Source organism: Sphaerodactylus townsendi, linkage group LG06 (genome assembly GCF_021028975.2).
Source record: "Sphaerodactylus townsendi isolate TG3544 linkage group LG06, MPM_Stown_v2.3, whole genome shotgun sequence".
Lineage (NCBI taxonomy): Eukaryota > Metazoa > Chordata > Lepidosauria > Squamata > Sphaerodactylidae > Sphaerodactylus > Sphaerodactylus townsendi.
Window position 1 is genome coordinate 2,270,755 of NC_059430.1, and position 51,286 is coordinate 2,322,040.

Consider the following 51,286-nt stretch of genomic DNA (forward strand, 5'->3'; position numbering starts at 1 on the left):
CTGAGAGAGCTCCGAGAAGCTGTGACTAGCCCAAGGTCACCCAGCTGGCATGTGTGGGAGTGCACAGGCTAATCTGAATTCCCCAAATAAGCCTCCACAGCTCAGGCGGCAGAGCTGGGAGTCACCCGGTTCCTCCAGATTAGATACACGAGCTCTTAACCTCCTACGCCGCTGCTGCTCCAGTCCAGTTTCCTGTGGGGCCCCTGGCTCCGGCGCGGCACGCAGAAGGGTCCAAGCTCAGCCTCTCCAGCAGCAGGTGACGTGAAAGACCCCGACGGGAGACCCTGAAGACATCTGAGAAGGCCCACCTGACCTTGGAGTGTGGGGGGGGTTTCCGGGCTGCGTGGCCGTGCTCCAAGGAGCATTTTCTCCGGATGTTTCGCCTGCATTTTCATGCCAGCCACAGATGCCGGCGAAACGTCCAGAGAAAATGCTCCTTGGAGCACGGCCACGCAGCCCGGAAACCCCACAGCAGCACCCCAGTGTTTCCAGCTGTGAACAGCTTCGACCCAACTGACCTTGTTGGGCTGGTTGAGTCTGAGGCAGCGGCCGGCGCCTCTTCTCCGCTGCACGGCCTGAAAGGAAGCAGCCAGCCCTGCCCTGGGGCCCTGCAGGCTCTGGCGCAGCCCTGGCTCCCGCCCCCCACCCAGGGGGCGCTGCCACCCGTGTACCTGGAAGCTGTGGGGCTGGGTGTGTACGGTGAGCAAGGGGGCTTCATCGTCTCCTCCCCTGTAGACTCTCAACTCGGGGCTGCTCTCCCAGGGCTCGGGAAGAGGCCTGCAGGCACGGCCGGGCCTCTCCCAGGAGTGACACAGCAGGGCCCACAAGCAGCGGAGGGCCCGGGACAGACACGCCAGCCCCCGCGTGGCAAGAGGAGCCCAAGCCAGCCAGGCCGATGCCGCAGAGAGCCCCTCCCAGGAGGTGGCACGCAGACCCCGTTGAGGCATGGCAAGCCGACCCCTGGGCACACTCTCTCGCTCGCTGTGGCTGGCACAAGGGCTAGAAGAGGCCTCTGCTGAAACGGGGGAGCTATTTTTAGCCAGCCTTCACGGCAAAGCGAGCCAAGCGGCGGCCCTCGGGCCCAGCTGAGCAGTCCTCCCCAGTGCCACAGACAGAACCCCCCCCCCCCCCCCCGATCCAAGAACATGTGGGGCCTTCAGGCAGAGGGCAGAAAGCCCCTGGAAGGGCTCGCAAGAGGGCTGCTGGAGCCAAGCCAAGCCCAGCCTTCCAACCTGCAACAGCTGCCCCTCTCCCCACACAGAAGTGATGCTGCACAGGGGAAGCCCCCCCCCCCTACAAACAGGAGGCTCCTGCCTTTGAAGCAGCCCCCTCTTCATGCCACATTTCCCCACTTATGCAAGGAAAACCTCTGCAGAACCTCGCACTCCAAAAATCCCTTCCCGCCAGCACCACAGATTGGCCAGGATCTGCCCGTTTGCGTGGAGGAGGAAGACCTGAGTAATCTGAATCAAAGTGCAGGAGCTGGAGAATGACAGCCAAGGCACGGGGGGGGGGGGGGGGGGGGGGTCCCACAGGGACCAGCCCTGCCTGTTAACTCGGCCTCAGCCCACCTCAGCATTTACTGTGACGGAAGAATGCGCCACAGGCCAGAGGAGGAATGGCGCTCTCTGGTGGTCTCCGTGGGGCACCCCTCGCCCATTCCAAATCCATGTGAAGTTCATCCCACCAGGTACCCCTGCCTCCTCCTTCCGCTGCATTGCAGGCAGCCTCTCACAGCCCCTCCGCAGTGGCATAGGAGGTTAAGAGCTCGTGTATGTAATCTGGAGGAACAGGGTTTGATTCCCCGCTCTGCCGCTTGAGTTGTGGAGGCTTATTTGGGGAATTCAGATTAGCCTGGGCACTCCCACACACGCCAGCTGGGTGACCTTGGGCTAGTCACAGCTTCTCGGAGCTCTCTCAGCCCCACCTACCTCACGGGGTGTTTGTTGTGAGGGGGGAAGGGCAAGGAGGTTGTCAGCCCCTTTGAGTCTCCTGCAGGAGAGAAAGGGGGGATAGAAATCCAAACTCTTCTCTTCTTCTTCTTCTACCCCTCTGTCTCCCCTTTCCGCTGCATTGCAGGCAGCCTCTCACAGCCCCTCCGTCCTCCTCCAAGGCCAGGTATTTATTCTTGCCAGGTGTTTCTGGAGCCCAGAGAGCAGCGCCAGGCAAAGCTGGCTTCGGTGGCAGCAGCCGGACTGATGAGCGGCACCACGAGAGGAAGGAGAGGCGCCACGGAAACTCACTGGGGGCCGGCCTGCTTGCACAAGCAAACGTCTGCCCAGAGCAGAGTTGGAACAGAACAACTTTGCACAGCAAAATGGTCTTAGGCTACGTGGCCTGCCCAAAGGAAGGGCTGTGACTCAGTGGCAGAAGGCATCCGCTTGCCGTACAGAAAGTCAATCCCCAGCATCTCCAGTTAAAAGGGCCAGGCGGGAGGCAATGTGGGGGACCCTCCTCTGTTGGAGACCCTGGAGAGCGGCTGCCAGTCCTCCCGGCCGGTTTTCACTCGGATGCTCCAGGATCCGGCCACCCCGTGACGGGTGCTCACACTCAGCCCCCAGGCCTGGGACATGCGAAGCGCCAGCCGGGTCTCGGGGGGACTCTTTGCTGCTGCCCTGGCTTGGGGGGGGGGGCGTGGTCTTCACGGCATCGCTGCCCCTCTGGCAGACCTTTGCACGGAGGCACCCCATCCGCTGGCAGCTTCTCTGAGCCGTGCTTTAGGAGACGCCCTTCCTTCCCAGGAAACCCCAGGGAGCAGGAGATGGGCACGATCCCCACCCCCCCGACTCTTCAGGCAGTGCCCGGGGGAGGGAGGCGAGCGAATGACTGCCCCCCCCCCGGTCAGCCCCTCTGCAGCCGAGAAACAAAAGTCTGTTTGCTAAAGACTGGCGTGTATGTGTGTGCGTGGGGGGGGGCCTCCCCTCTTGGCCCCCTACGCCCTTCCTGGCCAGCCCTGGAAGGCTTCCACCCAGAGGGCAAGGCTGCCCCGCTCAAGAGGGTGGGGGAAGGGTGACTGGCGGGGTGTGTGCGCTTTTTGAAGGCCGCTCAAGAACCACCTGCACTCCGGCTCTCCCCCATGTTCTTCAGCTGGTCATTAATTATTATTATTATTATTATTATTATTATTATTATTATTATTATTATTATTATTATTATTATTATTATTATTATTATTATTATTATTATTATTAATTTGATTTAGTATACCGCCCCATCCCCGAAGGGCTCTGGGCGGTGTACAACATAAAATAGTCAGCATGTATACAATTTCCATAAAAACGTTTAAAACAATCATTGTTTCCAAAAAGGCGTCACACGAAAGCCTTACTTGAACTAAAACTTAACCCTCCTATAAAGGAGGGGGGGGGGGAGGTAATGGGTCCTGATGACATTGAGGATCCAGAGAATAATGGGGGGACACACTCAGCGGCTGGTCTCTCCAAAGGCCTCTCTTTAAACTGGCCAGTAACAGAGAGCCCTCTGGAAAGGCAGCTTCCCAGTTCTCTCAGCCCAGACTTGCGTGATGCTATTTCTGTGGGTCACCCTGAGCAATTTCCTCACGTTGAAAGTGGGCCCCTAAACACAAGTGGCCCTCAGCCCCCAGGCCCCCTCCCTCTCGGGGTCTCTGGCCTTCCAACCAGCCACACCGCCTCCTCCCCTACAGCAGCTCTCCCCCACAAGTCACAGGCCCCGGCAAGAGGGGCTCGGGGGGCTGGCCCAGCGCAGCAGCACAGATCCTGTTCCGGACAGCTCTTCCCTGCTCATCTGTTGGACCCCTGTGGTTTCATATCCCACCCCCCACCCCCCAGCACCTCTTTTTGCTCCGCTGCTCTTGGCCCTCTCTTGGCCCTCTGGTGGTTTCTACAAGGCCAGCCCCAACCCATTTCTCCTACATTCAACAGCCGACGGAGCAAGAGGCCTGCCTGTCTCCCACACAGGCTGCTGAGGCTGAGCGGAGCGATCACAGGCTGCCCACACTTTAGCTCTGCTTGCGGCAGCCGAGTTGTGGGCCTCTGGGGCAAGGCCGCGCCCCCTCCCCGGCCAGGACGGAGGAGCATTTGCTGGTGCTCAGCGGGACTGGGGGGGTCAGAGGAGGGATGCCACTGCCCCAGGTGGGGAAGGGGGGAGGGAGAGGGAAGACTAGGAATAATAGAATCATAGAGTTGGAAGAGACCACAAGGGCCATCCAGTCCAACCCCCTGCGACGCAGGAACTTCTCTGTCTCCTCTCACCCAGACTCCCAGCCATGAGGACGAGAGGGGGCTACCGTCGGACGAGAGGCCCAGAAACCCCTTCCCAGAGTTCTGATTCAGCCGAAAACACTCTGAGGCAGGCAAAAGGTGCCACGTATTTATTGGCGGTTGCAGCAACGACATTCCACAGCAGGTGGGCAAGATCCCAGCAGAAGAGCCCCTGAGAGAGGTGGAAACAAGTCTTTCTACAGCAGGTGGGCGAGGGCAAACCTGCAGCATGGCTAGGTCCTGTGCAACACACTCTCACAACACACAGCCGCAGCGTCCACCAGATCAACACGCCCCCTTTTCACACAGAAAGAAGCAGGACGGAAAGGGAAGAATACTTGGATGCTGCTTCCCCCCTCCCCACAGGAAACCTTTTCTTGGGGTGGCCCTCCTACCTTGGAGAGGAGCCTGCCAGTCCCCCCCAGCAGAGCCAGACAGAGAAGCCCCCACCAGAACATACTGGGAGGGTCCTCTGAGGCCCACCCCACTCCCTGCCACGCTGCCTGGGCCCCTCTCTACACGTCTCTTGCCAATGAAGAATGCCTCACAAACAAGCAACAGGCTCTAGTCTAGAGCGACACCCTTTCACTGCTGCCCCCACGCCCCCCCCCCCAGCCTCCCAGCAGCAGCAGCAGCAGCCAGGAGCATCTGGGCCTCCAGAGGACGTCTGGGGCCAGCCCAAAGATGGAGACGTCTGTCCTGGTTATCTGGAGACGCCCAAAGAGAGGACGGGGAGGGGACAAAACCGTCTGGCCCTCAGGGGGGTGGGGAGGCATTGAGCACCTGTAAGTTCAGAGGAGAGCAGCAAATGGGAAGGGGAGGGGGGTCAGGGGGCACTTCTTATCCCCCCCCCCCCCGCCTTGTGCAAAGGTCTCCTTCCCAATGGTCCCACGTGGCTGTTCCGCTAAATTCCACACCGGGGCACTTGAGCTAGACCACAGCCTTCACTTCTGTGACCAACCTGCACAAGCCCCGGAGGAAGCTGGCCTGGGCCCCCCCCCCCCCCCCGCCCTCCAAGCATCTCTGGGGTGGCCCCCACCACCCCCGCGAAAGCAGAAATCTTGTTGCAGAACCAGGGCTGGCCAGCCAGCTGGACTGTCTTTGAGGCATTTGGTCCGTGCAGACGTCCCGCGAGGTCCACGGCGCAATCGGAGTCCACCAGCTGGCCGACCCAGAGAGGAGGCCCCACCGGGGAAAGGGGGCGGTCACTCACACAACGCCTTCTGCTGGAAGTAGGCCTCAAAGCGGCACTGCGCGTACTCCTGGGGGGGAGTCAGAGAGACGGGTCAGGTAGCAGAAGGGGGGCACACCCGAGAGAGAGAGAGAGAGAGAGAGAGAGAGAGAGAGGCAGGCTGCAGCCACCCAGTTAAGAACATAAGAACATAAGAACAAGCCTGCTGGATCAGACCAGAGTCCATCTAGTCCAGCACTCTGCTACTCGCAGTGGCCCACCAGGTGCCTTTGGGAGCTCACGTGTAGGATGTGAACGCAATGGCCTTCTGCGGCTGTTGCTCCCCCTGAGCACCTGGTCTGCTAAGGCATTTGCAATCTGAGATCAAGGAGGATCAAGATTGGTAGCCATAGATCGACTTCTCCTCCATAAATCTGTCCAAGCCCCTTTTAAAGCTATCCAGGTTAGTGGCCACCACCACCTCCTGTGGCAGCATATTCCAAACACCAGTCACACGTTGCGTGAAGAAGTGTTTCCTTTTATTAGTCCTAATTCTTCCTCCCAGCATTTTCAATGGATGCCCCCTGGTTCTAGTCTTGTGAGAAAGAGAGAGAAATTTCTCTCTGTCCACATTTTCTACCCCATGCATAATTTTATAGACTTCAATCGTATCCCCCCTCAGACGTCTCCTCTCCAAACTAAAGAGTCCCAAACGCTGCAGCCTCTCCTCATAAGGAAGGTGCTCCAGTCCCTCAATCATCCTCGTTGCCCTTCTCTGCACTTTTTCTATCTCCTCAATATCCTTTTTGAGTTCTGTACTCACCTGGGCCGAAATGCCTCCTCCTCAGGCAGAACCCCGGGAGTTTAAGGTTACACCCATAACCAAGTAACAGGGCAGGAGAAAAGATATCTAGGCTGAATATGCTGTTCAAATTCAGCCCCAGTGGTGTGGCGTGGGTTTGCAACGTCTGCATGCCGGTGGGGGGGGGGGGGGGGAGCTGCACCCCCGCCACACCCCAGCCAGAGGAGGAGGGAAGGTAGTCTGCCCACCCACTGTCCCTGTTGCCCAACTCACCAGGTAGCCAAACTCAATGGTAGAGATCTTGGCCTGCAAGATGGACCACAGGCCCCAGAAGAAGTGGGAGGCCAGCGTGAACCTGGGGAAAGGGAGGGAGGGGGCATAATCAGTATGGGGGGGGGGGGAGAGAAGAGAAATTCCTCCAGTGTTCTTTCCTGCTTTGCTTTATTCCTCTCCCCCTCCCCCAGCCCCGCCCCTGCCTCTGACCTGCTGATTTCTAGGAGCATCTCAGCCTCCAGCCTCTCCTGTTCTTCCGGGGACGGAGGCGCACTCTTTCCACGGGCCTCAGACAGGTAGCTCCGGATGAAGAGCAGCTGCAGAAAGACCAGGGCCAAAAACAGCGGCTGGACACACTGCGGGAGGGGCTCAGCCTTCTCCACAAGCCCCTTTCCTGCTTCTACGACTTCCCCTTCGCTGGTATTTTATTGTGCTGAGTAGCCACTCGGGCACCAAGTGCACTTAGTGAGTTTCAGTGAAAATCCTGACTCTCAAGTAGTAGGAGGGGAGGGGGGAGGTCACAATGCAAAGGACCATGAATATAGCCTAGATCAGTGATAGCGAACCTTTTCGAGACCGAGTGCCCAAATTGCAACCCAAAACCCATTTATTTATCGCAAAGTGCCAACACGGCAATTTAGCCTGAATACTGAGGTTTTAGTTTAGAAAAAACGGTTGGCTCCGAGGCGTGCGTTACTTGGGAGTAAGCTTGGTGGTAGTTGGTGGCTTGGCTTTGAAGCAACCGTGCAACTCTTCCGACGGGTGAATCACGATCCTAGGAGGGTTTACTCAGAAGCAAGCCCCATTGCCAGCAACCGAGCTTACTCCCAGGTAAAGGGTCATGCTTTAGTTCTTCGCATGAAAATAAGTGGGGTTTAATAGCGCTTAACAGGGTTACCTACACTGCTTCCCCAAAACTAGGTCTTAGGTTTAATGCTAATAATCAAACCCAGCGGCCCAGGCCAACCTAGATGGGGGGGGGGGGGGACGACGACACTCTGTTTGCGTGTGCCCACAGAGAGGGCTCTGAGTGCCACCTCTGGCAGCCGTGCCATAGGTTTGCCACCACTGGCCTAGATCCCCAAAGGTACAAAGCCTGAGGAGAAACAAAAACAGGGCAGTAACTGAGCCATCCTAAGAGCATCATCAGAACCCTGCTGGATCAGACCCCCGAGGGTCCATCTGGTTCTTCATGGGCAAAGGGCCTGGCCCTCCAAAAGGCAACCTAATGTGTTCAGGTGAGAGTAATTTTGGCTGGCCAATGAGTCCTGGTCAGGCTATCCAGTTTGCCCCCTACAAGGGCTGAGCCAGAAGAGCCAGGCTGACTTCCCAAGCCACTGAGAAGAAGAAGAGTTCGGATTTATACCCCGTCTTTCTTTCCTGTGAGGAGACTCAAGGCGGCTGACAAGCTCCTCCCCCTTCCTCTCCCCGCAACGGATACCTGGTGAGGCAGGTGGGGCTGAGAGTGTTCAGAGAGAATCGGGACTGGCCCCAAATCACCCGAGAGGCTGTGTGTGGAGGATGGGGAAACAAATCCAGTCACCAGATAATAATCCACCACTCATGTGGAGAAGCAGGGAATTGCACCTGGTTTTCCAGACTAGCATCCACCTGCTCTTAACCACTACACAATGCTGGCTTGCTGGTTCTTTCAGCGCTGAGTGTAGACCGTATGAATTGGGTCCTCACCCTTCCACGTGGCAGCAGTCGCTAGAGAATGATAATGGGTCTTTATGTTTACTAGATATTGTGTTACAAGATATTGTGTTACTTCACAGACTATTTACTAGATAGTGTGTTACTAGAAGTTTACTAGATATTGTGTTACTTCACAGACTTCCCTTTTTACAGAAATCTGCAGGCCCCCCCCCCCCCCCCCCCCGAGGGCAGCACGAATTAAAACTGGAGGGACTAAATAAGTTCATCTTTATTTATGGATTGAAAAAGTTTTTTGAACCAGTAAGTATTTCTAAACACGGCCATACAGCCTGGAAACTACACAGCACCCCAGTGATTCCGGCCGTGAAAGCCTTCGACAATACACTGAATTCGTATTTGTTATGACCTGTAACGAATTTGTTAATATAGAACCCCAGACCAGCTGGAAGAGACTTGCCTCAAGATCAGACCTTACTAGACCTTACTGGTCAGTTCAGACTACATCTTCGATGCTATCATTGGACTTGCTCCTTACAGTGCTGTGTGTTATTTATGACACTTCACTTCTCAATTTGTGTAACCTGCTCATTCCCGTTGTATCAGTGTTAGATGCTGCCACTATATTTAAGTTATACTTTATGCCTCTTTTAGTTGTATTTTGATGTATACATTGCATAGCTGATTTTGCTATTATTCACTTAGTGAGTGCTGAGATATTACAGTTTGATTCAAGCTTATGGAGTATTTGTACCATTATTAATTATGTTGAGGTTGCTTTAAGACACACTGCTTCCATTGCAAGCCCTTTGGTGCAATTCATGGTTGAGTTATAGTTTGTTGCCCCCCCCCCCCCCCCCCCCCATGGCAACCAGGAAGCCCTGGGATGGCTCTATTCCAGTGATGGCGAACCTTTTCAAGACCGGGTGCCCAAATTGCAACCCAAAACCCACTTATTTATTGCAAAGTGCCAACACGGCACTTTAACCTGAATACTGAGGTTTTCGTTTAGAAAAAATGGTTGGCTCCGAGGCGAGTAAGCTTGGTGGTAGTCGGTGGCTTTGCTTTGAAGCAACCATGCAATTCTTCCAATGGGTGAATCACGGTTCTAGGAGGGTTTACTCAGAAGCAAGCCCCATTGCCAGCAACCGAGCTTACTCCCAGGTAAAGGATCGCGCTTTAGTTCTTTGCATGAAAATCAGTGGGGTTTAACAGCATTTAACAGGGTTACCTACACTGCTTCCCCAAAACTAGGTCTTAGGTTTAATGCTAATAATTGAGCCCAGCAGCCCAGGTCAGCCTAGATGTGTGGGGGGGCACTCTGTTTGCGCGTGCCCATGGAGTGGGCTCTGAGTGCCACCTCTGGCACCTGCGCCAGAGGTTCGCCACCACTGCTCTATTCTCTTGGCATGCAAAATTTCGTTTTCGTTTCTCTTTGCTGCCAGGCTGCTCATATCGTGATCTGGATCTGATTTTGGTCGCTACCTCTACTTCTGTGCCAACATACAGAATTATTTTACCATTGTTTTGCAGCTGTACTTTTCTATGTTTCGCAAACAGCTTCATAAATATAAAAAAACCAAATGAACAAATCCAGAAGGGTCCTTTTGATTAGCACAGGTCTGGTTACCTGCTGGGGCCGGCTTGCGTAGTTCTCCGGGCTGGCTTTGTAGAAAGGCCACTGGTCATAGGAGTAGTCGTACACCCATTCGCAGAAGTGGTTGGCCAAGTCAAAACCCCTGTGGGAAGAGTGCATTTTCTAGGCTCAGCTGCCAGAGTTGCTGCCAGGAATCCTAGCACCCCTGAGGGTGTGGCTGTGGGTGGGGTGGGGCACATCTCATGTCCTTCCTCTAGCCACAGTAGGCTCTGCTGGCACCAATACTGGACACAGCCCAAATTCCCATCTATGGAGCCAAGTGACACAATACTTTCCTGAGCTATGTCCAAGTTGGAATAAGCCATGAGCAGCTCCAAACTCATGCAACCAACTGCCCCCAACCCAGGCCATTTTGGCTCAGGAAAACAGCCTGGAAGGAGGCAGAGATGCCCTCCCCTCATATCCTGGTTCCCAGCTGAATGAGGCTCCCACAGGTCTGGAGGAGGATATTCCCAGCAGCCAGTCAGGGGAACCCAGACGAGCCATTGAAAAATATTGATCATGCTGCTGGGCCAAAGAGGTGCTCGAGGAAGGATAGGACTCCATCCTCTGGGCCAAATGAACCAACAGTCCCTGTGCCAGCAAATGCAGAGCGGTACGAGACCCCTCACCATGGCAACAGCCAATGGGCAGCATCTACCAGCAGCAGAAGGGGGGGCAGCCAATCTGCTCCCCCAGAGTCCACCAGAGCCCAGCAGTCTGGGGGAACCCTGTATGTGATCCCACTGTAGCCAAGCCAACTGGGGCAGAGCGAGGCATAGCTCCGTCCCTCTCCCGTACAGCTCACCTGTAGTTGTAGCTGCTGTACTCAAAGTCAATGAGCATGAGGCGGTCAGAGGAGAGGTTCTCACGCCCAGCTAGGAGCAGAATATTCCCTGGGGAGGCAGTCAAAGATGAGGGCAGCTGAGAGCATTCTGTTCTTACTCTGAAGGCAGAAAGGGGGGGGCGGGACCGGTCCTTCTCTGCTCGGAAGAATCATCCCAGCATACACAAGAAAGCCCCCCCTCCCTGAAGATTCAGCAGCTACAGAAAGAGCCAGGAAGACCCCCCTTTCCTCTCCCCAGGCCCTCGTGGAGACCTTCCCAAGGCTCCCGGGACGATCGACCTGCCGGTCCCCTTCTCACCTTCTTGAACATCATTGTGACAGAAAACCACGGGGGACGGAGTCGCCTCCAGGAGAGCTCTGCGGGAGCGACAAAGAGACGGAGCAGGTTGGAAAAGCTGGCAGGCTCCCTCCCTCCCCCTTCCACCAACTGGGCACCAGAAAGGCACACAGGCTGAGAGGGAGGGAAACAGAATCCCCACCACCAAGTTGGGCACACAGCAGAGGAACAAACTTCCGGCACCCACCGCCCCACGACACTGCTTTTTAAAAATAAAATCAGGTAAAATGTGACAAGAATCCATCTGCCAATGGGGGGCAGCCACAATAGCCAGAGACCAGACCTCTCAGATGCCCAGAGGACGGTGGGGGGGGGGGGGGGGGGCTGCCACTGTCACACCCCACTTAGGAATTCCCCTGGCACCGTCCCCAGCAGCGACGGTCCGAATCAGAACTTTTGGCCCACTGTTACTGCCTGTTCAGACTGGTGGCAGCTGTCCAGAGTCTCAGGGGGACGCTGGTCCTTTTAAACTGCAGATGCTGGGAACAGAACCTGGGATTTCCTGCACGCAAAGCAGACAATCTTCCTCTGAGCCACGGCCCCTCCCGAGAGGGGGAGACGCAGGGCATGGGCCCGATCCAGCACAGCAGTTTCCAAAGCGACGGGATTGACCTGCACCAAGAGGTGATGCTGGCTGGCCCCACCCCAGAAAACCCCAAAGGAAGTCTCAGGTGAGCCCCACACACCGCAGTCGGCTACTCACCTGAGGCTGCGCATTTCAGCCTCCAGGTTGTACGCCTTGAGCTTGTTGAGCTTCCGCAGCTGAGCCTCCTGGGGGAAGGTGAGTTCAGAGATCTGCTTCAAGTACCTGGGAGCAAAGGAGGGTCACTTGATCATAAGAACATAAGAACAGGCCTGCTGGATCAGACCAGAGTCCATCTAGTCCAGGGGTAGGGAACCTGTGGCTCTCCAGATGTTCAGGAACTACAATTCCCATCAGCCTCTGTCAGCATGGCCAATTGGCCATGCTGGTAGGGGCTGATGGGAATTGTAGTTCCTGAACATCTGGAGAGCCGCAGGTTCCCTACCCCTGATCTAGTCCAGCACTCTGCTACTCGCAGTGGCCCACCAGGTGCCTTTGGGAGCTCACCTGCAGGAGGTGAAAGCAATGGCCTTCTGCGGCTGTTGCTGCTCCCGAGCACCTGATCTGCTAAGGCATTTGCAACCTCAGATCAAAGAGGATCACGCCCTGCTGCCCCAATGCCCTGGCTCCGAGTGGCAGGAGGAGAAAGGCCCAGTTGACAGCGTAGAAGGATTCAAGTCCTTGCCTGTAGGATTCCATTTGCTGGGTCTTCAGAAACCACAGAATAATCCTAAACAGACTTATGATTGGGGTGCTGTGCGGTTTCCGGGCTGTATGGCTGTGTTCTAGCAGCATTCTCTCCTGATGTTCCGCCTGCATCTGTGGCTGGCATCTTCAGAGGATCTGATAGTAGGAATGGAAAGCAAGTGGAGTATATATACTGTGAGGTCAAAAGGTGAGGCCCTCTGAATAGAGTAGCCTGGTACGTGAGTCACAAAGAAGTCTGTAGCCTCACAGTATATATACTCCACTTGCTTTCCATTCCTACTATCAGATCCTCTGAAGATGCCAGCCACAGATGCAGGCGAAACGTCAGGAGAGAATGCTGCTAGAACACGGCCATACAGCCCGGAAACCACACAGCACCCCGGTGATTCCGGCCGTGAAGGCCTTCGACAAGACTTATGATTGCAAGGAAGTCGGAACATCCAATGGGCCCGTATACTCCATAACAACGACAGAGCAGCCCTGCTGGGCCAGGCCAGGGCGGGTCCATCTAGCCCAGCCTCCTGCCCCACACAGGGGCCAGCTAGTCCCTCTGGAGGCAGAAGAACAAGGCACAGAGGCCGAGGCCTTCTCCTGGTGTTGCCTCCTGGCACCGGGAAGTTCTCTTTGCCTCCCTGCCAGAGTTGTGCTACTCTCTCCACCTCACCCACTGAAGCTTCGTGGCTGTCACCAAGGGTAGAACCCTGCTCAGTCTATTCCAGCAGTCAAGCCCACAGCTACCAAAGGCATCCATGATATTACCTCTCCATGGTCCCAAACATCCACTTTGGCTCCTTGTTGAAGGGCATCACCATACCGTGGAAACGAGCCATTTTCATGGCGATCTCTCCCGATATGCTGGGGTCCGGCAAGTCCTCGGTGATCAGACGGCGGCTCTGGGAAAAGGCAGGACGGGCAGGTGGCTGCGTGAGGCAGGGGTTGGTCTGGCCAATACGAGCTTTTGTTTCCAAGATGGCAAACGGACGGGGACCTGCCCTGCTAGCGCATGCTCAAGCTGACCCCATTCAGTGACAACATCTCAAAGCCTGCACCCGAAGAAGTAGTCCCTGCCAAATGGCAGAAGGGGGGTTCTTGGCCAGTGCGGTGGAGCAGGACCTGGGTTCTAATCTTCACGCAGCCACGTAGTTCACTGGGCAATCTTTGGTGACCCAAAGATTCAGGATAATCTTGAACAAAGAAGGATTTGTGTGTGTGGGAGGGGGGATGAGACCGCTGGAGAACGAGCTCCCGAAACCTCCCAGAAGAGACACCGTGAAGGCCAGTGAAGAACTGAGGGCTTCTGGGTAAGGCAGCCCCAGGCAAGGAGGGATGAGAAGCCAGAATACATCAAGAGTCACCACATACAGGCACGCACCCTGTCAGCAGGTTTGTCAGCCTAGCACAGTGGTGGCGAACCTATGGCACGGGTGCCAGAGGTGGCACTCAGAGCCCTCTCTGTGGGCACACGCAATCAGAGCCGCCCCCACCCTCTCACACACATCTAGGCTGGCCTGGGCCGCTGGGCTCGATTGTTAGCATTAAACCTAAGACCTAGTTTTGGGGGAGTAGCGTAGGTAGCCCTGTTAAGCGCTGTTAAACCCCACTGATTTTCATGCGAAGAACTAAAGCATGATCCTTTGCCTGGGAGTAAGCTCGGTTGCTGGCAATGGGGCTTGCTTCTGAGTAAACCCTCCTAGGGTGGTGATTCACCCATTGAAAGAGTTGCACGGTTGCTTCAAAGCAAAGCCACCAACTACCACCAAGCTTACTCCCGAGTAACGCACGCCTCGGAGCCAACTGTTTTTTCTAAACTAAAACCTCAGTATTCAGGCTAAATTGCCGTGTTGGCACTTTTCGATAAATAAGTGGGTTTTGGGTTGCAATTTAAGCACTCGGTCTCTAAAAGGTTCACCATCACTGGCCTAGCAGCAAGAATTCCAGCTTCCCTTCTATATCTAGCCTTCTCGCCCCAGCTCTGGCTTCACATTACCCTCAGCTGAGGGACAGAGGGGCCAAGAGGGATTAGAAACCAGGCCCCCTTGACCCGCCCATCACGTGGGGTCAGTTGCCATCCAGAGAAGCACACAGCTGCCTTCAGGCTTATGAAGGAGAAGAGTTTGGATTTATATCTCCCCCCCCCCCTTTCTCTCCTGTAGGAGACTCAAAGGGGATGACAATCTCCTTTCCCTCCCCCCCCCACAACAAACACCCTGTGAGGTAGGTGGGGCTGAGAGAGCTCCGAAGAACTGTGACTAGTCCAAGGTCACCCAGCTGGGCTGTATTGGAGTGCACAAGCTAATCTGGTTCACCAGATAAGCCTCCGCAGCTCAAGTGGCAGAGTGGAGAATCAAACCCAGCTCTCCAGATTAGAGAGCATCTGCTCTTAACCACTACACCACAGCTCTCAAGGCAGCATGGGAGGGAGGGACTTGGGAGGCCCATGAGGGGGAGGGTCCACTCATTCCCCACTCTACCACCTGCTGTTTGACCGCAGGGGACGTGATCCTGGCCGGCGGGAAAATCTGCAGCCAGCCTAGTCTACTCCTGGAAGGCTTTGCAATATGCATTTGCCACCTGGGCAGCAAAATGTAGGAGCAGCAGTGGCGTAGGAGCATGCACGTAGGTAAGGGGGGGGGTTCTCGGGTTTGAACCCCCCCATTCATGTCTGAAGCTCCGCCCCTCCGTTTGTGGGTTTTTAAAACATTTTAGTGCTTTTTCGGTTTTTGGCCTACAGGGCGCATTGTTTGGGCTAGCAGCACCAAACTTTCAGGGATTGTTTGGGGGACTCTCCTGATGATACTACCCGGGATTGGTGACGTTTGGTTCATGGGGTCCAAAGTTATGGACTCCCAAAGGGGGTGCCTCCATCCTCCATTGTTTCCAATGGGAGCTAATAGAAGATGGGGGCTAAACCTTTGAGGGTCCATAACTTTGGACCCTCTGAACCAAACTTCACCAAACCTGGGATGTATTATCAGGGGAGTCTCTTATTGATACCACCCAGGTTTTGTGAAGTTTGGTCCAGGGGGTCCAAAGCTATGGACTCCCAAAGGAAGTGCCCCATCCTCCATTGTTTTCAATGGGAGCTAATAGAAAATGAAGGCTACATCTTTGAGGATCCATAACTTTGGACATCCTGAACCAAACTTCACCAAACCGGGTTCTTCCAGATTAGAATGCACCTGCTCTTAACCACTACACCACATTGAAAGTGATGCTGTTTCAGAGTGGGGGATAATCCACCCCAAAACAGCATCACTTTCAATGTTGCTTAACTGAGGACCCCAGATTCTCCCTTTAAGGTAGATTTAAAAGGAGAATTTGGGCTCTCTAGTTTAAACATCATTGAAAGTGATGCTGTTTGGGGGTGGATTCCAGCATCACAGCGGCTGCCCGGGAGGGGGGGGGGGAGCAAAACTCAGATTTTGCATCGGGCTCCATTTTCCCTCTATGCCTCTGCCCAGAGGGGCAGGGGAGGGCAGGGCAGGGCAGGGGAGTCTGCCATCCCCAACCTCGGAGAGCTGCTTTTATAAGTGCTAGGCCAGGGGCGGGGCTTGGGAAGGCGTGGCCATGCCCTAGGGGCGGGTGGGGTGTGGCCCCGCCCCCGAACCCCCCCCCCCATAAAAATTCTATACCTACGTCCCTGCGTAGGAGGTGAAGAGCTTGTGTATCTAATCTGGAGGAACTGGGTTTGATTCTCCGCTCTGCCGCCTGAGCTGTGAAGGCTGATCTGGGGAATTCAGATTAGCCTGTGCACTCCCACACACGCCAGCTGGGTGACCTTGGGCTAGTCACAGCTTCTCGGAGCTCTCTCAGCCCCACCTACCTCACAGGGTGTTTGTTGTGAGGGGGGAAGGGCAAGGAGATTGTCAGCCCCTTTGAGTCTCCTGCAGGAGAGAAAGGGGGGGTATAAATCCAAACTCTTCTTCTTCTCCTCTAGATGTGTACAGGTGAGAAGGAGAGAGAAAAACCGTCACTGCCCTACCGGGATGTATTCCTCCAGGCGCCCCTGTGGGAAGATGCCATAGAGACGTGGCCCGAGGGACCGCTCCGCCAGGATGGCAAACATGACGCTCTCCAGAACCAGCGAGTCGACACCCTGGGAGGAAGACATAAGAACATAAGAACATAAGAACTAGCCTGCTGGATCAGACCAGAGTCCATCTAGTCCAGCTCTCTGCTACTCGCAGTGGCCCACCAGGTGCCTTTGGGAGCTCACAGGCAGGAGGTGAAAGCAATGGCCTTCATGTGAACTCCCAAAGACAGGGGGCAGAGTGAGAGACAGCCCGCTCCAAAAGCAATTGGCCAGATCCAAACACCAGCAAAACAGACTCAAGCCCCATCCAGAAGAACCAAGACAAGCAGGCGCATGAGCGTGGTGTCGTGCGTGGGCACACAGAGCCACCTTTGCTGCAGGAGTGTGGGACAGAGCAAAGGGACAAGGAAGTCAGAGCTGCCACAAAGGCCAGACAGTCCACACCCACCCAGCCCAGCATGGCTCATCCCTCATCCCTGAGCAAGCGTCCCTTTTACACATTTCAGAGGAGTGTTGGGGGGAGCCAGAGCTTGAATCCAACAGAAAAAGGCTCAACAGCCACAGAGAGAATTCCTCCCGGTCACAGTCAATCAAAAGTTGAGCAGGACGCAACACCCATCTTCAAGCTCCCCAAAGGAAACAACAACTGAATGGAAATCTCTTGGTGTCCTTTTACCGCTGTGCTATAGAGAGTTTCTTAACCTACTGCATCTGTGTATGGTTCTCCAGTTGCACAGTGGCAGATAGGAAGGCGCTCCAAAGGGTGATCACTCCTGCACAGAGGATTATCGGCTGCCCTCTCTCCTCCTTGGAAGAACTCTATAATTCCCGAAGCCTAAAGAAAGCCCAAAATATTCCGAGAGACCCGTCTCATCCAGCACACTCTCTTTTTGAACTGTGACCATCCGGCAGACGATACAGGGCCCTCAAAATTAGGACAAAGAGGCTTAGAGACAGCTTCTACTCTAGAGCTGTGGCTGTGCTGAACTCCGCGGCTTCGTGTTGATGTGTTTGGGGCTGTGTAGGGATGGGTGGAGGAAGGGGAAAGGGAGGATGGGGTATGAGTCTGAAATTGTGTGCATCGAGGAATGCTGCTGTAAATTTCGTTGTGCGTGCACAATGACAATAAAATGCTTATGCTTATGCAAGCACCCCCCCCCACCCCACCCCTGAAGGGGGCCAGCAGCTCCCGCAGAAGACCAGCCCGGGTGACTCACTGGCCAAGTACCTGCCGCCTCCAGGCAGAAAGCAACGGAGCAGCAACACAGGAAAAGCCTCACCTGCAGGATGGCCCCGTAGATGCGCAGCAGAACTTGCCGCGGCTCATTCTCCGCCGTCTCCACGTGATCGGGCAGGGTGCATTTGTAGAGAAGGTTACTGAGCCCTCCACTGCAGAGAAAGCAGAAATGAGGGAAGGATCAGGGAAGAAGCAGAACCTGGGATCACGCCCTGAAGTGTGAATAATATTGTATTGTATTACATACATGCATAAGCCTTTATTGGCATAGTCAGAAAGAGTTACATAAATCGGGAACAATTGCATGAATACATGATAGATAAAAAGGCCCCACGGGGAGCACAACAAATACGTTCTACTGGGAACTCTCAACTATCTCCGCAATGAAATTGGCGACCTCTTCACAAAGACCGGGGTCTGAGTTGTTCAACAATAGAGATAACCTAGTCAGATCAGGCAGCCCAGATTGGAAGAAAAACATGTAAGTTGGTATATTTAGATCTGATGTTATCAAATCTGGTGCAGTGCAAGAGTTGGTGAGTCAGGGTTTCGACCACATTAAGTTTGCAACTGCATAACCTTGAGGATTTATCTAAATTGCTGAACCTACCCTTTAATAGGGCAGAGGGCATAACGTTAAAACGCGCAATGGTAAGGGCTCTCCTTGCGCGTGGGTTCGTTAAGGTATGGAGGAGAAGTCGATCTATGGCTGCCAATCTTGATCCTTGATCCTTCTTGATCTCAGATTGCAAATGCCTTCGCAGACCAGGTGCTCGGGAGCAGCAGCAGCAGCAGCAGCAGGAGGCCATTGCTTTCACCTCTTGCAGGTGAGCTCCCAAAGGCACCTGGTGGGCCACTGCGAGTAGCAGAGAGCTGGACTAGATGGACTCCGGTCTGATCCAGCTGGCTTGTTCTTATGTTCTTCCTGACATATTGGATGCCTTCCCCCCTCCCATTGCAGGCCATGCTCCTTCCCCCCTAAGTGGCTGGATGGGCCATCCCAGCTGCTCAGGGGACCCCAGCAGGGCATCTCAAAGGCACAGCTTTGTTTAATTTCATCCATTGTGTCATTAGACTGACTTCCCCGCCCCAACCAGGCTTAGAGCGTCTCTAGCAAATCTAAATAGCACAAAACCTGAAACAATTAAAAATCCAATTAAACAACAATAACAAGACATAAAGACAGCGAGGGGGGGGGGCAACCCTGTTGAATCAAGGCTCCCAGCCCTCCCAGAGGCTCAGGGAGTCCCACAATCCCCTGCCGCGACCCCCACCGTCCCCAGGCAGTGGCCGCGAGTTCCGCGGGCGCACTCGGGCGCTGACGTCACCGGCGGGGGGCGTGGCTACCTGACGGGGGTGAGGCCGAGCTGCTCGGGGGCGGAGAGGCGGCGCCAGGCCCCGGCCAGGAACTCGCGGCACCAGAGGAAGGCGCGCAGGCGGGTGGGGCCGGGCACGGCCGGGGCGCCGCGGGGCGAGCTGGGCGCGGCGGCGGAGAAGTCCCCCCCGGAGCCGGCCGCCTCGGCCGCCTCCATCCCTCTCAGGCCGGCGTCCAGGTCCACTGGCCGCTCCGCCAATCGCCGCGCGGCGCTGCTCAGGCCGCCGTCCAATCGCAGCGCCGCGCTCCCCCTCGCCGACCCCGGCTCCGCCAATGGCGCTTCTCTTCTGCGCTGCCGCGGTGGCGCCCCTCGTCCAATCGCGACGGAGGCGGTCCTACGGCGGACCGGCTGATCGGTCCGCAGCGCTGCCAACTAAGCGGAGGGCGGGAGCACCGAAGGAAGGGGGCGTGCCCGGCGGAGGAGCGGGCCAATCCGGAGAGCAGATGGCGAAGAGCCAATGGGAGAGCGTGGCTCGGAAATAGCGCGCGTGCCGTGGTGCTCGTCTGAACGGCCTCTCTCGCACGCGTGTCCAGAGTCCCGTTCCCAGGTGCGTTCACGGGAAGGGCAGACTAGTGGGTGGGGACCTCCCCGGACCGAACGTGTGGTTGCCACCCTCCAGGCGTGCCCTGGAGGTATCCCGGGGGCTCCCCCGGAGAAGGTGGCACCTTTGGAAGGGGGAGGACTTTGTGCCGTTATGCCCCCAACCCCCAGCTCCAAATCTGCAGGGATTCCCCACCATGAGGCTGGTTCGTGTGAAGGAGCTAACACGTGTTCACTGTACACATGATGAAACGGAGGGCCGGAGCAGGGGTGTCGAACTCATGGGAGGGCCAGCGTGGCCAAATGCCCATCCTCGCAGGGGCTGATGGGAATCGTAGTCCCTGCACTAGTGGGAGGGGGCTCAGTCTCGGGTTCTGCTTCTTGCTTTTCGACCATATATGTGCTCTATTTTATATGTTGTTCACCGCCCTGAGCCCTCCAGGGGAGGGCGGTATATAAACCTAATTATTATTAATAATAATGATGATGATGATGAAGAAGAAGAAAAGAATGGCTGAGCGCCCGTGCGCGCAACACAGGAGCGCCTGCTGCCTGCGACGCACGCGGCTGCGAAGAGGGCTGGAGTTGCTGCCAGCTAGAGAAGCCAGTCCTGGGCGGGGCTGCCCCTTTCCGTCCCTGCCAGGATCGAGGAGGAGGAGGAGGTGATGTGCATGACCTTTCTCTGCCCTGAAGAGCAGCTGCCGATCTCAGCAGACAAGTCTGGCCTTGATGGATCAAGAGACACTCTGTATGGGGCAGCAGCCTTCTTGGGGCGCAGAGATCCCAAGCTCAGTCCCTGCCATTTCTGGTTGAAAGAACCAGCTAGCAGGTGAGAGACCCAGGAGACCCAGCAAGGTGTAGTGGTTAAGAGCAGATGAACTCTAATCTGGAGAACCAGGTTTGATTCCCCACTCCTCCACCTGAGTGGCAGAGGCTTATCTGGTGAACCAGATGTTTTTCTGCATTCTTACATTCCTGCTGGGTGACCTTGGGCTAGTCATAGTTCTCTCTGAACTCCCTCAGCCCCACCCGCCTCACAAGGTGTGTCTGTGGTGGGGAGAGGAAGGGAAAGGAGCTTGTAAGCCACCTTGAGTCACCTTACAGGAGAGAAAGGTGGGGCATAAATCCAAACTCTTCTTCTTCAGGTGATGTAAGAGATCCCTTGAGCTTCTGGCAGACAGAGGAGAAGGGCTGGCCTGGAGAGGGTCAGCTTCATGGCGTCCACATCGGAGCTCGGCAGCGGAGCTCCGCAACAATTGGTTTTTTAAATTCAAACTCCTTTCGTTTTAGCCTGTAACGAGACTTCTACCCACTCTCATTGCACCCTACAGTTTTGGGGGTGAGAGACCTAGAGTTTAGAGACTTATCTGGCCGTTGGGGGAGTGCAATAATTTAAGCTAAGCCGATACAGACAAGGACGACGGAATGCGGTATTTAATCCTGCGTTTTCTCTACCTGCTCTGTTTGCCCCGTCTGTGCCTGTGTCCGTGCCTTTGCGGGACCGTTCATCTCCTTCGCTGGGCTCCCCCCGGCACCCATTCTCTCGGGGTTAACGGGCTAGTGCTCAAGACCGGAGCCAGTGAGCAGTCGGTTGACGGGGGACCCCCCTCGCTCCGTCGGTACAGGCCCGGCCGAGCCGAGAGCCTCGCAACCGGAGAGGAATTGGGAGCGGCGCCCAGGGCCGCAGCCGGAGCATTTTGGTGGCAGCGACGCGGGGGGGCCGGTGGCAGAGGCTTCCCCCCGTCTTCCAGCACAGACGCCGTTAGTTGGGGATCTCCGTGGCATCCGGAGTGCGGCGTGGCACCCGAAGTGCGGCGTGGCGTGGTGTGGCTCCCGGAGTGCGGTGTGGCGCGGCGCCTGAGAGCCGAGGCCAGCGCCGGGGGTCAGGGGGAGAGACACCCCCACTTTCCCAGCGCGGACGTCACTAGCCGCAGCCGGGGACCTCCGCGAGGCTTTTCACAGCACAACAACGTCGGGCACAGTAGGAGTAGTTCCGCCTTTCGCCACAGGTGGCAGCAGAGCACCTGGCCTGGTGGCCAATTCCAGCATTGCAGGAATGGTACCTTTAGCATAATCTTGAGTTCTAGAGACGCAGCCCCAGATACCATCTTACAACAACAGGGGCTGATCCAGTTCCTATGGTCTTGTGAGTACCAGCAACGGACTTTAGCAACGGATTGGGAAACCAGATGCTCTCAGTGGAGTGGACGGTGGAACCTACCTGGAGGGCTAGTGGCACAGTGGGGAATTGCTGAAATATGGACATATGATAACATCATCATCCCCTTTAGGACGGGCAAACCAGCTGTGAGAGAGCTGGGCGGGCCACGTCCTGGGAGACTTTTTTCCATATACAGAACCCGCTATTTCAGGGCTAACCGGAGCAGTCAGTGGCAGAGGCTTCTCGGTTGCCATTTGGATTACAATCTCAAACCTCCCCCCTGTAGCATTTTTCTAGCCTCCCTTCACCCTGTCACGGCTGGCTCGAGACAGTGCGAGCCCAGTTCAGCAGGTATAACAGAAATTCCATCATAGTGAAATCTCTAACATCTGTCCCACCGACCCCACCGGGAACCCAGGCGACAACGACACCTTTCAAGGATTGGTTCCCTTGCCACCATCTAGTGGTTTCGACCTGCATCCCCCCCTCTCTAACCCCCCGATTTGGTTGCTGGTAACCTAGGTGCTACCAGACTATATTGATTGACATTATTATCATTGACAGATATTGATTGATTGTAGATTGTATTTAAACTATGGGTAGCTTATTGGAATTGTATTTATAATATATCTGTGTGTAGCCCATTAGGATTACATTAATATCAGTATTATAACGAATTTAGCTTAAGGTTAGATAGATTAGGACTGGTAGTTAGTTGAATTGGGAATATTAGTCAGGCTTTTTAGATAGAAGGGAGGCTGGTAGAGTCATGGGGGCACAAATTCCGGGGCTGGGGATCCCTGTATTGTTGGGACGGGGTAGATATTGCGGTAGGCGGTGGCCGTATGACAGAAGACACACGAGAAATAATTATGCTCGTTTGCCTTCTGACCTCCGACCTATCCCGAGAAACGATGGTGGTTGGGATCAGGGGCACTCTGCTTCGTCTTTGGTGCTAATTAACGCCAGGTCCATCAATAATAAGACCATGGTGCTTCAAGATTTTATTGGAGCCCAGCAGGTGGACCTGGCGTGCATCACCGAAACCTGGGTGCGCGAAGGTGAGACCGTCGCCTTGGGCGAGGTCGCGCCCCCGGGTTTCACGTGTCTTCACCGATCACGAACTCAGGGCCGGGAGTGAGGAGTGGCATTGTTCATCCGTGAGTCTATCCCCTTTAGGAGCTGGCCCGTCCCGGAGGTCACCGGTATAAGGTTATTAGGCCTGGAGTGGATTTGGCCTCGGAGAGGTTGGCCTGTTCTCCTGGTGTACCCGATGCGCCCTGGCGCGCGGGAGACAGCCTACCACGGCTGCTGGAGGTGTGGTAGCCGGACTGGGCGTTCGCGATTCCCCAGACTCACTCGTTCTGGGGGGACTTCAGCGATCCGCGCCGACGCCGCCTCATGTACGGCGGACATGGACCTGGTGTCATCCATGGCGAAGCTAGGCCTCTCCCTGATAAATTCTGGCCCCACCCATGAAGTCAGACTGCAGCCTGGATTTGATCTTCGGGTCGGGGATAAACCTGAGTGCATTATCCACTATTGATAGAGATACCATGGTCCGACCATTATGCCCTGAAGGTCCAGGTGGACTTGCCACACCACCCCCGTCCTGGCGATGGGCTAATTTATGCCAGCCAGCGAGGAGACTCATGGATCCACTTGGTTTCCTGAGCGACTCTACAGGACCCTGAACCGCCCGGCACACTTTCGATGAGCAGGTGGAGGAAGTTAGAACTCCCGACTCTCCGATGCCATTGAAGTGGTTGCTCCCCGGCGCCCTCTACGCCCTCGCTCCCGGTGCGCTCCATGGTACACAGAGGAGCTGCGCCATATGAAGCCGGAGGCTTAGGCGTCTTGAGCGAGTGTGGAGGAAATCTGCATTATCGAGGCTGCTTGTGAACATCCTATAGGGCGCTTATGAAAGCCTATGAGATGGCGATAAAGAAGGAGGTGAAGAGGGCCTTCTTCTCCTCCTCTCGGCGATCCGCTAGCTCTGCGCCCAGCACAATTGTTTCGCATAATTCGATCACTGACCTCCTTATCCGGAGAGATCTTTAAATTCTCAATTGAGTATTAGCTGTGAGGCATTTATGAGCTTTTTCGCGGATAAGATCAGCGTCATCCGCCACGACCTTCGATCCACGTTTGCTGGTGTGCTTGAACTGGAGACTCCCTTGCCGTCTTGGCGGGTCCTTCTTTGGCCAGTTTTCCCTGCTCTCTGAAGCGGCTGTTGACAGAGCCTTAGCTGCTGTTAGACCTACTACCTGTCCTCTGGATCCGTGCCCGTGCAAGCATGTAAAAACCTGCCGGGTGAACTCACGACCCCATCTGTTGATTATAATCAATGGTTCCCTTGAGCAAGGAATCTTTCCGGATGGGTTGAAGGAGGCAGTGGTCCACCCACTCTTAAAAAAAAGACCATCGTTAGATCCAGGAGATCCCTGGCCAATTACCGGTACGTTTCGAATCTTTACGTTTCTGGGGAAGGTAATGGTGAGAGTGGTGTTGGAGCAGCTTCAAGGCTTTCTGGATAGCGCATGGAAGCACGGCCCCTTCCAGTCCGGCTTCCGTGCTGGGCATGGGGCGAGAGGCTTCATTCTACCGTCGCCGTCACAGACACAAACCGTATTCGGCTTGGCCGAAGGCGGATCGGTGCTGCTGGTGTTGTTAGATCTCACCGCAGCTGTTTGATGTGGGTTTCGATCACGCACCTTGCATTGGCCCACCGGGCCTGGCCGCCTCCGGAGTCACGGGGGCACTGTCCTTCAATGGATAACCCTCGCTTTCTCCGGGGCCGGAATCAGCAAGTGAGGTCGCGAGGGGACCAGGCCTCCACGGAAGTGCCCGCTTCAGTCTTGGCGGCGTACCCCAGGGCGCGTTACTGTCCCCGCTGTTATTTAATATCTATATCGACCCCTTGCTCAGCTGGTAATGCGAGTTTTGGGCTGATTTGCCATCAGTACGCTGATGACACGCAGCTCATTCTGTTGATGGAGGGGGGAGCAGCCGCCGCCCCTGCAGCTCTACAGCATTGTTTGGAGGCGGTCGCTGGTTGGTTGCGACAGAGCAGGTTAAAACTGAATCCATCGAAGACGGAGATCCTCTGGCTTGGCCGTGAGAGGGGGCTACGGAGACTTTCTTGTGCCGCCAGTGTGGGAGGGGGTCATATTGGCGCCGACCCCCTCCGTCCGCAGCCTGGGGGTCCACCTGGATTTGTCTCTTTCAATGGAGACCCAGGTGGCCCATACAACCCGGGCTGCTTTTTTCCATCTCCGTAAGCCCAGCGGCTGGCTCCCCTTCCTCTCCCGAAACGGACTTAGCCTCAGTGATCCATGCAACGGTCATCTCCCAGATTAGAGCTAGTATGTAACTCGCTCTAATGCGGGCCTTCCCTTCCGTTTGATCCGGAGATTGAAACTGGTCCAGCATGCAGCGGCACGTTTGCTGACAGGTAGCGCCACCTGGGAACACATCCAGCCTATACTACGTCAGCTGCACTGGCTTCCAGTGGAGTTCCTGATCATCTTCAAGGTGTTGGTGTTGACCTTTAAGGCCATACGCGGCCTGGGACCATCGTATCTTCGAGACCGCATCACCCCATATGTCCCTGTACGGCCTCTCCGATCGGCGTGAGGCCAATCTACTGGTGGTCCCTGGCCCTCGCGGTGATGCGGCTGGCTCTCCATTACGGGCCAGGGCAGCTTTACGGCCCTGGCCCCAGCCTTCCGGTGGAATGCTCTCCTCCCAGCTGTCCGGGCCTTGCGGGACCTTAGGGGAGTTCCGCAAGGCCTGTAAAGATTCGGAGCTGTTCCTACCGGGCCTTTGGAGGATCCAGCCGCTTAATTGTGCTCCCTCTCTTGGCCCGACATCTGGGCGCCTGTCATAACTGGGACTCACCATGCCTCCCTTTCTGAGGGGGGAGGGATTTTTATTATTGGAATGTTGGACGCCATTTTAACCCACTGAGCTTTTATATAATTAGAACTACAGCTATGTAAATTTTTATCGCTGCTCTTAATTGTCTACTTGTTTTTATATTGTATCCTTATATATTGTACACCGCCCAGAGCCCTTCGGGGATGGGCGGTATAAAAGTCCAATAAAATAAATAAATAAATAAATAAATGTGTTCATGTTGCTTTGGACCATGGCTCTGGGGCAGGACGGAAGATCCCCTTCGCAGCAGCTCCAGTTTAAAAGATCTCTGTGAGGAACTCTTGGCAAAGACCCTTCTAAGCCAGAGAGCCTGCAGAACCCCTCTCGGTTTGGACTGATGCTCCTGACCCAAAGAAGGGATCAGGCTCTGGTCCTTGCCTTCAAAGCCCTAAACAGTCTAGGGCCATTTTACCTGCGTGTTGTGCCTGTCGGCCTCCTCTCAATAATCCAACTTAGGCTCACTGAAATCGATTTATTGCATCAGAGTAAACAAACAGGTACACTGCAGAGGTTTTGCTGGATCTGACATTCATACACAAAGCAGTCCGTATCCCCTCGCTATGCATCCCCTCTGTGGAGCAAAAACAGGGATTGTTTGGTGCTAGTGTCTCCTGGACTCCCCTGGGTGCACATGGCAAGAGGCCAGCGGGAGGGGGGTTTCTTGACTCTACAGGACCGTCTCTCCCAGTATATTCCCTGAAGATCACTGCTCTCAGCAAATGAAGAAGAAGAAGAAGAAGAAGAAGAGTTTGGATTTATATCCCCCCTTTCTCTCCTGCAGGAGACTCAAAGGGGCTGACAATCTCCTTGCCCTTCCCCCTCGCAACAAACACCCTGTGAGGTAGGTGGGGCTGAGAGAGCTCCGAGAAGCTGTGACTAGCCCAAGGGCACCCAGCTGGCGTGTGTGGGAGTGCACAGGCTAATCTGAATTCCCCAGATAAGCCTCCACACCTCAGGCGGCAGAGCTGGGAATCAAACCCGGTTCCTCCAGATTAGATACACGAGCTCTTAACCTCCTACGCCACTGCTGCTCCTGAAAATCTACTGGTGATCGCTGGGCCAAGGGATATCCGGCTAGCCTCATCCAGGGCCAGCGTTTCTTGGCCCTGTTTCCAACCTGGTGGAATGCTCTGTCTAGGGAGACTCTGGCCCTCAAGATCTGGCGCAGTTCCGCAGGGCCAATAAGACAGAGCTGTTCCATCAAGTGTATGGCTGAAGCGACTACATTTTTGTATCTGACTGTTTTCCCTCCCGTTTTGACTTATTTATTGCAGTTGTTCTGCGGCCATTGGGTTCAGTGGGTGTTTTAAACAAGGTTTTAAATGTATTTATTGTATACTGTTGAAATCTTATGCATTTTTACCAGGGGACTGCAACCTGCGGCTCTGCAGATGTTCATGGACTACAAATCCCATCAGCCCCTGCCAGCATGACCAATTGGCCATGCTGGCAGGGGCTGATGAGAATTGTAGTCCATGAACATCTGGAGAGCCGCAGGTTGCAGATCCCTGTTTTAGACTATTGGAAGCTGCCCTGAGTTGCTAGGAAAGGCTGGCATAGAAAATTTATAAACAAAATATTTTTAGACTGCCCTTCCACCTAAATTGAGCGAACAAAATCATTAACACATTTGATTATTAAATCAACATTTAATGTGTACAGTAAATCAGCAAAACACAGATGAATACATCAACGTGTAATAGCCTTGCCTGTTTTTTAATCAAGTCCCAGATCCCAGCAAAAAAGCTGGGCTAGCCTTTAAAACTCCTTTATGATTCTGCTGCTGCAGCAGGCAAACTGATTTTTGTTCTCTGCTAGAGAGTCCACTTGGCCAGAGTGGGAGTGTGTTGGGAGTCCGCCCAAGGCAGAAGCAGATTACAAAGGTCTTGTAAAGAACATGTACCAAAAAATCTTGTAAATAGCATGGCCACAATTCCTGAAAGTAGTGGGCGAACCTTTCATTCTCCCAGGACACCCTGTGCCTGTTTTCAGTGGTCCCCTTTCTCAGCAGAATAAGTTCTGTGAGACTCAGCAGCGTGAAGCTGCTGAATCAAAATCCATCACAAAGTTTGATGCACTTTTCTGAGAATTCCAAGGGGCTCCGGGATTTCTCAGCTGCTTCAGGTGCTCAGCAGTTTAGCGAAGCTGGTCTTTGTACTTTTCGTGATTACATAATAAAGACACACCCTGGACTTCCTGGACCTCGTTGACACTGTGGCCCTTCACAGCTTTCCTTTTTGTGAGCCTGCTCTGTGCCTGCCCAGGGAGGAGACGCATAATGTGCCTGACAGAGTCCGCTCCAGCCCACAACAGCAGACTCGGCCAGCATGGAGGTGCCACAAAGATTCCAGTTTCTTTTGATCGGGTTGTCATATGTCAGTGATGGCGAACCTATGGCACAGGTGCCAGAGGTGGCACTCAGAGCCCTCTCTGTGGGCACGCACAGAGTTCATCATGTGGTGGTGGTGGGGAAATCGTCCCCCCCACACACACACATCTAGGCTGGCCTGGGCCGCTGGGCTCAATTATTAGCATTAAACCTTCGCAGTATAGGTAACCCTGTTAAGCGCTGTTAAACCCCACTGATTTTCATGCAAAGAACTAAAGTGTGATCCTTTACCTGGGAGTAAGCTCAGTTGCTGGCAATGGGGCTTGCTTCTGAGTAAACCCTCCTAGGGTCGTGATTTACCCGTCCCAAGAGTTGCATGGTTGCTTCAAAGCAAAGCCACCTCCTACCACCAAGCTTACTCCTGAGTAACGCACGCCTCGGAGCCAACCGTTTTTTCTAAACTAAAACCTCAGTATTCAGGTTAAATTGCCGTGTTGGCACTTTGCGATAAATAAGTGGGTTTTGGGTTGCAGATTGGGCACTCGGTCTCAAAAAGGTTCGCCATCACTCATATGTGATGCTCCCTACAACAAGCCTGCGGTGTAGGCTCAGCTGAGAGAGAGCGAGTGGCCCAGGGTTACCCTCTGAGCTTCATGACTGAGTAGGAATCTGAACCAGACTTTGTGGAATTCTTACATTGTTGGAAGCCACCCTAAGCTTGGCCTTGGCTGAGAATGGGCAGGGGGTAAGATAACATGAATCTGCTTGGCCATCCTGGCTGTAACCCAGTGATGGTGCATTGAGTGGGGGGGTGGGGGGGAACAGGGATAATGTAAAATCAGAGCTGAAAGAGAGCGCCGTGGCCATCCAGCTGAGCCCCGCGCCATGCAGGAACACACAATCAGAGCACTCCTGACAGATGGCCATCCAGCCTCTGTTTAAAAACCTCCACAGAAGGAGACTCCACCATCCTCTGGGGCAGCCTATTCCACTGTCGAACAGCCCTGACCCTCAGGAAGTTGGGGTACTGTGTGGTTTCCGGGCTGTATGGCCGTGTTCTAGCAGCATTCTCTCCTGACGTTTCGCCTGCATCTGTGGCTGACATCTTCAGAGGATCTGAAGTTCTTCCTGATGTTTAGGTGGAATCTCTTTTCCTTCCCCTTGAACCCATGACTCCTGGCCCTGGTCTCTGGAGCTGCAGAAAACAAGCTTGTTCCCTCACCAACATGACATCCCTTCTAATATTGGAGCATGACTTATCATGTCACCCCTTAACCTATGTTTCTCCAGGCTAAAAATAGAAATCATAGAATCCTACAGCTGAAAGAGACCCCAAAGGCCATCCAGTCCAGCCCCCTGCCGTTCGAAACGCACAATCAAAGCACTCCTGGCAGATGGCCATCCAGCCACTCTTTAAAAACCTTCACAGAAGGAGACTCCACCACCCTCAGAGGCAGTGAATTCCACCGTCAAACAGCTCTGACAGTCGAAAAGTTCTTCCTAATGTTTAGGTGGAATCTCTTTTCTCATAGTTTGAATCCATTACTCTTTGTCCTGATCTCTGGAGCAGCAGAAATCAGTGACAGTGTAGCTGCTCCCAGCCCATGAATATCTGAAATGGCATTATCCCAAGTCTGGCCACTGTGCACGGCAGTGGCTCTTCACAGTATTGTTGGGATGTCTTTCAAGTGCGAGGGCTTGCTGGTGTTTTCCCTGTACACACCCCATGGGAAGTTCTGCTCTTGTGTGACAGCTGGGTCTCTACTTCCAGTCATCTCTTAAAACAGTGGTGGCGAACCTATGGCACGGGTGCCAGAGGTGGCACTCAGAGCCCTCTCTGTGGGCACGCGCAAACAGAGTGCCCCCCCTACAAACACATCTAGGCTGGCCTGGGCCGCTAGGCTCGATTATTAGCATTAAACCCAAGACCTTGTTTTGCGGAAGCAGTGTAGGTAACCCTGTTAAGCTCTGTTAAACCCCACTGATTTTCATGCAAAGAACTAAAGTGCGATCCTTTACCTGGGAGTAAGCTTGGTTGCTGGCAATGGGTCTTGCTTCTGAGTAAACCCTCCTAGGGTCGTGATTCACCCATTGGAAGAGTTGCACGGTTGCTTCAAAGCAAAGCCGCCGGCTACCACCAAGCTTACTCCCAAGCAACGCACGCCTCGGAGCCAACCGTTTTTTCTAAACTAAAACCTCAGTATTCAGGTTAAATTGCCATGTTGGCACTTTGCGATAAATAAGTGGGTTTTGGGTTGCAGTTTGGGCACTCGGTCTCGAAAAGGTTCGCCATCACTGTCTTAAAACGTGCCATTGTTCAGGGCTGCTGGGTTGTGTCTAATTATATTTTGTCCAAGAAGCCCAGGCAAACTGAGCATGGCGCTTAGAAGGTGGGTCAGAGTTCTCTTCAACGTGCAGCAGAGGGTTCCTAGGTAGACGAGTCCCCACGAACAGAATTCCTGGACCCAGAAGGCTTGGAGGCAGTTGGGTAAGATAATCCATTTTTTCCCCTGCTGTGCTTCTTGCTTCCTCCCAGATGCCGGCTAACGTAGAGATCAAGGCCCGGGTGCAAAATCTGACACAATTGATGAGTAATGCTGAGCGGCTGAGTGGGTCACCAGGCTGTGTCATCCTTCAGACAGATACCTTCTTTTCTGTGCCCTGTGGACGGCTGAAGCTGCGTGACTTCCGGGTGAGTGCTCGTGCAGGCATACCCCACCCCTGTCTGTGAGGGTCTGGTCCCTTTCTTGTTCAAGGGGGGAACATAAGAACCTAAGAACAAGCCAGCTGGATCAGACCAGAGTCCATCTAGTCCAGCTCTCTGCTACTCGCAGAGGCCCACCAGGTGCCTTTGGGAGCTCACAGGCAGGATGTGAAAGCAATGGCCTTCTGCTGCTGAACTCTGAACTCAACAGCTGTTGCTTATTTTTGCAAAACTCCTGATCCTTCCAGTGAGTTGGGGACCTATATCTAATGCCTCAGAGAGAAACGCACCGTATTTCTCTTCTTGTGGAAGGTAACAGGCATCCTCAGCTCCATAGCAGCCCCTAATGGAATGGACGGGGAATAACTCCAAAGATATGTTTTATTAATTTAAAACGTTTTTATTCTGCCCTTTCTCTCAGTTAGGACCTTCGAAGCGGAAAACACTCTAAAATATGTTTATTTAATTAAAACATTTATTATCCAACCTATTTTTATGGGGTTTACCTTCAGGGGAGGGTGGTATACAAATCGAATAATACAATATAATACAAAAATAAAATGCATAAAATAGAATGCATAAAATATGTTCAAAAACCTTGAGAATTTAAAAAATGAAAAAAATCAACTTGAAAGATATTGTACAACAGCATGGAGCATAAACAGGAGGAAGTATTGGTAAAAGAACAGCAAATGAAACAAAGAGAGCTGGGATGGTGTAGTGGTTACGGGCAGGTGGACTCTAATTTGGAGAACTAGGTTTGATTCCCGATTCCTCCACATGAACAGCTGACTCTAACCTGGTGAACTGGGTTCGATTCCCTGCTCCTCCACATGAAGCCTGCTGGGTGACCTTGGGCCAGCCACAGTCCTCTCAGAACTTCTCAGCCCCACCTGCCTCACAAGGTGCCTGTTGTGTGGAGAGGAAGGGGAAAGGAGTCTGAAAGCCCCTCTGAGACTCCTTGTGAGTGAGAAAAGCAAGATGTAAATCCAAACTCCTCCTCCTCCTCCTCCTCCTCCTCCTCTTCTTCTTCTTCTTCTTCTTCTTCTTCTTCTTCTTCTTCTTCTTCTTCTTCTTCTTCTTCTTCTTCTTCTTCTTCTTCTTCTTCTTCTTCTTCTCTACATGCGTTCCTTATTAAATCATATTTTCCTATAAGTCCCCAGATGATATGAGTTCCTATCTTCAAGTGTTTGGAGGGCAGTGAGACAGGGGGTGGTGTGGAGTTTTCTTCTATTGCCCCAGAAAGGTGGACCAGAACCAACTGGTTGAAATCAAATCAAAAGCATTTTGGGCTACACATGAGGAAGAGGTTAGAGGGGATGCTCAGTTGAAGTGGCTTCCTCAGGAAGCTCTCCTTCCTTGGAAGTGTTTCAGCAGAGGCTGCAGGACCAGCGGACAGCCAGGCTTTCGACGAATTTGGGCAGATCGTGAGAGGAAGGACACAAAGGCAGGAGCCACGGCTTGGCTCTCTTGGCTTTTTCTTACATGCCCAGGGGAATGCTGATCACCACTTTGGGGTTAGGAAGGAATTTGCTTCCACGCCAGATTGGCCACGGATCCTGCAGCGTTTCCCCTCCCCCCTTATTCTGGGCATGGAGGAGAGGTCACAGTGAGGGGCAGCTGGAGCTGTAAACTTCCTGCATTTTGCAGGAACATAAGAACATAAGAACTAGCCTGCTGGATCAGACCAGAGTTCATCTAGTCCAGCACTCGGCCACTCGCAGTGGCCCCCCAGGTGCCTTTGGGAGCTCACATGCAGGAGGTGAAAGCAATGGCCTTCTGCTGCTGCTGCTGCTCCTGAGCACCTGGTCTGCTAAGACATTTGCAACCTCAGATCAAGGAGGATCAAGATTGGTAGTCATAGATCGACTTCACCTCCATAAATCTGTCCAAGGCCTTTTTAAAGCTATCCAGGTTAGTGGCCATCACCACCTCCTGTGGCAGCATATTCCAAACACCAGTCACACGTTGCGTGAAGAAGTGTTTCCTTTTATTAGTCCTAATTCTTCCCCCCAGCATTTTCAATGAATGCCCCCTGGTTCTAGTATTGTGAGAAAGAGAGAAAAATTTTTCTCTGTCAACATTTCTACCCCATGCATATTTTTATAGACTTCAATCATGTCCCCCCTCAGACGTTTCCTCTCCAAACTAAAGAGTCCCAAACACTGCAGCCTCTCATAAGGAAGGTGCTCCAACTTCTCAATCATATAAATTTCCTTCAAGTGTCCTCTTCTGCACTTTTTTCTATCTCTTCGATATCCTTTTTGAGATGTGGCGACCAGAACTGAACACAGTACTCCAAGTGTGGTCGCACCACTGCTTTATATAAGGGTATGACAATCCTTGCAGTTTTATTATCAATTCCTTTCCCATCATCCTCAGCTTAGAGTTTTTGCCTTTTTTTTCAATAGCTGTTATGCATTGAGTTGACATTCCCATGGAACGATCAACTAAGACTCCCAAATCCCTTTCCTGGTCTGTGACTGATAGCACTGACCCCTGTAGCGTGTATGTGAAGTTTGGATTTTTTGACCCCAGGTGCATCAGTTTGCATATGGCTACCTTGAACTGCATTAGCGATTTATGAGCCCACTCACCCACTTATCAAGGTCCGCTTGGAGCTCTTCGCAATCCTTTGTGGTTCTCACCACCCTACATAATTTGGTATCATCTGCAAACTTGGCCACCACGCTACCCACCCCTACTTCCAGGTCATTTATGAATAGGTTAAAGAGCACTGGTCCCAAAACGGATCCTTGGGGGACACCACTCCCGACATCTCTCCATTGTGAGAACTTCCCATTTATACCCACCCTTTGTTTCCTGTTCCTCAACCAGTTTTGAATCCATAGGAGGACTTCCCCTCTTATTCCTTCATTGCTGAGTTTTCTCAACACTCTCTGGTGAGGAACTTTGTCAAAAGCCTTTTGGAAATCCAAGTAGACAATGTCCACTGGTTCCCCCTTATCCACGTGCCTGTTTACACCCTCAAAGAACTCTAGTAAGTTTGTAAGACAGGACTTGCCTCTGCAAAAGCCATGCTGACTCTTCCTCCTTGCTTTTCTGCATGTTTAATAATTTTATCTTTAATGATAGAAGCTAGGCTAGATGTCCCCGGAGGGCCCCTCCCGCTCTGAGTTTTCGTGGTGGATTTGTTAAATGTAAACTGTCAAAAAGATGTAAATGACCATTCAAATGTATGGTCGAAGGCTTTCACAGGTCGATTCAACTGGTTCTGGTGGGTTTTCCAAGCTGTGTGACCGTGGTCCACCAGACCATGGCCACACAGCCTGGAAAACCCACCAGAACCAGACCATTCAAATGTCTTTTTGTGTTGTGTTGATGCCTGTGCATATTTTTATAGAAGCACCCAGAGGCCATCTTTAGGGGGAAAGGTGGGATAGAACTCTTGGTTTGCATGCAGAAGATCCCAGATTAAATCCTCGGCATCCCCATCTGTAAAGGACTGGGCAAGAGGTCACGTGAAAGAACTCTGCCTGAAACCCTGGAAGGCCACTGCCCGTCTGAGTTAGACAGACTGGGTAGATCTGAGTCAGCAGATCTTGATTCAGTACAAAGCAGTTTCATTTGTATGGTCAATGGCAGAGGGGGGCGGGGGGGACCTCACAAGCAGCTAACAGATTTTCCATGTTCTGCTTTGAGCTTTTATGGCAAAAGGCCAGTGTGGCGTAGTGGTTAAGAGCAGGTGCACTCTAATCTGGAGAAGCGGGTTTGATTCCCCGCTCTGCCACTTTTGCTGTGGAGGCTTATCTGGGGAACTAGATTAGCCTGTGCACTCCAACACACGCCAGCTGGGTGACCTTGGGCTAGTCACAGTTCTCCTGAACTCTCTGAGCCCCACCTACTTTACAGGGTGTTTGTTGTGGGAGGGGGAGGAGATTGTCAGCCCCCTTGAGTCTCCTTACAGGAGAGAAAGGGAGCGGGGGAATATAAATCCAAACTCTTCTTCTTCTTCTTCTGACTGGGTGACACACTATTGCCCCTTACTATCCTTGCAGGATGGCCGTGGACAGCTGATATTTTATGACCGTCCTGACGCACATGGCCCAAAGCTCTCCCATTATGCCATCTCACCCACAGAAGATCCCACAGGTCTGGCGGTAAGAGACGGGCTTTCCCAGTTGATGGAGCTAGAGTGGTTCTCAGGAAGGACGTCGGGAAAGTCTTCATGGACAAGTGCCGAGGAACTCTGGCTGGCTGTTCCTAGGGATGCAACACTATCCTCCAGCGTCCACCATCATTCAGGGCAGCCCGGGCATTCTCTGCTCCAGCCAGCCCCAGATTGAATGCCCAGAATAAACTATGCAGGAATATATTGGCACGTATTAATGTAATTACAAGCATTCAAGGCTGCCTCGGATAGACAGAGACCTTTGTCCCTTTTGTCAGTGGTGGGATCCAAAAATTTTAGTAACAGGTTCCCATGCTGGTGGGATTCAAACTGTGGTGTAGCACCAATGGGGCTGGGAGGGACATGATGGGGGCATGGCCGGGCATTCCGGGGGCGGGGCTGTGGCAAGGACGCAGCCACTGCGCCGGTCCTTGGGTGGGAAACGAATGCACGCAGGCGCAGGCTGCCACGCACGCCGGTGCACCTCCTGCTAGACTGCTTCCAGTTCTGCGCGCTACTGCTGAGAGGAGGGGCGTAACTAAGGCAAAAATCACGTGGCAAAATCACCCATTAGTAACCCCCTCTCGGCACACACAAATAATTAGTAACCTACTCTCGGGAACCTTTGGGAACCTGCTGGATACCACCTCTGCCTTTTATGGTTTATAAAAAATATTGAAAGTTAGAGAACAGGTGTGGGTTAAAAAGGATACCTGTCGCTTTCTGGAACCCTTTCAAGCACCTTGTGTCCCCACCCCTGAAAAACAATCTTTCATTCTAAGGAAGAACAAAAGCTATTTTGACCTCCAAGCTGGCAGAACAGTTTCGAGCAACCGGGTCACAAAAGAGCATCTGGATTCTGCCCGTTGCGCAGACATCTGTTGCTCTAAGATTCAGGCGTAGCTCATCCAGCGGAAGGTCAGAGGTCAGCCTGAAAACCCTTGGAGGCCTAGAAAGGCTCAGGCTGCTGCTGCTGCTGCCTCTGTCGCAGACGGAGCGGCAACTCTTTCCCAAAGGCCTCAGGTTCAAGAAGGACTTTCCCAACATCCTGTGGTGGGGGGGAGCTGGCCACTGGGAGCGGGCAAGAACTCTGGCCGGCAGCTCTCATTCTCCACGGGCCCCGCCCTTCCTTTCCGCAGGCTGTTCTCTCGCAGGCCCTGGGAGTGAAGGGTGTGGTGAAGAAGCACCGTCGCCTGTACATGGTGGGCCAGACCCGAGTCCACGTGGATCGTGTGGAAGGGCTGGGTGACTTCATGGAGCTGGAGGCAAGTGGCACTGCAAATTGGGGGCGCCGGGGGGGGGGCAGGGGCGGGGACTGCTTTGGGGTTTCTTCTCTGAGTGCTGCCAGGAATGAGGTTTGCCAGTCTGCATCGTTGGTAGGGCTGGAGGAGAAGATTGGGCAGCTAGATCCCGGCTGGAGGTGGGGCCGGAGACAGAGCCGAGGGGCGGAGCCCCAGGGAAAAACGAGAGCAGGTTTGATCAAGGAAGCACATCAGGTTGTCCAGGATGGGAAAGATGTGGGCCGGGGGCTGCCTCACTGGGGGCAAAGACAGGCCGAAGTCAGGGAGACCCAGCTATGCCTCACCTCTCACTGGCTATAAGCCGAGAGAGCCCTGCCTTCCTTCAGCCTGTTCCCGTCTCCTTTGGGTGAGCAGGCTAAGCGGCCAAGGTGGCTCCGCTGTGGGGCTGGGAGGGGAGTCCTGGGGGCAGCAAGGCCGGGGGTCTTCACGCACAGAGCATATCCTCCGGTTGCCACTCCAAAGAGGTGTCTCTGTTTCTAGGCTGGGCCTTCCCCCATTGGGGTCCCTTCCTCCCCTGTGCCATTCCGGTGCCCCTTCTGCCTAGCGTCGCTGAGGGCATTTGTTGCCCCCAACTGGGTTTGCCAGGCAAGAAGCAGCTGGTCCACGTGGCTCAGTTGTTTATTTGTCCATCCATCCGCCCCTTTATGCCACGCTGTGGCTCTAGGCGGCTTCTGATTTTGTCTGCGTCGTTCCAGGATGCCGGTGGAAACCGAGGGGGAAGAAGAGCCCCCTGCTCGTCTGGGGCTTTTTCTTGCTGCAGCCCCATCACTGGGGACCCGGGGACAGGATGATGGACAGGGGCTCAGGAGGCAGAAGAGGGAAGGCCTGCAAAGAGTTGCAGGGGTGGGACATCCTGCCTTCCCCCTCCCCAGCCATGCTCTGGATCCCCCCACGCTCATCCTTCCCTCTGCATTGTCTGCCTGCCCCTCCTTCCTCCCCTTTCCCCGTCCCCTCTTTCCCCTTCTGCTTGCCTCCTCAGCTGCTGGCCAGGCACGACAGGGTGTGGGGAGGGGGGAGCTGCTGCCACCTGCCTCCTCACCTTTCCCAGGTAAACTTTGGCAGCGTGCTTTCCGTGTGGTCCTGTGGGTTGCTATGGTAACCAAGAATATCTCCTGAGCACCACATATTTTTTGGGGGTGATGTCTTCATGCTGCTCTTAGGAGTGGCGTAGGAGGTTAAGGGCTCATGTATTTAATCTGGAGGAACCAGGTTTGATTCCCCGCTCTGCCGCCTGAGCTGTGGAGGCTTCTCTGGGGAATTCAGATTAGCCTGTGCACTCCCACACACGCCAGCTGGGTGACCTTGGGCTAGCCACAGCTTCTCGAAGCTCTCTCAGCCCCACCTACCTCACAGGGTGTTTGTTGTGAGGGGGGAAGGGCAAGGAGATCGTCAGCCCCTTTGAGTCTCCTGCAGGAGAGAAAGGGGGGATGTAAATTCAAACAACTCCTCCTCCTCCTCCTCCTCCTCCTCCTCCTCCTCTTCTTCTTCTTCTTCTTCTTCTTCTTCTTCTTGTTCAGATTTTTTTAGACTTCCCTCCCCTCTGTATTTTTAAAAAAATGTCCCAGAGCCTAGCACCACCCCTTGCTTTTTCTCCATATTTGGTGATGGAAAATGCTGCCAAATCGCAGCTGACTTATGGCGACCCCTCGTGGGGTTTTCAAGGCAAAAGGTGGTTTGCCGTTGCCTGCCTCCATGTCACGACCCCGGTGTTCCTCGGAGGCCTCCCGTCCACATGGTAGCCCGGGGGGAGTAGCTTGAGCTAGTCCGGGCTGGGCTGGAGCCTCAGCTGTTCCCAATGTTTAGACTCTTTGGTCTGCGTCCTGAGCAGTGGACAGAAGGCCCGTGGAGAGGAGCCCCTGGAAGCCTAGAAGGAGGCCGGCCGGAGCAGGGAAGGGCTGCAAAGTATCGCCAAGCGTAGCTCTGTGTGGCCTGCAACGACATCCCTCCACCTCCTTTGTGTGAGCAGGAGCACCCACTTGGCCTGCTCTGATTCTCAGCCACTTGTGAAGCTAGCTGACTGCAAGCACTGTGTGGGGGGGGGGGAGGTAACAGGCTACTGTGCTGTCCCCGCCTTCCCCCCCCCCCCCCGATTGCCCCTCCCTGTCTCCCATGCATAGGACAATCTCCCTTCTTCCTCCCTGGCTGCAGGTGGTGCTGGAGGAGCAGCAAAGGCCGGAGGACGGAGAGCGCCTGGCCCGGCAGCTGATGGCGGAGCTGGGCGTCAGCCAAGAGGACCTGCTCACCGGGGCCTACCTGGACCTGCTGGGAAGGGAGGCGCCTCAGGCCTGAGGCCACCCAGGGACGCTGCGAGGCTGATGTGGCCGCTGACCTTTCCAGAGCAGGGCGGCTCCCCTTAATGCCACAGACTTCCATTCACACCAGTTCGGCACGGATCCAAGAGCTCCCCCAGCAGGGGTGGCTGTCGAGACTAAATTGAGCCCTTGCAGATTGGAAAGGCTGGACCCAAAGATAAACAGTCTGTTGGCCCAGCTGACTTTCCCCAGACAGCTGCTTTCCGTGTGCCAGGATCCTCTGATGCTCCGGGGCATCTCGGCCCACCGCGCTCGGCCCAGACAGACTTGAGGCAGTAAATGTCTGAGCTGGAAGCCTCTCCTCCGACCCGCGCACATGTCGCCCCCAATAAACGTGTTGTTCTTTCAGTTGCCAGGTTTTTATTTCTTCTGTGGACTGATGCAGCCTCCCCTCTGACACTCATGTGGAAGAAAGCGCTTTCAGTGACACCAGTTCCCCGCCCCAACACACACACACACACACACACACGTACTGGCTGGAGGGGAGGGGAGAAATGGCCAGTCCCATCTGCTGCCCACACAAGCGGCAGAGGGGGTGGGCTCCAGTTGCCCACGGAACTAAGCTGTTCTGAAGCAAGGAGGGGGGCCTGTGGCTCCGTGGCAGAGGATTTGTTTTGCATGCGGAAGGTTAAATCTGCGGCATCTCCAGTTCCCGGGACTAGATAGCAGGTGATGAGGCAGACCCCGAGTGGGCTATTCTGACCTTGATTGACCCGGGGTCTGTCTCAGTATCAGGCAGCTCCGCGTGAGTTTATGTGTGAGGGAACCGGCTGAGAGGGCCCCACCTCCCCTCTGTCTGGATTCTCCAGCTTGTTCTCTAGAAAAACTGACCTGTTCAGAGGAACGTGCCTCGGGTGGTTTGCCAGATCAGGAGATGGAGACCAGGCGCTTTGGCAAGAGCAGTCACCCTCTTAAAAGGGAAGGGAGAGTCCGGGCCAAAAAAACCACTTTTCCCATCTTGGTTTTCATCCACACTTCTTAGCTGGTGTATCGGATTGGCTTGGAGGTTCTGGTGTGTGTGTGTATGTGCGTGCCATCACGTCACAGCTGTTTTATGGCAACCCCGTATGCAGTGGTGGGATCCAAAAATTTTAATAACAGGTTCCCATGGTGGTGGGATTCAAACTGTGGTGTAGCACCAATGGGGCTGGGTGGGGCACGATGGGGGCATGGCCGGGCATTTCAGGGGCGGGGCATTCCAGCGGGGCTGTGGCAAGGACGCAGCCGCTGCGCCGTTCCTTGGGCGGGAAACGAATGCACGCAGGCGCAGGCTGCCACGCACACCAGTGCACCTCCTGCTAGACTGCTCCAAGTTCTGCGCGCTACTGCTGAGAGGAGGGGCGTAACTAAGGCAAAAATCACGTGGCAAAATCACCAATTAGTAACCCCCTCTCGGCACACGCAAATAATTACTCACCTACTCTTGGGAACCTGTGAGAACCTGCTGGATCCCACCTCTGCCCGTATGGTTAGCAAACTGCAGGTGACTCAGAAGGGCACCCTGGCCCAAGGCAGGGATGCCGTTCAGAGGAGCTCTGCTTTTTCCTGACAGCCACATTTTTGGAAGAGCCAAGCGCAAGAAGACTACGTTGGTCTTTCTCCAGCCTGTGGGGGAAGCAGGTGCCTGGAGCAATTTTCATGTTGGGGTGTGTGAAAGGATGCCGTGGTTCCTTCCAGAGCTGTGAGGGTGGGGGGAGACTTTGGCAACCTTCCTGGGGCTGAGAAGTAGCAGGGCTTTATGCCTCTCCAGGTTCCTGGCTCTGGTTGGGATCAGCTGGATATCTTTTGGGCCAGGGACCTCCAAGAGGTTACGTCTGGAGGTGCTCAGTGCTCTCCGGGGATGGTATTGGGAAATGTGGTCCCGTAGATACGAGGGCTCCAGACCGCTCAAGGCTTTAAAGGTTAACACCAAAACCTTGAACTTGATCCGGAATTCAACAAATAAACCAGTACAGCTGGCGGAGCACAGAAAAGATGTCCAATCTAAAAGGGGTCCCCATAAAGCAGTGATGGCGAACCTTTTTGAGACTGGGTGCCCAAATGGCAACCCCAAACCCACTTAATTTATCGCAAAGTGCCAGCACAGCAATTCAACCTGAATACTGAGGTTTTAGTTTAGAAAAAACAATTGGCTCCGAGGCACGCGTTTCTTGGGAGTAAACTTTGTGAAGCAACCATGCAACTCTTCGAATGAATGAATCACGACCCTAGGAGGGTTTACTCAGAAGCAAGCCCCATTGCCAGCAACTGAGCTTACTCCCAGGTAAAGGATCATGCTTTAGTTCTTCCCATGAAAATCAGTGGGGTTTTCCTCCCCCCCCCCACATGACAAACTGTGCGCATGTGCTCACAGAGAGGGCTCTGAGTGCCACCTCTGGCACCCGTGCCATAGGTTCGCCACCACTGCCATAAAGACTCTGGATCAGCTGCAGTTTTTGGAGCAACCTCAAAGGAAGCCCAGCACAGAGTTAATTACGGTAGCCCAACCTGGAGGTGACCCTGGCATGAATCCCTGGCTCAGTCAAGGCAGGACGGGTGGAGAGTCAGCTGGAAAAGTGGGTAGAGCCACTTTTATCCACCTGGCAGGTCACCTTGTGCTCCATCAGGAAGAAAGGCATCTTCACACATGGGGTGCTGTGTGGTTTCCGGGCTGTGGTGGCCGTGTTCTAGCAGCATTCTCAAATTCACAAATGTTTTCAATCAATTTTTAAAAGTTGCTTTACCACATTAAAGACCCCACACACACACACACACACACATGCACACACATTGTGAGTATGAGAAATAGATGGGAACACATCAAGGAACAACTAGACCATGTCATGGGCTGCTGACTTCTCCTTTGGGCTGTGCCGAATGTTGGCTTCATCTCCCAGCCCAGATAAAGGGCCCGATTCACCAAGTCCCTCGCTGTTCCCTTATTCAGTGGCCCCGGCGTAGAATAATGGTTGAAACGGTGAAAATGTTGGAATTGGCAAAGGTGGCAAAGCTCACTTCTTGGATTAGAGAAAAGAACTTGCCTAAATTAATTGATAATCAGAAACCACAGATTGACGTGTAAAACAAAAAAAAAATGAACCTATGATTTGTGGATTTGAGAAACAGAAGAACAAGAACATAGACATAAATTTCACTCTGTGTGTGTGTGGGGGGGGGGGACACCGTATGTCATGTTCATTTGTTTAAAACATTTATTAGCCGCCTTCAATTATGCAGCTCAAGGCATCTTGCAACATAGATTTTACAAATGAAATTAAATACATTAAAAGCATAAACAAAAAGCATAACCAAAATCACAATTTGGGGTGGCTAGTCAACTCAACCGAAACCAGCCTCAAATAAAGCCATTGTCAACTACCTCCCCGAGTAAGGGGGCTGGGTGCACCCCCCCCCCCCATTCTTCCAGCAGCACTGAAAAGACTCTCTCAGCTTATTTGATAGGTGGGACAGTCAGAAGGGCCTCCCTCTGTGATCGTCATCCTTGGGCCGGAACATTGTATTCCACGTGTGTGGGGAGCACAAGAGGTTTCCCTGGGCCCCTGTGGCAGAGGGTGCATCTCTGCACACTCTGGAGGGGCCCAGGCAGGTCCTCCTGGCCATCCAGAAGAAAGTGGATTTCTGTGGCCCTGGCGAAATGCGTGGGGGGCGCATCCTGGTCCATGTCAGGCTGCTGGAGCAGATTCTGCTCAGTGTGAGGAAAAGAAAACCTTGCAGAGAGAACGGGAAACCTTGCTGCCTGTGGAGCAAGAGATCGGCTCTTCAAAACAGGATGCTGTCTTAGAATCATAGAGTTCCAAGGGACCATAGAGGCCATCTCGTCCAACTGCTGCTTAATGCAAGATCAACCTAGAGCAGTGATGGCGAACCTTTTCGAGACCGAGTGCCCAGACTGCAACCCAAAACCTGCTTATTTATCGCAAAGGGCCAACGCGACAATTTAACCTGAATACTGAGGTTTTAGTTTAGAAAAAACGGTTGGCTCCCAGGCGTGCGTTACTCGGGAGTAAGCTTGGTGGTAGTAGGCGGCTTTGCTTTGAAGCAATCATGCAACGCTTCGAATGGGTGAATCACAACCTTAGGAGGGTATAGAAGCAAGCCCCATTGTCAGCAACCGAGCTTACTCCCAGGTAAAGGATTGTGCTTTAGTTCTTCCCATGAAAATCAGTGGAGTGTAACAGAACAGGGTTACCTACATGTCGTGCCCAGCCGCCCAGGCCAGCCTAGATGTGTGGGGGAGGGCAATTTTCGCCCCCCCTGATGAACTCTGTGCATGCATGCCCACAGATAGGGCTCTGAGTGCCACCTCTGGCACCCATGCCATAGGTTCGCCATCACTGACCTAGAGCATCCCGGACAAGTATTTGTCCAGCTGCTGCTTAAAGACTGCTAGTGAGGAGGAGTTCACCACCTCCCCAGATTCCTCTGCCGAACAACTCACACGGCAATATTCCACCAGTGATTGGCACCTGTAGTTGGAAGCCCTCTCCTCTGGACTTCCTGTTGCCAACGGAAAAGCTCTCTGCCCTCCTCTAGGAGGCAGCCCTTCAAATACTGCAGGAAGCCAGCCTTGTTTGCGCCCTGCCTGTTTCACTCGAGGGGCAGCCTCGGATGATGCACCCATTCAAGGGGGGGGGGAGGGAAACACAGCAGCAAGGGAGGAATGGGTGGGGGAGGCCACTTTATGTGTGCCTATGAAGCGGAGCTCCTGGAAGGCGAGCAGCTGGTGTTTTGCCCTGGGCTCACTGCACTTCTGCTCTTCAGGGACCCCCCCCCCCGTCCCTCTGTGACAACCAGATGGCAAGGATGAACAAAGTGCACACGGAAAATGGGGCTGCGGGCCCCAGGTGGCCTTAAGTGCCCTCCTGCACCTTTGGTGGGGGGCTCAGACCCATGATCAAACCCCCCAGCCACTGGCGGTGCATGTGTGTGAGTGGGGAGATTGAGTGGAATGTCCCTGACTGCAGTGCAGGGGGTGGGGGAGCTCAGACACCCTGCAGCACCTCATTCTTTTCCAGACATGAACCCCTATCTCAAGTTTCCCGACTTTTCAACAGCTCTCAGTGCTGGCGGGGCCCTAGAGGAGGAGGAGGAGGAGGAGTTTGGATTCATACCCCACCTTTATCTCCTGTAAAAGGGTCTCAAGGTGGCTTACAAGCTCCTTTCCCCTTCCTCTCCCCACGATGGACCCCTTGTGAGGTTGGTGGACTGAGAGAGTTTGGAGAAAACTGTGACCCAGCACCCAAGGAGCAGCAGTGGCGTAGGAGGTTAAGAGCTCATGTATCTAATCTGGAGGAACCGGGTTTGATTCTCCGCTCTGCCGCCTGAGCTGTGGAGGCTTATCTGGGGAATTCAGATTAGCCTGTGCACTCCCACACACGCCAGCTGGGTGACCTTGGGCTAGTCACAGCTTCTCGGAGCTCTCTCAGCCCCACCCACCTCACAGGGTGTTTGTTGTGAGGGGGGGAAGGGCAAGGAGATTGTGAGCCCCTTTGAGTCTCCTGCAGGAGAGAAAGGGGGGATATAAATCCAAACTCTTCTTCTTCTTCTTCAAGGTCACCCAGCAGGCTTCATGTGGAGGAGTGGGGAAACTAATCCAGTCCCCCAGATAAGAGTCTGCTGCTCATGTGGCGGCGGGGGGCCCCGAACCCGGTCCTCCGGGTGAGCTTAACCCCCAGAGGGGCGCCAGGAAACAGCCCAGCTCCGGCCTTCGGGTTCAGCACCAGGCGGCGGACAGCTCCTGCGGCGCCGCGTTTCAGCACCAAGAACAGCACCCGCCGCCGCCGCCTCCCGGCCCCCTCCCTCCCGCCCGGGGTCGCCCGCCTCCCTCACCCCCCCCCCCGCCACCGCCGCTGGTGCGCAGCCGCAGTTGCCGGGCGGGCCGGGTGGGGGGCGCTGTGGAGCGCGGCTCCTCCTCCTCCTCCCGCCCGAGCAGCCGAGCGACGGGCCGGTGGGCATCATTGGCTGCCGATCGCGGGCCTGTCCCCCCGCCCGCCGGAGAGACGCTCGCCCGCTCGCTCGCTCGCCCCCCGCCCCGCTGCCTCGGTGGTGCCGGAGAGCCAGCCATGGCCGCAGCCGCCCGCCGCCCCGGACCGCCGCCGCCGCAGTGAGCCCCCCCTCCTCCGCCACGCCACCGCCCCAGCCCCGGCCCCGGCCGCCGCGCCTCGCCCGCCTCGCCCGGTCCTGCGCCAGCCTCGTCTCGGCGGCGCCCCGCTCGGGCCCAGAGAAGATGGCGGATCGGGCGGAGATGTTCTCGCTCTCCACCTTCCACTCGCTCTCCCCGCCAGGCTGCAGGTAAGAGGCGCCCCCCCTCCGGAGCGCCCCCCCCGCACGGCTGGCCGCTTGGGCGGAGGGAGGGGGTGGTTTGCGCAGGAGGCACCAGCAGGTGGGGAGGGGGCCGAGGCCATCTCTCCCGTCACCCCTGCGCAAAGCCCCCCGCAAGGACCCGCTGGAGCAGAGCGGGAGGAGGCTGGACTGCGTTTCCCCACCTGCCGATGGAGCCCCCTCCCCTCCGCGCCCCGCAACGTCTACGGGTGTTTCGTTGCCTGGGGAGGGGGCTGAGTCAGGCCAGATCCTTGGGGAGGGGGCAGGGGTGTGGAGGACCAGACTCCCCCGAGGCCTGCTGCGGAGGGTGGGGGGGGGGGCAGAGGCTTTTCTTCCCCTTGGAGACAGGGCGGGGATGAGTCTCCCCGGCATCCTCGGTCTGCCCCCGGTCTCCTCCGCGGCGCATCCCGCGGCCTGCTTGGCTCCACCCGATCCCAGCAGCCGAGCCCGCCCGGGACACTCCTGCAGTCCCCTGCAGAATTCCCGCCGCACCCCCCCCCCCACCGGCAAAAAAGGGCTGCCCCCAGTTTGCTTTCCCTCCTGAGGGAATTCTGTCAACGGCAAATTCCTACTCAAGGACCGGCCCAGGGACCCCTCCCCTTCAGAGCCCCCCTCTCGGCACGGAGCAGCCCCTGCCTGCGGGACCCTCCTGCCTGCCTTCTGGCCCCTCCTGGCACAGAAAGGGGGCAGCCTTGGGGGGGGGGGACTCAAAAGGTGGCGGCTTTTCGCCTTCTTTTGCTGGGCCTCCTCCTCCCCCTCCCTCCCAAATCTGCCCTTGGGATGGCATTCCCCTCCCCTCCCCCGGCCCATCCCATCCCATTTAATCCTGTCATGTGCGTGTAGCCAAACTGAGCAGATTTTTCTAGATTAATCTCCTCTCTTGCTGCTGGAGAAGCAGATCCCAGCGCAGCCGCCGGCCAGTCCGTTGCCTCCTCTGGCTCTAGCAGAGTCCCCCCCACCCCCGCCCCACTGTCCGGGGCCAAAGCACCCATTACAAGAACGGATGAGTGCTCTGCGTGTGCGTTGAAGGCTCTTTCCTCTTTCCCTGGCTGTACTTTGGGAGGGCACCAGGCCAAACGAGCCACGGTCCACGCTGCCAGGCCTCCATTAGTCCTGGGGCCTCACCTCATTTCATCGCTGGGGGGGAGGGGGGGACATCTGGGAAAACCCTGATGCTGCATCAACATAACACAGCTATGGCTTAAAAGCACAAGGTTTTCTGTCTATCAAAGGTGATGTGTAAGTTAGGCGCACGGCCTGGGAGATGCTGAGTCTCTTGGCAGAGCAGTCCACCCAGCTGAGCGGCAGGTAGCCGGATCTACCTGGCTGCACGGACCCCCTGGGGCCCTTCCTGCCTTCTCAGAGGAACGCTGCGACGTTGCTCTCATCACCCCTGGCAACGGGTGGATCTGAGGGACTTGGTCTCTTACCTCTTGACTCTTACCTCTGGAGGGCTGGTTTCCGTGCAGGTGGGAGAGAAGCTCCCAGAGGGGTGGGAAGAGGGAAATATCACTGGAAGTCCAAGGAGGGTGACGTTTGTGTACATTTGGGACTCAGTGCAAGAGGAGGTCTGTAGCAGCGTGCTCTTTGAGGGGGGGGGGAGAGGGGGCTGTGGCTCAGTTTGAGGCCCTGGAGAGCCCCTACTGGTTGGACTGGTCTGATTCCGTGTAAAGTGGCTTTCAGGTGTTTTGTGTGTTTTCCTTGGTGAACCAGAGTGTTTGGAATATGCTGCCACAGGAGGTGGTGGTGGCCACTAACCTGGATAGCTTTCAAAGGGGCTCGGCCAGATTTATGGAGGAGAAGTCGATTTATGACTACCAATCTTGTTCCTCTTTGATCTGAGATTGCAAAGGCCTTAGCAGACCAGGTGCTTGGGAGCAGCAGCAGCAGCAGAAGGCCATTGCTTTCATCTCCTGCACGTGAGCTCCCAAAGGCACCTGGTGGGCCACTGCGAGTAGCAGAGAGCTGGACTAGATGGACTCTGGTCTGATCCAGCTGGCATGTTCTGATGTTGTGATGTTCTTAACCAGAGAGTTCTGGATTGTGGGACATGAACTGTCTGAAGCAAGGGGCGCGGTTCTGGAAGGGAAAGCCTCTATCGAGACTGTTGTCTTGGAGGGCCCACGGGGCTGTTTGGAAGCCATTTAATGTGGCTGCAGGCAAATGAAAGGTGGGGAAAGAACTCTGGAGAAATGGGAGATGGGTCAGAGCCAGACAGGTTGGGAGGACAAGAACGGCCCTTGTGGGAACAGGGTCTTGGGGGCTGCTTTGGCGACTGGGTGGCCACAGGGTCTCTGGGGCCGAGGCCAGATCTGAGCTGGGCCCTCTTTGTCCAGAGCACCTGTGGATTTCCATTCTCAGGTATGTCCTCGGGAGGTGAGAATGTCAAAAGAAGTCACTGGAAGTTCCAGGCCCTGAATTCTCCGGACTGATCCAGCCTGGCCCTGGGCTTGGATGAGGCAGAAGTGGTTTTGGTGGCCCCCCCCTCATATGCTTCAGTGAAAAAGAGCAGGGGAACTCCTTGGCTTTGTGTTCGGCACTCCCCCACTTCTGCGTTCAAAACCAACAGGGAAAGGGCCCCCCCTCGAGACAGATACGTGGGTGACTGCGTCTTTGACAAGAATAGATCCCCACAGCTTGGTTTAACTCTCCTTTAATGGGTGCAGACAATCCAGAAGAGACCGCAGGAAGTATTGTCAAAGGCTTTCATGGCCAGAATCACTAGGGTGTTGTGGGTTTTCCAGGTTGTATGGCTGTGTTCCCGTGGCATTTTCTCCTGATGTTTCACCTGCAGGCAAAATGTCAGGAGAAAATTCGACTGGAACACGGCCACACAACCCGGAAAACCCACAACACCCTGGGCTGCAGGAAGCCCCGTTGGTCCAAATCAGGGGTCTTCAAACTATGGCCCTCCAGATGTTCATGGACTACAATTCCCATCAACCCCTGCCAGCATGGCCAAGTGGTAGGCCTCATGGGAATTGTAGTCTATGAACATCTGGAGGGCCATAGTTTGAAGACCCCTGGTCCAGATAAAGATCTGAAGAACCTTAGGGACAGCATTTAATTTAATTTATTTACTTCATCTATACCGTCTTTCTCCTCAGTGGGGAGGACCCAACACAGCTCACACCATTCTCTTCTCTGTTTTATGCTCATCACAACCCTGTTGTGCATGAAGACCACCCAGCGAGCTTCCTTAGCAGAGTGGGGATTCAAACCTGTGTCTCTCAGATCTTAGTCTGACACTCTAACCACTATACTATACTACTGCAGTTCCTTTGTCAGGAGAAAACGTTGCGCAAATTTTCAAGGCTGGGAGATGCAGAGGCCTGCTTTTTGCCCCCTGTGTAGAATGACTGAAAGACTTCCTGGAGCTGATGTCATGTTGCGCCCTGAGAGGAGGCTTCTGCTGGCCCTTGGCCCATCTCGGTGGCCAGCCTGCTTGGCCCTTTGCAGAGAAGGCTGAGTGTGGGATCCGACATGCAGCTGAGGAGGCTGCGTGCTGATCCAAAGGGCAAGATGGCGTCTCCCCAGCCGCTGAGAGTCCTTGCAGGGAGGATGAAGCGGTGCCCTGCCTGTGAGGATGCCAACAGAACCAGGGCGCCTCTGCTAAAAGTGCCAACTCCTCCCAGATGTGGGCATGTTGTGCGTGAAGGTTTCATTGGTTCTGAGGGAGGAGGCACAGGCTTTCATGGCCCCAGGGCGAGCCAGAAGAAGAAGAAGAAGAAGAAGAAGAAGAAGAAGAAGAAGAAGAAGAAGAAGAAGAAGAAGAAGAAGAAGAAGAAGAAGAAGAAGAAGAAGAAGAAGAAGAAGAAGAGGAGGAGGAGGAGGAGGAGGAGGAGGAGGAGGAGGAGGAGGAGGAGGAGTTTGGATTTATACCCCGCCTTTCTTTCCTGTCAGGAAGCTCAAGGTGGCTGACAAGCTCCTTTCCCTTCCTTTCCCCACAACAGACTCCTGGTGATGTAGGAGGGGCTAAGACAGTGATGGCGAACCTTTTTGAGACCGAGTGCCCAAATTGCAACCCAAACCCCACTTATTTATAGCAAAGTGCCAACCCGGCCATTTAACCTGAATGCTAAGGTTTTAGTTTAGAAAAAAAACGGTTGGCTCCCTCTTCTTCCGCCCCACCTGCTCGTCGGCTGAGCTGCTGGGGCTTTCAGCTCTGCTCCAGCTTCTCCTGCAGGTAAGTCCCACACACACCCCGGGGCTTCTTGTGCCTCTCTAACATCTCTGCCTCCTCTGCACCCCTTTGGTCAGCAAGCCACCCTGGAGCACAGGCACCTGCAGGCCTCGGGCTTTCAGCCGAAGTCCCTCCCTGCTCACCGCTGTGCATGCACGTTGTGCTCAGTGGCCCAGGTCAGTCTAGATGTGAGTGTGTGTGGGTTCACATGATGAACTCTGTGTGCGTGTGCCCACAGAGAGGGCTCTGAGTGCCACCTCTGGCACCCGTGCCATAGGTTTGCCACCACTGGGCTAAGAGAACAGGCTTCTTGTGGGGGAGGGGGAAAACAATCTGGTTCACCAGATAAGAGTCCACCACTCATGTGGAGGAGTGGGGAATTGAACCCAGTTCTCCAGGTTTGAGTCCACAGTGGGCAGAAGTGACATGCCCGCTCTGGGGTGCGCCCACTCTTCTGCGTGCCCACAGAGGAACTCCTGGCTCTGCTGGCCCAGGCTAAGCTCCAGTGGGGCTCCGTTCTGATGGCTCCCGGCTCCCGGTGGCCCTCGGCAACTTCCCTTCCTGTGCCCGTGACTCTACTCCTTTGGACTGCTGGCCATTCTTTTTAACCAAAGCTTGTGGGCTGTCTGCAGAGAATGTATTGTTGAAGCTTTCGCAGCCTGAATCAACTGGGCGTTGTGGTGGGTTTTCTGGACTGGGTGGCCGTGGTCTGGTAGTTTCTGCTCCGAACGTTTTGACTGCCTCTGTGGCCGGCATCTTCCAAGGAATGTCAGGATATGACATGTTTCTCTCCACGGCACCACATCCCTTTCACTCCACACTGTGCCACGGAGAGAAACGCATCATGCCTTTGAAGATGCTGGCCGTAGTTGCAGGTGACATGTTACATTAGGAGCAGAACTGACCAGGCCCTGGTCGCACAGCCCGGAAAACCGCAACACCCTGTTTGGGGAGAGCCAAACCAGCCCCTGGGGCCGCTCCGCCTCTGCGCCAGCCAAAGCCTTTGTCTGTTTGCCCGGATTCCACGGAGGGGGCACCAGGAAAGGGCAGAAGGGGCTACACTCACCAAAGGCCCTGATGCTTGGAAGCAGCCCCCTTCCTTTGGTGGGGCTGAGGCTCCCAGAGGGCCCCCTCCTCAATTAGTCTTCATAGGATGGGTTGACCCTGTGAGCAGCCATAAGGAAGGGGGAAGAGGAGGGTTTGGCTAAAAGGGATCCCTGGAAGCGTCGGCCGTGCCCACAGACGCTCTTCTTGGCTGTGAGATACGGGCATTTTGATGGGATGGGCATGTGGGCACCTCTGAGCCGTGCCCGGATCCACACAAGAAAAAAAAAAGGCTTGGGTCATGTGAGACCGGGTAGGTTGCAGGGCTGGCCGCAGAGACCGAAGCGCAGGGCGGAGGGGGGAGGCAGAAGACCTTGTAGAGTCAACTGGCTCCCCCCCCCCCCCCCCGTGCTCCGGCATATTTGGTCATTGACTGTAAATAAAGTATTCTATTCTATTCTATTCTATTCTATTCTATTCTATTCTATTCTATTCTATTCTGTGCTCCGGTCTCAGCGGCCAGCCTCTCTTGTGCGAACCCGGGCACGGCTCCTCTTTCCTTCTTCTTTGCGTCTGTTGGCCCCTGGCGATGCTGTGCCTGATTCAAAGCATGTTTACAAGGAAAATCTTCCTCCCAAGAGGAGGGAGGAGCCGTCTGTGTCGGGGCGGTGGAGATGCCGTGGGAGGGCTCCTGTTTCTCCACCCCAGTCTGTCAAGCAGGGCAAGAGACAGGGTTGCCAATCTCCAGATTAGCTCCCCTGGAGAAAACGGCACCTTCGCAGGGCGGGCAGTGTGGCATCATATTCTGACCTTTAAGGCCTTACGCGACCTGGGACCTTTGTACCTTCAGGACCGTATTATCCCATATGTCCCTGTGAATTCCACAGGGCCTGCAAGACTGAGTTGTTCCACCAGGCCTTTGGAGTAACCAGCCATTGATGGTGCCCCCCCCCCCCACTCCTATCCTTGTTTCTGTTTACATCTTTTATTGAAGGAACCAGCAGTCTTCCCATTTAGGGAGGGTTTAAAATGGGTTTGCTGGGCGCCCGATTTCGATTTTAAACTTTGTATTAACCGCTGTTTTTAATGGGGATTAGTAATTTATTTATATTGGAACCTAATTGTTTAGTTTTGATTGTATTTAGCTGAATTATGATTTAACTTTGCTGTACACCGGCCAGAGCCCTTCGGGGACAGGGCCGTATATAAAACAAAACAATAAATAGATGGCTGGCTGGCTGGCTGGCTGGCTGGCTGGGTGGGTGGATGGATGGATGGATGGATGGATATCCTGTTGAGGCCCCTCCCACCCCAGGCCCCACCCATGAATCTCCAGGCAGGCGGCAACTTCACTCAGGCCCCCCAAAGAGCCGCCAGCTGCTTGACTGAATCCGCACCATTTAGAAGCAATGACTTCATG

General features: G+C 54.6%; 2 protein-coding genes across 2 annotated transcripts; one reads left to right on the forward strand and one right to left on the reverse strand.

Annotated features, from left to right (window-relative positions):
* Positions 1-4,336: 4,336 nt before the first annotated feature.
* CHKB (choline kinase beta) lies at positions 4,337-19,100 on the reverse strand. Its single transcript, XM_048499871.1, has 11 exons — positions 18,872-19,100; positions 17,568-17,676; positions 16,237-16,350; positions 13,014-13,147; positions 11,667-11,771; positions 10,925-10,983; positions 10,588-10,675; positions 9,774-9,882; positions 6,698-6,804; positions 6,488-6,569; positions 4,337-5,503 (listed from the first exon to the last, which is right to left on the reverse strand). The coding sequence occupies exons 1-11, from the start codon at positions 19,054-19,056 to the stop codon at positions 5,447-5,449; spliced, it is 1,149 nt and encodes a 382-aa protein (XP_048355828.1). The 5' UTR covers positions 19,057-19,100; the 3' UTR covers positions 4,337-5,446.
* Positions 19,101-19,295: 195 nt separating this feature from the next.
* Positions 19,296-38,666, forward strand: LOC125434460. Its single transcript, XM_048499872.1, has 5 exons — positions 19,296-19,447; positions 30,406-30,561; positions 34,593-34,694; positions 35,845-35,970; positions 38,155-38,666. The coding sequence occupies exons 1-5, from the start codon at positions 19,358-19,360 to the stop codon at positions 38,293-38,295; spliced, it is 615 nt and encodes a 204-aa protein (XP_048355829.1). The 5' UTR covers positions 19,296-19,357; the 3' UTR covers positions 38,296-38,666.
* Positions 38,667-51,286: the final 12,620 nt, after the last annotated feature.

Bases quoted from the DNA above. Each gene is read 5' to 3' on its own strand.
- CHKB (XM_048499871.1), bottom strand. From the start codon at position 19,056: ATGGAGGCGGCCGAGGCGGCCGGCTCCGGGGGGGACTTCTCCGCCGCC. The intron at 11,772-13,013 runs GTAATATCATGG...CTTTGCTCCCAG, and splicing joins ATGTTTGGGACCATGGAGAG to GTACTTGAAGCAGATCTCTG. The intron at 10,984-11,666 runs GTGAGTAGCCGA...TCGCTCCCGCAG, and splicing joins GCTGAAATGCGCAGCCTCAG to AGCTCTCCTGGAGGCGACTC.
- LOC125434460 (XM_048499872.1), top strand. From the start codon at position 19,358: ATGGGAGAGCGTGGCTCGGAAATAGCGCGCGTGCCGTGGTGCTCGTCT. The intron at 19,448-30,405 runs GTGCGTTCACGG...GCTTCCTCCCAG, and splicing joins GTCCAGAGTCCCGTTCCCAG to ATGCCGGCTAACGTAGAGAT. The intron at 30,562-34,592 runs GTGAGTGCTCGT...CTATCCTTGCAG, and splicing joins TGAAGCTGCGTGACTTCCGG to GATGGCCGTGGACAGCTGAT.